Raw genomic sequence first — 69,627 nt, forward strand, 5'->3', positions numbered from 1 at the left:
TCTGTTCTCTATCCTACTGAGAACAGAACCAGAGTAAAACTGGAAGGAAGGAAGGAAGGAAGGAAGGCGGGAAAGAAGGAAGGAATACTTATGGGAAATTCCACAGGGGAGGGTTGCCAGGAACTAAAATTATGCTAGGGCATCTCCCTGAGGCCCAGGGGAGATTCTTTTTTGTGTGGGGTTTATTGGCGGTGCCGCCTGGGAACGGGAGCTGGACGAGATGGCCTTCAGGGACCTTTCTGGGACGCTATGACTTCGTCCTGAGGAGGCTGAGAATAGTCGGGAGGATCCAAGACTCAGATGTAGCGGACCATTTCCCGGAGAAAGAGCTCAGGGCAGGGGGGGCACTCACCACCGTCTTTAGGGGGCGCTTTTCATCATCAAAAAGTGGGAGCGAGAGGGTGAGCAGGCTGCTCTGCCTCAGGGAGTGCAGGGAGCAATGGAGGCACAGCAGTGATTCCAGGACCTGGATGGTGTACAGGGCATTCAGCCTCTCTACCTGGGGAAACGAGAGGGCAGTTACAAGGGGTCCGGGGAGGCCCACACCGAGAATCCCACTTGGCTGGGACTCTCCGCTGCAGGTGACGCCTTCCCAAGTCACCTCGTGCAGCTGCAGTCCTAGAGGGGCAAACCCAGAGGCCCAGGGATGGCCCCATTCTCCTCGTCTTTCCACGGTCCCCTCCAGCCACTAGACCGGCAGGCCCCTCCCAGGTCCCTGAGGAGGAAGAAGAGGAAGTGAATGGTTCAATTTCTTCCTCCTCTCACCTCCCCCTTTACCCTGCCACCTAAAGTCAGGGACCTTACCAGCTCCGAGTCAGTGATTTGGTTCCTGATCAAATTCCAAAGGATCTGGAAGAGCTCGGCTGCATCGTGCTGGACAAATCCTGGCCACAGACAGGTGCAAGGGTGTTTGGCAGGCTGAGGGGCAAATCTCCCTGCCCCTCTGCCCTCCAGCCTCCCAGGGATTTCCGTGATGCCCCAAACTACCAACCTCCAATCACTCCAGTCGTACACCACCGTGCACTTCCCCGGGGGTGGAGGGTGGCTCAGAGCCAGATGGGACTACCCTCTGGTGGACGGGGGGACAAAAGGCAAGAGGAGGAAGGAGAATGGGACTAGAAGCGGGAGAAAGGAAGGAAAGTTTCAGACCTGGAGTTATGTAAAGATAAATTCAGACTGTAGGCTGTGGAAATGAATATGAAGTGTGATTGTGGGAAAAATTGCTCCCTAGGATCCTCCCCTTCCTCGCCCCCTAGGATCCAAGCAAACCTCCGGAAACCTGGAAAATGGAATCTGTCCCGTCTTATGGCAGGATCCGCGCCCGCTGCCTACACCGTCAGTTATGCTACCGACAGCACAATTAGCATGAATCAGGTGCCCCAGGCCTTAAAACAACAGAGCAGGCAATACGGCCTAATGGAAAGAGCACGGTCCTAGGAGTAAGAAGACCCCAGTTTAGTCCCAGCTCTGCCAGCCCACCAGCTGGGTGATTTGGGCGAGTCACTCACCCTCTCTGGGCCTCAGAAAAATGGGGCTAAGATACCCCCCGAGCTGCATCTGGGTCTGGACGGTGCCTGATGTGATTACTTTGAATTTATCCCAGTTCTTGCCACCCCTCAGGCAGCACTTAACAAATATCATCATTATTTTAAGGCAGCGGGTCTAGATGATATCAGGCAGTGGGCCTAAAGGGGAAATACCCCTTCTTCCCCACCTGGCTCCTATCTCTGGTGTGGTTTTTGTGTCTGAGTGGCAGGAGGGTCTTGGGAAGGCAAAGGGTGGGTCTGCTGCAGGGGGAAGTGTGTGTGCATACAACGAGTTGGGATGGATGGAGCCCGGGAGAGAAGGGAGGGGAAAAGCATGCAGGAACAAAGCAGACTTGGTGGCTGGTGTAAAAGGCTGCAACCTGGAGATGGATCTGGTTTAATCAACCGGGTCCTGCTCTCCACTCCTCTACCCACCCACCCTGGTGGGATGAACCTCCCCCCTGCCCAGCACTGGGCTGACCCCACCCCAGGCCCAACAGGGGGCGAGACCCCTTACGCTGCACGTTGTGCTCCTGGAGGCAGAAGGCCAGCTCCAGGGGCTGCACGGCTTTCCGGCGGCTGTCCTGCATCTTCTCCAGCAGCAGCAGCAGCTGGTACGGGATGCTCTGTCGCTGATGCTCGGCCCCCCATGGCACTTGGATCCTGCCACGGGAAGGGGGACAGGATGAGGCCTGGGTGAGTGTCGGAGGAGCCAGGGGAACGGGGAAGGGGTGAAGGAAGGTGAATCTGTTGTTCTCCTTCTCCTTGTCTGGGCACTAATCAGAATTCAGAGTGCAGGGGAGAATCGCTCCAAGGGCTTGAGCAGGAGTTAGAGGCAAAGATGGGAAACAGTTCTTCTCTAACTGAACCAACTGGGCTGGGCCCGGTTGATAAAGGAGCTGGGCTGGACAGGGAGTGGTGAGGATCAGGGTTCTGGGAATTTGCCATTAATTGGGGAGGAAACCTGGCTACCAAATCTGTTATCCTCTCAGGTGCTTAGTACAGTTCCCCGCACATAGTAAGCACTCATGAGGAGGAGGAGGAAGAACCGTTTTTGCCCACGTGCCCATTGATTTCCCCAGCCCAAAGGACCTTACATACACATCCATCAGTAATGCTGTATAGGAATCAACTATACAACAGAGTTATAAAGTTATACTTTCCCAGGCACTTAGTACAGTGTTCTGTACACAGTAAGTGCTCAATAAATACCACTGACCGACTGAAGTGAATGCATGACCGGATACAATTAATGGAAAATTTCCAGACGTGTAAATCAGAAGGGTGCTTAAGAAAGTCTGACCCACTTCCTCCACCTTGGCCCTGAGATCCTAGAGCTCCTTGTCTTACCGCTTCAGGATCCTGGTGAATCCTTGGTTCATAAAAAACACTTGGAGAAGGGAGTTGAGGCAGCATGTCTGTCCGATGTTGTAGAGTCCAACGGGGCCTGTGTGGGTTCAGGGGGAGGTGGGGATAACGGGGCTGTCAGGACAGGTGGGATGGTCCTCCCTCCCCCTTTCGCTCCCCTTCTCCTACTTCCCAAAGCAAGAAGCCAGGATCCCCAGGGAAAGGGGCAGACACCAGGAGTGGAGGAGGCGGGAGAGATGCTGGGAACAAGGCAGAATCACAATTGAGAAGAAATGACCCACAACAAGCGGCACCTCGTGGCTCCTTTAAGTTAATCAACTGTATCCCAGAGCCAGTTGTATTCCAGACTGAAGGGGGCTTCAGAGACACAGAGGCAGGTCTCACTGAGGAGCTGGCGAGATTAGGACTGGGAGGACCTTGAGGAGATCAGGTGACCCCTGGGGTCACTGGGGATGCGGAAGCCTGGCTCAATCCAGGACCACAGTATTCCAGTGCCCCCTAGGGCAGCCCCAAGCCCCAGGGATGGGTCAGAACCTGCTCCCAAGGCTGAACCCCTCAGTGCCCCGCCCCCCCCCCCATCTAGGCCCTGGTTCATGAGGTCGGGCTGGATTCAGACTAGCCTCTGGCACCGCTTTGCAGATGATTCCCAAATCTCCATCTCCAGCCCTGATCTCTCCCCCTCTCTGCAGTCTTGCATTTCCTCCTGCCTTCAAGCCATCTCTACTTGACACCACCTCACACTTAACATATCCAAAACAAAACTCCTTATATCTTGCCATCCAAACCCTGTCCTCCCCATGCCTTTTCTATCACTGTAGACTATAGAGAAGCAGGAGGGTCTAGTGTTGGTATTTGGTATTTGTTAAGCGCTTACTACGTGCAGAGCACTGTTCTAAGCACTGGGGTAGATACAGGGGAATGAGGTTGTCCCACATGAGGCTCACAGTCTTCACCTCCATTTTACAGATGAGGGAACTGAGGCACAGAGAAGTGAAGTGACTTGCCCACAGTCACACAGCTGACAAGGGGCAGAGTCGGGATTCGAACCCATGACCTCTGACTCCCAAGCCCGGGCTCTTTCCACTGAGCAACGCTGCTTCTCTAGTGGATAGAGCATGGGCCTGGGAGTCAGAAGAATCTGGCTTCTAATTCCAGCTCCACCATTTGCTGTGTTACCTTGGGCAAGTCACTTTATTCTTTGTGCCTCAGTTTCCTCATCTGCAAAATGGAGAATAAGACTCTGAGCCGTACATGGGACAGGGGCTGTGTCCAGCCCAATTCTCTTGTCCCTACCTCAGTGCTTAGTACAGTGCTTGGTACATAGTAAGTGCTTAACAAATACCACAATTATTATTATTACTATTCCTGTCTCATAAGCCTGTAATCTTGGCATTATCCTTGACTCTTCCCTCTCATTCAACCCCTATATTCACTTTATCGCTAAATCCTGTCAGTTCAACCTCCACAACATCGCTAAAACCCTCCCTTTCCTCTCCATTCACTCTAGTACTACGTTAATCCAAGCACTTATCCTATTTTATCTTGATTACTGTATCGGCCTCCTTGCTGACCTCCCTGCCTCCCGTCTCTCCCCATTCCAGTCCATACTTCACTCTGCTGCCCGGATCAATCTTCCACAAAAACGTTCAGTACATTTTTCTCCACTCCTCAAGAACCTCCAGTGGTTGCCCATCCACCTTCGCAAATGGAAACTCCTGACCATGGGCTTTAAAGCACTCAGTCACCTTGCTCTCTCCTATCTCAACACCCTGCTCTCCTGCTACAACCCAGCCTGTACACTTCACTCCTCTAATGCGAACCTATTGACCGTGCCTCAGATCTCATTTATCTCTCCACTGACCTCTTGACCATCTCCTGCCTCTGGCCTGGAACATCCTCCTCCTTATCCCACAATTACTCTTCCCTGCTTCAAAGCCTTATTGAGGGCACACCTCTTCCAAGAGGTCTTCTCTGACTAAGCCCTCATTTCCTTTTCCCCCACTCCCTTCTGTGTTGCATACAGTAAGCGTTCAATAAATATGATCGACTGGTTGGCAGTGGGGACAGATGGGTACAGATCGGGCCATGGGCTGAGAGGAAAAAAGTTCTAAAAGGGGATAAAGTAGAAGATTCCAATTTTCACAGCCAGCTCTGCCACCCAGCTCTACCCAGGCCGAGAACAACTAGTGCTGCTCAGTGAGACCCTAAAGTGAGAACTTTAGGGTAGCCAAAAGACAAACTGGAAAGGAGATAATGACCTTTGTAGCAACTCGAGGTATGGCATAGTCTTCTCAGCTTCCCCCTCTTCAGGTCCGTGATGTCTGTGGGCTTATCACCACAGGCGTCCGACCCCGTCAGCTCTGAGGGAGGAGCTTGCATCTCTTGGCCGTAAACCTTGCCCATGAGCTGGGGCTCTGGGGTGCCCAGGTTACCGGTCTCGGCGTCCGTCCCAAAGGTGGAATTAAAAGCCTGCCTCTCGCTGCACCTCCCCCCGGCCTGCTTCAGGGTCACCTGTGGGAAAAAACAAAATGGGAATGGGTAAGGGGAGGAAGGAGGGACAAGGATGGGATTTAGAAGTTGCCTGATCCAAATGCTGGATCAATCTAATACCATTGATTGATTGATTGAGTGCTTCAGGGTCACCTTTGGGAAACACAAAAAGGGAATGGGAAAGGGGAAGAAAGAGGAGGGGCAAGGATGGGACCAGATGCTACCTGATCCAAATGCTGAATCAATCTAATACTACCGACTGAGTGATTGGAGGGATGTCTTATTTGAGGAAGTGAAGTTCTCCATCCAGAGAAACAGTGACGAGGCCCCTCCATCTCCATTAAACTGTAAGCTCCTTGAGGGCGGTGATGGTGTCTTTTACTTCTTTTGTACACCAAGCTGAGAATGGAGTATGCACCCAATGAATACCATCAAATGAATTGAAGTAAAATGTCAAAATCAGTGCTAAACAGAGTCTCCCCTTGGGCTGCTGATAGTGAAGGGGGAGAACCCTGGAACAAAATAAAAGCACTTTGAATCTACAAAGCATCTTTTCCCCCAAGGATTTAGAGAATTCACATTATCATATATATCATTCCACCAGAAAGGTGGAAACCTAGGCGTTACCCTTTGCCTGAGGCCAGACATGAGAAGAGACTTATGCAGTCACCCCTTTCTTGCTGTCATCTTCTTTGAGAAAAAAAGTCACAAGAGAAGATAAACCAGAGGATGTTCTAGGAAGAGTTGTGCTCTCATGAGGAGTTACATGAGCAAGAAGCTTCCTAGAAAGAGAGCAAATGTCACTGGCTTATAAATTTAAATAAGGAGACGTGAGAAGAGACGGAATAAGTTCCTGGAAGCATAGTAATAGGAGTTTCCCAAGGGATGAAAATGGTCAATGGTGCTCCAGCCCCGGCCCTGGTTAATCTGGCCCTGCCGCTCAGGATGGAGGCCGAAAGGCAAAGTCCCAGTTTTCTATTCTCCTGTATTAGCAGTGCCACTCAGCGGGGGAAAATCTACCTTCCGGAAGAAGGAAGGGAAGAATATACCAGTCTTCAGAGCAAAAGCTGCAGTGGGATTATAAGAGCAAGATTTGGGTTAAACACCGTAAGGGGCTGGCTGCCCTTCGTTCTGCTGTATTGCATTTCCCCTGGCCCTTGGTGGCTTGATGATCTTTTAAGAATATCATCAGTAATGGTTTTGACCTACTCCCCTTTTTTGGATCTGAAAAGAGAAAGTCAATCAATCGATCGATGATATTTACCGAGCACTTCCTGCGTGCAAAGAACTGAACTGAGTACTTGAGCGAGTACATTACAACAGAGTTGGTAGACACATTCCCTGCCCACAAGGAACTTATTTTATTTTCCGTCTACCTCTCTAGACTAAGTCACATAAGTGTTGTAGGGCTGAGGGTCGGGTGACTATCCAGTGCTTAAAGGGAGCAGATGCAATGCAGAAGGGAGAGGGAATGGGGGAAATGAGCGCTTCATGAGAGAAGTCCTCCTAGGGGAGATGTGAAGTGGGGAGATTGGTGGTCTGTGCCCATCCTGAGTAATCACACAGCATCTGGTAGTGGCTTGGACCAACAGCTCCTTTTGGGGGTAAATCCCTTTCTCCCTGCCCACCATCCTCTGGGGGAGGCCAGATGCAAACCTCCCCACTCCAGTTTTGTTCCTCCTCCCCTAAACACATGAGCAGAATGGCTTACGTGAAGAAGGAGAGGGAGGGGGAAGAGGACAGGGAACTTTGCCAACCCCCTAAACCCGTTAGCACGGAAACCTCTGATCACTCCAGCCCACTAAATGCCCTTCCCCCTTTGTACTTTTGTTAATTTCAGTTTCCATCTTTACTGAAGCTCAGCCACGTGGCTGTTCGCACGTGGCGTGTCCGCCCAAATCAGGGGTTGATGACACTGACTGATGATGTGTCAATCAAGGATGTCCAAGAAAGCAACCGTCTCACCGTTCCTTCAAGCATCCTAGTACCCTTGGGGGAGACGGACTCCCTGGCTGGGTGCACCTCAGCCTGACCTCAGAATGGGAATGTTGATGGTTTTTGCTTCCTAATGACTAAGCCAAGGGAATGTGCTGTTCTTAGGGCTGTCAGCTCCCACGGTCTCAGGATACTGGTAGAGAACAGGCCGGGTTGACCGGGCTCACTCTTGGGAGCTCTACCCGCAAAGGACCCATCCCAGAGTTCGGAGGGGACGGAGTTGCATCAGGGATGAGGGGAGAGGAAGGGGGAACTAAACTGACCCCTTTTTTCATGGTATTTCTTAAGAACTTACTATGTGCCATGCACTGTACTAAGCACTGGGGTAGACATAAAAGCTAATTCATTTGAACATAGTCCATGTCCACATGGGGTTCACAGTCTTAATCCCCATTTTACAGATGAGGTAACTTCGGCACAGAGAAGTTAAGTGCCTAGCCCGAGGTCACACAGCAGACAAGTGGTGGAGCTGGGATTGGAACGCAAGTCCTTCAGACTCCCAGGCCCAAGCTCGACCACTAGGCCACGGTGCTTCCCAGACACTTCTATCTGGTCAGTTATTTCTCCCACAAACACATGACCAGTACTCGGCCCATGAGGCAGTAATGTGAGGGGGTCAACGAGGGAGTGGGTGCTTCCGGGGGGCCTGGGGCAAAGAGCCCAGGCCGGGGAGGTGGGAGACTTGGCTTTTAGTTCCAGCTCCGCCTTTCCTGCTGAGTATCCTTGGACAAGTCATACAGTTGAGCCTTGGTTTCCTCATCTACAAAATAAAGGTGTTTGATAATAGTTATTATTATTATTATAATATTAGTATTTGTTATTATTATGGTATTTAAGCGCTTACTATGTGCCAGGCATTGTACTAAGCACAGGGGTAGATACAAGCAAATTGGGTTGGACACAGTCCCTGTCCCACATGGGGCTCACACTCTCAATCCCATTTTACAGATGAGGTAATTGAGGCTCAGAAAAGTGAAGTGACTTGCCCAGGGTCACACAGCAGAGAAGTGGTGGAGCTGGGATTAAAACCCACGACCTTCTGAGTCCCAGGCCCGTGCTCTATCCACTTGGCTATGCTGCTTCCCTGTTCTCCCTCCTGCTATATTGTGAACCCAAATGGGACGGGGACTGTGTCCAATCTGATTATCTTGTACCTACCCCAGGACTCAGCACATAGTAAGCCCTTATAATAAATGCCATTATTATTTCATTTTAACCAATAGATTAAAGTCTTGGGGGGGGGGATCTATGAGCATTTGAGGTCTAGTTCTAAGGAGGCACTCGGCTCACAGATTTCCCACATTTTCCTAGCCGGGTAGTCACAGACAAGCCCCCTCTAAACTGTAAGCTCCTGTGAGAAGGGAACTTTTCTACTAATTCTGTTATATTGTACTCTCCAAGCATTTAGTACAGTGCTCTGCACACAGTAAGCACTTAATAAATACCATCGATTGATAATTGAGCCCCATCTGGAGCAAAGGTGGGGTTTCTGCCTCATTAATTATCCAGATGGTTGCCTCAGCTCTCCACTCCTCTGGAACAAGAAAAGCCCAGTAAGTGCACAGAAACTCCCCAAGTCCAGTTCAGGGCCCCCAAAGCAGGTTATGACTCCAGGGCAGAGGAGGGAAAAGGGCGTATGAGGGGGAAGTAAGGGAATTCTGCTGTGTGACCTTGGGCAAGTCACTTCACTTATCTGTGCCTCAGTTACCTCATCTCTAAAATGGAGATTGTGGCTGTGAGCCCCATGTGGGATGGGGACTGTGTCCAACCTGATTTCCTTCTATCCATCCCAGCCCTTAGTCCATAGTAAGTGCTTAAATGCCACAATTATTTTATTATTAGTAGTAATTGGGGAGGACATAAAGAGGGCGGGAGGGGGGCAGGATCAGAGCAGGCAGGAACCACCCAGAGGAGCTGACCTTGGGCCAGCAGAAGGGGTAGAGATGGCAAGGTCCCGTAAGGAAAAAGAAAGTGAAGAAAAGTGCGTGAGGGGGCAGGGGAAGGGGTCCGAAAGAGGAGAAGAACAAAAAGGTGAGGAGAGAGGGATGAGAGGGGAATCTGAAAGAGGAAGAGAACAAGAAGATGAGGAAGGGGGACGGCAACTGGCAAGCAGGCAGAAGGGAAAAGCTGTGGTTTTCCTGGGAAAATGGAAATCAGTTTCCGATTTCGTCAACAGCCACACCTCGGTGGGCGGTGGAAGGGCTGGTAGGTACCGGAAAGCTGCTAAAGCCCACAGCCTCGGGGAAATGGAAATCGAAGACTGTTTCGTGGCCCAAGACACTTTTCTGATCCGCCAGAGCGGTGTGAGCCCGGTTGCAATGCTAATTTTGCAGATTGTTTCCCATTTGCTAAACACATTAACATCTTCAGGTGTCAGCCCTTCCCACTAGCCACCTTCAGTCCTTTCTCCCTTCCCAATCTAGCCCGAAAAAATTCAGCTAAACTTGCCCAAGGTGGTCAAACCCTCCTCCCTCGCGGCTGGCGAGAATTGCTGGGAGGGAGGGGGTGAAGGGGAGGAGTCCTAAGCAGCTTCAGGACCTCAAAGCAGAAACCCTTAGAAACCTTTATAAACGAAAAGCTTGGGGCAGCGAATCCCAGCTGCCCACGATCTTCAAGAAGCTGCATTAAATGGATTTAAATCCTTTAACTGGCCCCCTCCATCAAACGAACCCATCTTCTTTGCATTTACTCAATCAATAGTCTATATTAAGCACCTTCAGGGTGGGGGCAGAGAGTTGAACCGCCATTTATGCGTGTTGCTTCGACCGTGGTGCGTTGCTTTTTCCTAGTGGTTTTCATTTTCCTGGGCATGAAGTCGTTTGTAGGGACCCGCTGGAATCTCACCCACCTTCATCGGTGAGGTCTCCTTTATTCCGGCCTTTCGAACTTACTACAGCGTTCTTAACAGGGAGGTGCCCCGAGAGGGAAAGGGGGGAAAGCTTCGGGTGATTTAGGGGCAAGAGCCCGGGCTTGAGAGTCAGAGGACGTGGATTCTAATCCTCCTCTGCCACTTGTCTGCTCTGTGACTGCGGGCAAGCCATTTAACTTCTCTGTGCCTCAGTTACCTCATCTGGAAAATGGGGATTAAAACTGAGCCTCACGTGGGACAACCTGATTACCTTTATCGACCCCAGGGCTTAGAACAGTGCTTGGCATGTAGTAAGTGCTTAATCGATACCATAATTATTATTATTACGGGGATATACCTACAGGACTGTCTCTTTAAAGAGAAGCCTCCCTCCAGAAACCTCTTGTCCACCGCGGGAATGTAGAGGAAAGGCTTCCTAGCCCCAAGCAGGGGTTGAGGATCTCACAATTCCCCTCTGACAATTTCCCCATCTCTAGTAGCTTGTGAAACCCCCATTTTATAAGAGCAGATGTGGTGGGGCTGGGGGGTGGCGGGGGAGACTGAGAGCGTTGGGTGGGGTGTGCTGTTGTGGTTGGGGGTTTGGGATACTGGTGTGATTAGGGAGAGCTGGTAGGGGCATGGTGGGAGAGGAGGGGGGACTGGTGGGAAGATTGGGATGGGGGGTTGTTGGGGTGCTGATGGTAGGAGAGTTTGGGGTAGGGGGCTAACTGGAGGAGTTGGGGTGGGTCTGGTGGAGGGTGATGAAAACAGGGGATTCAGTCCCTCAGCCAGGGTCCTGATCCCGACTCCATCACTTGTCTGCTGTGTGACTTCGGGCAAGCCACTTAACTTCTCCGCGCCTCAGTTCCCTCATCTGTAAAACGGGGACTAAGGCTCCCACTCCTCACATCTGCCAAACTGACTCTCTTGTCTTCGAAGCCCTGCCGAGAGCTCACCTCCTCCAGGAGGCCTTCCCCGACCGAGCCCTCCCTTTCCCTCTACCTCTCCTCCCCTCCCCATAGCACTTGTGTATATTTGTAGATGTTATTCGGTACTCTTTTATTAATGACGTGTATCTCTCTATGATTCTATGTATCTCTGTTGATGGCATCGATGCCCGACTGCTCGTTTTCTAAAAGCCTCCCCCTTTTAGACTGCGAGCCCCTCGTTGGTCAGGGCTCGTCTCTCTCCATCGCCGAATTGTCCATTCCGCTGCTCTGCACACAGTGAGCGCTCAGTAAATACGACCGAGTGAATGAATGACTGTGAGCCCCAACCTGATGACCTTGTATCTACCCCAGCGCTTAGAACAGTGCTTGGCACGCAGTAAGCGCTTAAATACGATTCTTATTCTCGTTAGAGGCCAGAACGAAGCATCGTCCCTCCTCCCTCCCCGGAGAGGTGTGTGTGTGAGAGAGACAGAGAGAGACGGGGGAGGGGGAATTATTGCAGGGGGACTTACGGCGTCCAGGGCTGGGGATGCTGGCGGTCCGGAGCTGTGTCCTCGGCGCCGGCCGCTCCCGCTCTGGCCGCGGACGCGATGTCCCCCGGAGAGGGGCGGAGCGGGTGGGGAGGGAGCGCTGCAGGCTCAGTTTTCATTTCCCCTGCTCTTGGTGGGAATGGAAAGTGAAACTTGGGCGGAGGGGAGGAGGCCCAGGCAGGTTGGGAGGGCCGGGCCGCAGGAACGTCTCCAGATCCAGGTTCCTCGGCTGCCCCGGAGGCGCCTCCCCCGCTCCCGGGGCCAGCTTGCTAGACCGGCCCGGTAAAGGGCGGTTGGGAATGCGTTCGTGCGCCACCGCTTTTCCGGCAGAACGGCCATCCTCATCGGTGCCACTTATTGAGCGCTTACTGTACTAAGCGCTTGGGAGAGTACAGTGCAGAGTTGGTAGACGCGTTCCCTGCCCACAGCGAGCTCTAGTTGGCACGAGATTGCACATATATATATATATATGCGTGTGTATTTATCGAATTGTACTTTTCAAGCGCTTAGTACAGTGCTCTGCACACAGTAAGCGCTCAGTAAATATGAATGAATGAATACACACACACATATATATATATATATATATATATATATATATATAAACACCTGCTACTTACACTGAATGAATTAATGAATACACACACACACACATATATATATATACACACACACGTGTATATATGTGTGCATGTATATATGTGTGTGTGTGTGTGTATATATATGTGTGCATGTATATATGTGTGTGTGTGTGTATATATATATATATAATATATATAAGCCTGCTACGCACACACACATTCCCATAAAACATGTCCGTGCTTGTTATAAAACGTGCACATTTGCCGTTTAAGCCAATCCTCAGTCCGCGTCTTTCATTTTTCAAATGGCATTTGTCAAACGCTATGACCCAGGTGCCGTACTAAACTCTCGTTGGTACTGGAAGGCTGAAAAGACGGATCCCTATAGTGTTCATCGTTGCGGTAGTGCAGGACGGTATTGCAGGCTGGGAGGCAGCAGAGCCTGCTAGAAAGATCATGGACCTTCGAGTCAGGAGACCCGAATTGTAGTCCTGACCTTCTTCTGGCCAGCTGTGTGACCTTGAGGTAGACATTTTAATCACTCTGTGTCTCAATTTCCCCCTCTGTGTAATGGTGGGAGGGAAATACCACTTAGATTGTGAGTCAGAGTCTGTGCCCTATCTGATTATTCTGTATTCACCTCCCTGTTTGGGACATAAGTGCTTAATTACTATTATTACTACTAAACTGTTCACAGTTTATGAACCATTTTCCACCTCATGCCTCAGCCCTACCTTCTCCCCGTCCCTGACCAACAGCATGCTGACCCACCCACATGGTAGCCTGAAGCAGAGCAGGTCTGTGACTTCCCGTGGTGTTTCTCTTCTTGTAAGAAATTTTATTTGCCCTCTGCCCGATTTCTTTTAAACCTTGCACCCACCCAAGGGGCAGGGGAATCAGATACAGGGTTGTCACCCTGTCACACTCCCTCCACTGTCACCCGACCGGGACAAGGTAGAATTTTTGCAGTCAATGGTATTTATTGAGCGCTTATTGTGTGCAGTACACCTTACCAAGCGCTTGAGAGAGTACAGTACCACAGAGTCTGTAGACACGATGCCTGCTCACAAGGAGCTTACAGTAGGACAGGCTGTGAGGTCCGGAGGGAGGTGATGGGGGGGTCGATGTTGCTGGCTAATCCTTTATTTGTCCTTCTGGAACGCTGGATGGGCCTGAATGTACGTGTGTCCAGGTGGTTCATTTCTGCAGCCATTTCCTCCTTCAGTTTCTCCAGTTTCCCTGTATGCTATTTTTGACCTTCCCGCTTCAGGTTTGCTGGGAAACAACTGAGAATTTATAGTAGAGCAGTCCACTGGTCCCAGCATCCTGACCCCCCGAATACAACTTTCAGTCTCTTTCACTCCCACTTTCTACTTACCTTCATTACAATAATGTAATCATAATGTTGGTATTTGTTAAGCGCTTACTATGTGCAGAACACTGTTCTAAGCGCTGGGGGAGATACAGGGTCATCAGGTTGTCCCACGTGAGGCTCACACTTAATCCCCATTTTACAGATGAGGTAACTGAGGCCCAGAGAAGTTAAGTGACTCGCCCACAGTCACACAGCTGACAAGTGGCAGAGCTGGGTTTCGAACTCATGACCTCTGACTCCCAAGCCCAGGCTCTTTCCACTAAGCCACACTGCTTCTCATTACCTATAGCTATTGCATAGGTGCCCTTTGATCCTGATCTCCTCACCCCCCACCCCCCTTTCCCGTTCTAGCTAGGCCCAGGAGAGCCACCTGGGTCCAGCCCGCAGTCTGCAGGCTGGGGAAGGACATGGCCATCGGGCTGGGAAGGGAGGCCTCCCATCTCCCCCTTCCCCACCCCCACCCCCACCATCGGAAAATAGCCTGTTGGAGGATCTTGGGAAAGTGGTTTGGGCTTGAAGGGACAACAGCAGCCGTGGCCAGCAGCTCCAAAATTTCCCTAAGGTCCCTACTTACCAGAGAGCTTGGGTCACACTCACATGCATATTGTCCAGAATTCACCTCTTTCCCCTTTCCCAGTGGGCAGAGGATCTTGAACAAGGTCGAAACTGGAATTGGAGGGTGTCGTGAAGCGGGGGAGCATGGAGACAGGGAGCTGGGGGACCCCGGAGCCTGACAGGGTCCCCCAGAAGAAGGAAGTTGATAAAGAAGCCACCTCAAGGAATAATAATGTTGGTATTTAGTAAGCGTTTACTATGTGCAGAGCACCGTTCTAAGCGCTGGGATAGATACAGGGTAATCAGGTTGTCCCACGTGAGGCTCATAGTTACTCCCCATTTTACAGATGAGGTAACTGAGGCACAGAGAAGTGAAGTGACTTGCCCGCGGTCACACGGCTGACAAGTGGCAGAGCCGGGAGTCGAACCCATGACCTCTGACTCCGAAGCCCGGGCTCTTTCCACTGATGAAAGAAGTGGGGAGGAATGGGGGGAAAGATCAGGATCAAAGGGCACCTACACAACAGCTATAGGTAATGAGGATGAGTAGAAAGTGGGAGTGAAGTAGTCTGGAAGTTGTGTTTAAGGTCAGGATCTTAAGAGAAATCTGAATTTAGGGGTGTCCGGGGGAGAAGATTGGAAAGCGGCAGAACTAAGACTTCCCTGGAGGGAGAGGAGAAAGGGGGTAGGGGTCAAAGAGGAGCGTAAGGAGCAGAGACCCAGGAGAAATCAGTCAGGCAGAGGCCCTAGGAAAGTCCCAGGGTTTCCACCTCTCCGAAGGCAGTGTTGGGGGAGAAACCTGGGCCAACTGGGTGCAGAGGGCAGCTCATAAGCTCTTGCCAGGGTGGGAGGGAGAGCTGGGGCCTCACCCTGCCCACGTGCTGAGATGAACCATTCCCAACAGCACCCACTGCCCTCCGCCTCCGTGGGCTCCTCCGAAGCAGCGTGGCTTAGCGGAAAGAATACGGGCTTGAGTCAGAGGACCTGTGTTCTAATCCCGCCTCTGCCACTTGTCTGCTGTGTGACCTTAGGCAAGTCACTTCACTTCTCTGTACCTCAGTTCCCTTACCTGTAAAATGGGGATTAAGACTGTGAGTCCCACGTGGGATAACGTGATTACCTTGTATCTGCCCCAGCGCTTAGAACAGTGCTTGGCACATAGAGCTTAACAAACACCTTTTATATTTATTATTATATTATTATTATCAGTTTCCCCCAGCCTCCAGGCTCCAGTCCAGGAGTCCCCTTTTGGGAAGAGTCTTCTGGTCAGGAGGAGGCGGGCTGAGGGGGCATTCGTTCTCTTCAATCTGTCACCCTGGGCTACAGTCCTCACTCAGAAAGGGCCTGGGCCGGTCGCCGATATGGTCTCTGTCTTATTTGATTTACTCTCTACCGACTTTGTCGTGAGAGTGAATAGAAGCCGTTACCACCTCTCTCCCTCCAACCCCCCCCCCCCCCAGACCTGGACGGTCAAACCAGGTCGACCCAGCCTGGAATGGAGTTTCAAGTGGACTCTTCTGGTGGCATCGGCCCCCCGTCTCCACATCCCCTCTTCCCTGCGTATTCGACGGCCTATTCTCCCAGGTGAGAGGGCATCCAGACTGCCACGCCCAGCCCCGATGAACAGCCAGCTCCCAAGAGGGTCTGGGATCCCCGATTCCCCAAAGAGAATGGGACCCAGGAGCGGAGATTTACAGGAAAGAGGCAGCGTGGGAGGAGAGACGAGCGAGGAAGCAGACACCCCCGTGAGGAAAGACGAACAGGAAAGGAGGCACACAGGCTAAGACCTAAAAGACACCTGTATTTAAAACTCCTCTCCTTCATTTTCTTCTTCAAAGGAGTCAGTGCCCACTTCTTCATAGTCTTTCTCCAAAGCCGCCAGGTCCTCTCTGGCCTCTGAAAACTCGCCCTCCTCCATGCCCTCGCCGACGTACCAGTGCACGAAGGCCCTCTTAGCATACATCAGGTCAAACTTGTGGTCCAGCCGGGCCCAGGCCTCAGCTATGGCCGTGGTGTTGCTCAGCATACAGACGGCCCGTTGTACTTTGGCCAGGTCTCCCCCGGGCACCACGGTAGGGGCCTGGTAGTTGATGCCCACCTGATGAGAGAAGAGGGGTGACGGGAGAGTCATTCCGAGGCTGAGCAAACACCGGGACTAGAAGACAAAGCGCTTCTTGTGGGGTGAGGTCGGGGCGTGTGGAGGGAGGGTGGCAGGAGGGAGAGGGTTGAGGAGCGGGGAAGATGACATCAGTGGGGCAAGGGGGGAGGTGCTGATGAGAGAAAGAAGGATGGACATGAGAGGCGGAAGCTGGAGAAAACGTTTAACATTAGGGAGAGGAAAGGGGAAAGGAGAGTCGGTGAAAAGTGGGGAAGGGGGGAGCAGAGATAGAGCGTGCAAGATTGGTCAGTGGTGGAGGTTGCAGTGAGACAGGAAGAGAGGCAGTGGAGATGGGGATAAGGATGGGACACGGGAGGGAATCCAAACCACGCTGGGCTAAGGTGAACCCTAAAGATAGGAACAGTTCCTATATCTGTGAAATTACTAATGAAAAATAATCCTTTACATCTGTAGAGCATTTTATGTGCCCCAAGTGCTTTTTCTTCAATTACCTCATTTTGTCTTCATTCACATCTCTGGGAGGCAAGTATTTATTGAGCACTTACTATGTGCAGAGCACTGTACTAAGCAGTTAGGACAGTACAATCTCGATTTTATAGGTGGGGAAAATGAGGCCCAGTTTGGTCAAGTGACTTGCTGAAAAACACACGTGGTCGATCGGTGACCAAACTGGTGCTAGAAACCAGGTCTCCTGCCTCCCAGACTCAGGCTCTTGCTACTAGACCACCCTGCCTCGTTGGTTACTATATAATCCTACTGGTTTGGGGAGAGTTGGTTCCATCTTGCAGTGTCTCGCAGACTATTTCCTGTCACTCACTCATTCACATTCTCTCTCTCTCTCATACCCACCACACAACCAATTAGGACCAGGCTCCCTTGCCCTCTGAACCCTTGTGACTGAGGCTTCAGCCCATCCATATCTCTCCATGCCTCTGAGCCCAGGGCCATCAAGACAGCGGTCTAGACATTCTGTCGCCCAGAGACCCTTGGTCAGAGGTAGCCTGATGCCCATCCACTCTGGCAGTAGGCTAATGGAACGCTTTCTGAAATGTGCCTGGCTCCCTGAGACACAAATCCGCTGACTGAGTCACTGCTGTGGAGCTGGTGGGGTGGGTGGGAGGAGGGGAGATTTCCTTTTTAATATTCTGATGATGAGGGGGAAAGAGCCCCAGATATCGAAATTGGGGTGGCGAGAAGGGAGACTTGGACCTGGACCTGCCAGATTTGAATCGTGTTATGAAAGAGGGGAAGAAGCAGGATGGTTCAGTTGCCACAATTCTCTGACCTGGAAAGCTCTGGCAGCTGCCGGCCGGAAGGCAGGGTTTTCCCTCCCTCCAGCCTCATCGGCTTCTCCTCCTCATGCCTGCCCTTCCTCACCTTGAAGCCCGTTGGGCACCAGTCCACGAACTGGATGGTCCTCTTGGTCTTAATGGCGGCGATGGCCACGTTGACATCCTTGGGCACCACGTCGCCCCGGTAGAGCATGCAGCAGGCCATGTACTTGCCGTGCCGGGGGTCGCACTTGACCATCTGATTATTGGGCTCAAAACAGGCGTTGGTGATCTCGGATACCGACAGCTGCTCGTGGAAGGCCTTCTCCGAGGAGATGATGGGCGCGTAGGTGACCAGCGGGAAATGGATGCGGGGGTAGGGCACCAGGTTGGTCTGGAACTCGGTCAGGTCCACGTTGAGGGCCCCGTCGAAGCGCAGAGAGGCGGTGATGGATGAGACGATCTGGCTGATGAGGCGGTTCAGGTTGGTGTAGGTGGGGCGCTCGATGTCCAGGTTCCGGCGGCAGATGTCGTAGATGGCCTCGTTATCCACCATGAAGGCACAGTCCGAGTGCTCCAGGGTGGTGTGGGTGGTCAGGATGGAATTGTAGGGCTCCACCACGGCCGTGGACACCTGCGGGGCCGGGTAGATGGCGAATTCCAGCTTGGACTTCTTGCCGTAGTCCAGGGAGAGTCTCTCCATGAGCAGGGAGGTGAAGCCGGAGCCGGTGCCGCCCCCAAAACTGTGGAAAATCAGGAAGCCTTGCAGCCCACAACAGGCATCCGTCTGGAGAACAAAGGAAGACCAGGGGAGTCAACTTGGGGCTGCAGGCCTCGCGGGAGGCGTAAAATTCTGGGTCTCACTGCTTTTGAGACGAGACTGGGGGGCGGGCGAGAGGCCTTTTCCTTTGGGGTGTTAGGGATGGACCTCGGGAGCCCCAAGCCACCAAAGCCCCTGGCTGCTGGCATCTCCAACCATCCACCAAAAGCTCCCAGCCCCATACCTGTTTCCCAGAAATCCTCCATACGGCTTATCCGGAGGGTACCTGGCTGCTCTCGTCAGCTCCCGGCCCTCGGTCCTTACCAGTTTGCGGATGCGGTCCAGCACTAAGTCAATGTTGTCTTTGCCGATGGTGTAGTGGCCACGGGCGTAGTTGTTGGCCGCGTCCTCCTTGCCCGTGATCAGCTGTTGCGGGTGGAAAAGATGGCGGTAGGTGCCCGCTCGGATTTCATCTTGAAAGGAAAGGGAACAGTGAGGCGGGGTCCCTCCCGCCACCCTTCCCAAGGTCTTTGCCTTCCCACGAGGGCAGAGAGAGAGAGGATGGAGCTATTGGGTTCCAGCTAAAGAACCCCAATTCCATCTCCTTGCCCTCCTGGGACCGGGGTTCCATCCCTTTCATCGTTTGGAGGGTTTTCTCTGGCCAAAGTTGAGCTGAAGATGGCCTGGGGTTAGCTAAATGGTAGGAAAGTTTGTTCCTTCCAAGTGGAAAACCCCCCAGTCTCTGGGGATGTGCCAGGGAATCTGTGCGCCCTCCTTGCCCCGCCAACTAGGCACCAGGAAAGCTCAGAAGGCATAGAAGGACTGCCTCCGGAAGCCTCCTGGTCCTTTTGAGAAGCAGCGTGGCTTAGTGGAAAGAGCAGGGTTTGGGAATCAGAGGTCATAGGTTCTAATCTCAGCTCCGCCACTTAGCCGTGTGACCTTGGGCTAGTCACTTCACTTCTCTGTGCCTCAGTCACCTCATCTGTAAAATGGGGATTAAGTCTGTGAGCCCCACGTGGGACAACCTGATTACCTTGTGTCTACCCCAGCGCCTAGAGCAGTGCTTGGCACATAGTAAGCGCTTAACAAATACCATCATTATTATTATTTTAGCTCGTTCCCTCTACTTCCTCTCCCTCTCCCACTTATGGCTGTGTTTGGGCACGTTGGGACTCACCTCCGGGGTCGGAGTCAGGAAAGGTGGAGGTCGGCAGAAGCGACACCCGCTCTTTCCACCCCTCCTCTGGTTTTATCCGGGTCACCGGGTCCCACCCGCCTCTCACCTACAACTGTGGTCTCCAAGTCCACCATGATGGCCCGCGGCACATTCTTGCCCGTGCCGGTCTCACTGAAGAAGGTGGTGAAGGAGTCGTCGTGATTCATCTTGCCGGCCTGGTTGTTGAAGGAGCCGTCGGCCTGGACGCCGTGCTCCAGGCAGAAGAGCTCCCAGCAGGCATTGCCGATTTGGACTCCGGCTTGGCCCACGTGGATCGAGATACATTCGCGCTGCAGGGGATGGGGAGCGTGGAAAGGCAGAAAGAGGTCAGGGGAGGCAGGTCTTTTCCCTCTATTCTTTCCCTGTGCCTGCCCGCCACTCCCGCGGCACAACCGTCGGACAGCCTCGGGCCAGCAGCGGCCGGGCCTGGACTCTGCTTTCCTGCACCCGGACCCCCAGGTCCTTGTATCTGGGCTGTAGCATTTACCCCGAGACGGTTGGGTCCATGGGCCAGGGAAATCTTTGAACATCAAGGGATTTGCCTTGAAGTTTTTGCAAGATAGAGTCAGTCCCACTTGGTACCCAACCACCCCTCACTCTCTGCCTTTCCCCCGCAGTGAGGACAGAGATGACGTATATGACGGTGACCGGTCCGCTGTCCACCCGTGGTCCCCCGGAAGCCCGCAACTAGGAATGCAGGTATGTGGTCATTGTCTTCTGTCACCGTCCAGCCCATGATACAGCCAAGCCCCAGATAACTTTGAGAGGGGAGCACAGGCAGAGGGATCAGAGGCTCCTGATACTAATAATGATGATAATAGCGTTAACCACTTACTATAATTATGGTATTTAAGTGCTCATTATGTGTCAGGCACTGTACTAAGCACTGGGGTGGATACAAGCCAATTGGACTGGACACAGTCCCTGTCCCATGTGGGGCTCACAATCTCAATCTCCATTTTACAGATGAGGTACCTGAGGGACAGGGAAGTGAAGTGACTGGCCCAGGGTCACCCAACAGACAAGAGGCAGAGCTGGGATTAGAATCTGTGACCTTCTGACTCCCGGGCCCGTGCTCTATCCTCCACACCATGCTGCTTCTTTGCCGAGCACTTCATTTAGCCCTGAGTTAGATACAGGGTAACCAGGTCAAACTTTCCCACACAGAGTTCACAGACTTAAGTATGAGGGAGAACAGGTACTGAATCCCCACTTTGCAAATAAGGAAGCTGAAGCACTGATAAATTAAGTGACTTGCCCAAAGCAAGCAAATGGAGGAGCTGTGATTAGAACCCACATCCTCTGGCTCCCAGATCTGGGCTCTTTTCAGTAGACCATACTGTCCTACTGGCCCTGAGCTGGGGAAGATTTGGTTGCCCCAAATTGATCCCTTTCCCCACTCTTACACCTGCTCACAACCAAGCACAGCCCAATCCACCAAGTCAGCTGGGGCGTTCTAGCTGAAGTGTGTAGTATCTTTAAAGTTTGGACCCGCTTTCCGCTATCTCGTCTGGCCACCCGCCCTTCCCTTTGCCAAACCCAGGTTGGGCTGTTTGTGGCTACGGCCCAGTCCTGCAGCAGGGATCGTGGGACTGCCATCCCTCCGTCAGAATAATTGTGGTATTTGTTAAGCGCTTACTAAGCACTCGGGTAGATACAAGATAATCGGTTTGAACATAGTCTCTGTCCCACAGAGGGCTAGTGGGTTTTTTCCCCATTTTACCGATGAAGGAACTGAGACACAGAGGAGTGAAGTGACTTTCCCAAGGTGTCACAGCAGACAAGAGGCGGAGCTGGGATTAGATCCTTCCGACTCCCAGGCCCGTGCTCTATCCACTAGGCCACGCTGCGTGCGAGGCCTTGTGCGAAGCTCTTGAGAAAGTACAGTTGAGTTAGTTAAGCCCCTGCCTTCAAGGAACTTATAATGTCGGGACTCACAGATCCCCTTTCAGCAGGGAGAGTGAAGGAGGAGAAGGAGGAAAATTCACCCACAAGTCTAACTCTCAGAGCCAGGCTCTTCCTGCCTGGGCTTCTCTCCCGCTAACTCCCCTACTCCCCCCAACCATCTCTCCCACCTCCTGTGGCCCCATCCTCGCCCCCGCGCTCTTTTTCCGGGAGCCCCCTCCACCCAGCCTGGCACCTCACCAAGCCCGTGCCCCAACCGCATCCCCGCTGCCTGAAGCCCAGGGGCCTCCTACAGACCTGACCGCTGGGTAGGCAGACACAGAGAGCATCCGTCGAGCCCTACGCCCTAAGGCAAACCCAGAGCAACTGGGGCCACGGTGATAATGCCAGGCTCTGGGCTCATTAGCCTGGTAGTTGTAGAACGTTCATTTGTTCTACAATCATCACCACCTCCGGCCTCAATCTCCTCCCCCCCGAGGGGCCCGCAGCCTTTCCTCTCCCTCTTCCTTTCGGGAGTCAGATTGAGCCGACTGAGCCCGGAAAAATGAAAGGTAGGCTCCGTTGGGGCAAGGCTTAGAACTCAGGCCCAAAGCAGGCAAATCTGCATCCCTGCAAGCAGGAGGCAGCCACAGCTCAGCCATTGAGTCACGGAGCCCTTCAAAGGGGCTCCTCTTTGCCCCGGGATTCCTGCCAGAACCCAGGACCTCTTATTAGACTCCAAGTTCCCAAAGGGCAGGAACTTTGTGGAATCTTGCCCGGGATTCCTCAGACCGGCAGGTCAGGCCGAGCGCCCTGTCGGCCAGCTAGCCCCAAGCTGAGGCAGAGTGGCTCCCCTTCCCTCCAGCAGGACAGATCACTTCTCCAGGCTGGAGCGGGGCAGGAGGCTTAGAGTCCCCACAGGACGGATGAGTCCCTCAGAACTAGGTCAACCCCCGCCCCGCAGCCCGACAAGCCAAGAGCCGCCCGCCGCTGGGCCTGGTTAGGTAAGCTGATCTTGTAGGAGATATTTAAGTCCTGTGGCTTCTCCAAACTCATATTTCAAATCCCCCCCCTCTGCTCACCCAGGCCTCTTGCTTACGCTTTCTAACTATAGGCCCCCCTGCTCTATTTTAAACCAGGCCCACGGAGCTCAGAGGAGGCAGCCCCGCCTCGGGCCCAACAGGGTGCGGGCAGGATGCTTGTCTGTCCCGAGGGGAGCGCCCTCCGTCCCCACAACAGAAAGGTGAGTGAGTCGGAGCGCCAAGCAAGTCCAGAGCTGGACCAGCCTGCACTGCCCCCCTACACGCAGCCATTCAGTCTCCCCCTCCGCCCCCAAGGGGATTTAGGCTGAGGGGTGGGGGGCCCAATCAGGGGACTCTTCCGCCCCACATTCCCAGCCTACCCTAACCCCCAATCCAGGAAAAGCATTTATTATGACTCAAGCACCAAGAGCTGGGCCTGAGGGAATCTGATAGTGACGTCAACGATCAGCGACAGCCCTCCCTCATGTCACACTGGGGCCGGACTGTGACCCGAGCCAAGCCGTTTTCCCCCCGGGGCAGATGTTTACGGAATACTACAATTACGACCAACTCCAAGGATTCCAATGTTAGAATACTAACAAATATTATAGTTATGATTATTAACCTCCCCCGGGGGAAGGGTGTCTTTTCTGTGCCCTGGTCCCCCAACCCCAGCTGTCCATAACCTGCCGGGTCAGGGACTGGAAAGTGAAAAGGTACCGTCAGGTCAAAAAGTTAAAAATAATTGCCTACCAGCATGCCCAAGAACGCGATGCAGAAATAGCCACACCTGCCGGGCTGGCGGGCGGATTAGACTACAGGGCAGTGGAGGGGAGGGAGGGTGACTCTCCGCAGGTGAGGGGGCCTGAATGCAGAATCTAAAACTCCTCTCTGCAGGATGGGGGTCTCTCTGGCCAGAATTCAGCCTTTCCTCCTGGGCCCCACTCTGTCCCCAGGTCAGGCCAGCAGCAATCCAGCCGGACGGGCAGGGGAGCGGAGAGCAGCGGGACGAGCCTCCACGAGGCCAGTGAGCCTTCATGGGGCGGGGCAGGTGGTCTCGTCCCCCAAGGGGGTAACGTGGATCTTTCCGGCACGGGCCCAGAACCGAGATTTCCGCGGCAGAACTCAAGGCGGAGCCGGAGGGGGCGGGACCGACCCCCGGCCCAGCTCAGTCAGGGGGTCAGGGGCATGTATTGTGCCGCTCCCAGCCGCGTGTGCCAGGCAGGCGAGAACCAGCCTCTTTGCCTATGAGAGGGCCTGGCCTGGAGAGCGAAAGGAAGGGGAGAAAGTCTCATGGGGGGCTGGAACTTGAACTTCACCTAGATTTCATTCCCCTTAACAATAATGATGATGATATTTGTTAAGCGCTTACTATGTGTCAGGCACTGTTCTAAGTACTGGGGTGGATACAAGCTAATCGGATTGGACACAGTCCCTGTCCCACTGTGTCTTAATCCCTGTTTTACAGATGAAGTAACTGAGGCCCAGGGAAGTTGAGGTCACCCAGCAAATAATAATCATTCCGGCATTTGTTAATCGCTTACCGTGTGCCAGGCACTGGACTAAGCGCCGGGTCGGGTACAAGAAAATCGGGCTAATCCTGATGAGGGACCTGAGGCCCAGACTAGTGAAATGACTTGCCCAGAGTCAGACAGCAGACAAGTGGCAGAGCGGGGATTAGAACCCACGACCGTCCGACTCCCAGGTCCGTGCTCCAGCCACTGGGCTATGCTGCTTCCCAGTGGCAGAGCCCGGAATTAGAACCCGGGTCCTCTGACTCCCAGGCCGGGGCTCTGGTCACCGGGCCGCGCTGCTCGATCCCCCGGGATGGGTCAGGGCCGGGTTTTGGGGGGGGGGGGGGGTCAATCATTTCGGGAGGGAACATTGACCCAAATCGGCCTTCGGAAGAGTTGAAAGTGTTGCCCTCCGTCCCCAGCCCCCGCCCCGGCTCCCCAGCCGGGGTCGGATCCCCCTCCCCTCCGGCAAGCAGAGACCCCTCAAAGTCGGGGGAGGGGCTGCCCGCCCCGACCCCCCCCCCCCCTCCCCCCAGATCCTCCCGGAGTCCCTCGATCGGCCAGCAGAAGGGATCCGGCGTGGCTCAGCGGAAAGAGCCCGGGCTTGGGAGTCAGAGGCCACGGGTTCGAATCCCGGCTCTGCCCCTCGTCGGCCGGGTGACTGTGGGCAAGTCACCTCATTTCCCTGGGCCTCAGTGACCTCATCTGCAAAACGGGGATTAAGAGCGGGAGCCCCCCGTGGGACAACCTGATGACCCCGTATCTCCCCCGGCGCTGAGACCAGTACTCCGCACAGAGTGAGCGCTTAGCACAAATACCAACATTATTACTGCTATGGCTAGCATCACCGGGAAGCGGCGTGGCTCAGTCGAAAGAGCAGGGGCTCAGTAGAAGGGCAGGGTTCGAATCCCGGCGCCGCCCCTCGTCAGCCGGCCGACCGTGGGCGAGTCCGGGCCTCGGTGACCTCATCTGCAAAATGGGGATGAGGACCGTGAGCCTCGCCCGGGCCAACCTGACGACCCTGAGCTCACCGCTGCCGCCGTTATCATCATCATCGTCGCGTCGCCCTCACTTGAGCCCCCCAAAGTCCGGCCCCATCCTCCCTGGACCGTCCGGTCCCCGTCGTCCGTCCGTCCGTCCGTCCCCCCCCCCCCCCGGGTCCCCGTCACCCCTCACCATGGCGACGACCGTGCCGGGTCCCGGAGTCCACTCTGCCCGGGTCGCGGTGAGCGTGTGAGGCCGGAGGGGACCGGGCGGCTGGGCCGCCCCGACGCCGCCCTCGACATCACAGTGGCCGGCCCCGACCCGCCCGGGGATGGGGGGGGGGGGGTGGGGAGGGGGGGGGGTCACAATCGCGCCTCCCCGCCAATCGCCCGCTCCAAAACTCCCCTCCCTCCTCGGCCCCCGGTTGCCGTTGCAGGCGATTTGCCGAGCGATCCTTCCCCCCGCCTACGGGGCAGAAATAGCCAGCAATCGGCCCCGCCCTCGCTCCCCCCTTTCCCCCCTTTAATCATAAACGATGTGGCTATGTGGTAAGCTTCTCCCCCAGCGCTTAGGACGGTGCTCTGCACGTCGTAAGCGCTTCGCAGATACCAACACTGTTATTATTATCTGGGGGACGTGATAATGGTGGTATCTGCGAAGCGCTTACGACGTGCGGAGCTAATAATAACGATGTTGGTATTTGTGAAGCGCTTACTATGTGCAGAGCACCGTCCTAAGCGCTGGGGGAGACACAGAGGAATCTCCCTCCCCATTTTACAGATGAGGTGACCGAGGCACGGAGAAGTGAAGTGACCTGCCGCTCCGTTCTAAGTGCCGGGGGGATCCAAGGCGATGGGTCGTTCACTCGTTCGTTGGTATTTATCGAGCGCTTACCGTGCGCGGAGCACCGTGCTAAGCGCTTGGAATGGACAGGTCGGCAACGGATAGAGACGGTCCCTGCCCTCGGACGGCCTCACGGTCTCATCGGGGGAGACGGGCAGACGAGAACGGTGGCAATAAATAGAGTCGAGGGGAAGAACGTCGCATCGAATCCCACCACCTGCGACGAGCCTTCCCCGATGAGTTCCCGACACCCTTTCGATAAATACCGGGTAACCTCCCACGTGAGGCTCACGGTTTTCATCCCCGTTGGACGGATGAGGTGACCGAGGCACCGGGAAGTGAGGTGACTCGCCCGAAGTCCCGCAGCTGGCAAGTAGCAGAGTCGGGATTAGAACCCGTGACCTCCGACTCCCAAGCCCGGGCTCTTTCCCCCGAGCCGCGATACGGGGCGATCGAGTCGTCCCACGTGAGGCTCACGGTCTTAATCCCCGTTTTACAGACGAGGGACCTGAGGCACAGAGAAGTTAAGTGACTTGCCCGCAGTCACGCGGCTGACAAGTGGCAGAGCCGGGATTTGAATAAATTGCGGTATTTGTTAAGCGCTTACTACGTGCGAAGCGCTGGGGGAATGCAAGGTGATCAGGTTGTCCCACTTGGGGCTCACGGTTTTAATCCCCATTTGACAGAGGAGGTGACTGAGGCACAGAGAAGTTAAGTGACCTGGCCAAAGTCACACAGCTGGCAAGCGGCGGAGCCGGGATTAGAACCCCTGACCTCTGACTCCCAAGCCCGGGCTCTTTCCACTGAGCCACGCTGCTTCTCTGATGTTCGCTTATAAACGCGAATATTGAGGAGTGGGGTGAATGTCTACGTGCTAAGGGAGGTTATCTGGCATTTATCGAAAGGGTGTTGGGAATCGATCAGGGAAGGCTTGTTGGAGGTGGTGGGGTTTTAGGAAGGCTTCGGAGATGGGGAACGATGTAGTCTGGTGGATCTGGAGGTCGGAGGAAGAGGAGTTCCAAGCGGGGAGAACTGCATGGGCAGGGGGATGGAGGGGAGAAGCGTCATGGCATAGTGCAAAGAGCACAGACATGGGAGTCAGAGGACCTGGGTTCTAATCCCAGCTCCGGTACTTTTTTTTTAGTGGTATTGGTTGATCACTTACTATGTGCCGGGCACAGTACTAAGTGTTGGGATAGATACAAGCTAATCGTGTCGGAGAGGGCCCCTGTCCCGCGTGGGGATCAAAGTCTTAACCCCATTTTACATATGAGGGAACTGAGGCACAGAGAAGCTAAGTGTCTTGCCCCAAGATCACCCAGCAGACCTAGAATTAGAACCCAGGTCCTTCTGATTCCCGGACCCATGCTCTATCCACTAAGCCACGCTGCTTAACAGCCACAAGCCTGTCCACTGTGTGACCGTCGGTAAAATCACTTAACTTCTCTGTGCCTCAGTTACCTCACTTGTAAAATGGGGTTTGAATCCTCCTCCCTCCACTTTAGATTGCGAGCCCCATGTGAGAAAGGGACTGTCCAACCTGATTCCGTTGTATCTTCCTCGGCTCTTGGAGCAGTGCTTGGTCCCTTGTAAGTGCTTAACAAACGCCACTGAAAAAGGGGGAAATCCCTCCACGGTACCCAGCTTTGAGAAACCGATTTCCCGTAGCCATGCAGTAGCTTGCCGTGTGCCACTCGTCCCTCTCGCCACCTGTGACCCTGGCATCCAGGAGGGCGGGAGGGAGACCCCCCTCATGCTTCACCTCCCTGAAAGCATCACCCGCCCTCCACCTTTTTCTCCTCATCGTGCTACAACTTTTCATTTTTGCCCTTCAGCCTGGCCCTCTACTCACTTATGTCAGTGAGTAACCCCTGAGAAGGACGAGGGAAGACAATTGGGTTAATCAATTGCTTAATCGCTGATATTTATTGATTGAAGCAGCATGGCCTAGTGGAAAGAGGACCTGGGTTCTAATCCAAGCTCTGCCACTTACCGGCTCTGTGATGGTGGGCGAATCACTTCTCTTTGCCTCGGTTCTCTCATCTTGCAAAATGGGGATTCGGTACCTGTTTCTTCTCCTACTTGGACTGTGAACCCCAGGTAGAACCTGATTGTCTTGTATCTACCCCAGCACTTAGTACAGCGCTTGACACATAGTAAGCGCTTAACGAATACCACAGTGATTTACTGAGCACTTACTGTGTGCGGAGCGCGGTATAAGGACTTGGGAGACCACGGCAGATTTGCTTGACATGTTCACTGACTAGTTACTGTATTTTTCTAATTTGTACTTGAGCCACAGCGAACAGAGGAATGAAAGGGACATAAAACTGTACGTACGTAGGTTCCTTTATGCAGTAAGAGGCCTTGGCGTTTCAACGGGCACTCACTTCTCAGCCGATCACGTCTTCAAACGTGAAGGACAACTATATATAGAGAGAGCCTCATTCTAATGACCTGGAAGCAAATGGGACATTTTCTATTTCTGTTTCACTCTGGCCCAGTCATCGTTTAAGAAAGAAATGTTTTACTCACCAGAGAATGTTAACCGCCAGTTCCCCAGAAAAGACGAAACTCAGGTTGCCCTTCCCTAAGGGTGAACTGGTTCGGTGGGCTCTAGTTAGCCCCTGCCCTACCTAGAATGGCTCCTCTGGCAGCAGACACCCTCTCTCCAAGTCAGAAGTGAGAAACGGAGGAATCGAGTGGCTTAGTGGAAAGAGCATGGGCCAAGGAGTAAGTGGACAGGACTTCTAATCCTGGCTCTGCCACATTTTTTTTTTATGGTATTCGTTAAGCGCTCAGTATGTGTCGAGCACTGTTCTAAGCGCTGGGAAAGATCCAGGTTTATTAGGTTGGACCCAATCCCTGTCCCACATGGGGCTCACAGACTTAATTTGGAGGGAGTAGGATTTGATCCCCATTTTACAGATGGGGTAACTGAGGCACAGAGCAGTGAAGTGACTTGCCCAAGGTCACAGCAGGCAGGTGGCGGAGCCAGGATTAGAACTCAGTTCCTCTGACTCCCAGGCCCGTGCTCTCTCCATTAGGCCTTGCTGCTTCTCACTTGCCACTTCCCTCTTGTGTGACCTGGAGGAAGCCATTTAACTTCTCTATGCCTTAGTTTCCTCATCTACAGAATGGGAAATACCTGTCCTCCCTCTCTTCTAGCCTCTGAGCCACGTGAGGCAGGAGCCACAGGGCCTGAGTCCAACCTAATTAACTTGCACCTACCCCAGTGCTTAGTATAGTGCTTGGCACATAGCAAGCCCCGATCAAATACTATTATTGTTGTTGTTTATCATTAATAATAATGGGACTTGTCTGAGGTCACACCGCCGGCCAAGCATTTTAAACCCTACCTGCCCCGGTCCCGGGGACGTCGGGACCTCGAACCAGTGCGAGGAAATGGTTATAGCGTCGGTAGATGGCCACTTGTGTTCTTGTCAGAGACTGCATTGAGGAAGTAGGCAGGCTGGGATGCATCACGAGGTGTTTTCCATGTAGGGCCCGTTTACCGCCAAAGTCACGCTGGCAGGGTGCTGACCCTGACCTGTAGCCCCTCCGTCCAGTTGAAAGTTGCCTTGGAATCCGTCTTGGTCTTCGCCATCTGTATTACCCAGTTTGTTTTCACGATTTCCACTGGCTCTGCCCACCTACCGGAACACCCTAGGGGGTTCTTTGACCAGAAAGCAAAATGGGCTAGTGGAAAGAGGGAAGACTTGGGAGTCAGAGGACTTGGGTCCTAATCCCGGCTCTGCCTCCTGGGTGACCTTGGGCAAATCATAATAGCTCGGTGGCTCAGTTTCCTCATCTGTAAAATGGGAATTAAATCCTATTCCCTCCTACTTTGACCGTGAGCCCCATGTGGAGCAGGGACTGCGTCTGACCTGGTTATCTTGTCACTTCCCCAGTGCTTAGGGTATTTATTAAGGGTTTACTGTGTTCCGGGTATCGTACTAAGTGTTGGGGGAGATACGAGCTAATCAGATTGGACACGGTTCCCGTCCCACAGAGGGCTCACGATCAAGGGGGTGGAAAGCCGATATTTTAATGCCCCTTTTACAAATGGGGAAATTGAGGCACAGATAAGTGATTTACCCAAGGTGACACTGTGGGCCCAGTTAGGACCCGGGTCTCTTGACTCCTGATCCGTGCTCTTTCCGCCAGGCCGCTATTGATTAATTGCTATTTACAGTGGACACGGTGAAGGGAGTTAACGGAGTAGAGTTGCAGTGGTAATATTTATTAAGCACCTACCGTAGACAAAACACTGGAAAAATACACAGGTGAGAATTAGAGGTGGTCTCTGGCCCCCAATCTGAGTGGGGGGGAAGGAGATGGGGAGGGTGCCCCTCCCAAAGTGCCAACAAGGGAGGAAGCCACCTAGGACCACCTCAAATTTCATAGGAGTTTCAGGTTGAGGGGAGGGGAAAGTTCTATCCCATGACCAGCAGGACGCCAGTTTGATTTCTTGATGCGTTGGTGGTGACGGATGGATTAGAAGAGAGCAGTATCCAGCGACGGCACGGCCCAGCGGAGGAGCCCCGGTGCCCGAGAGGCATGACCGAGGGAGACGACCCTTTCCCTGGCACGAGGGGCTAGGAGCCGGAATTCCGGTTCCAGCTCTGCCACTGGCCCGCTGTGAGACCTCGGGCAACTCACCTAACCCCTCCGGGCCTGTTTCCTCATCTCCAAAATGGAGTATAAACTAGCGAGCCCCAAGAAGGGGCTGTTCAATCTAGTAATCTCGCTTTTACCTCAGCGTTTAACACATTCGCGGTAAGCGCCTAATAACTTGCGTAGTTAAGTCATCATGGGCACAAGCGTGTTAGAATCTCGGCCCTGGCTGCCAGGTCTCCGTCAGCATGTTATCCTCCAACACCAAGGCCGGTTATATGTACGGAAACTCAGGCTAGGCCAGAACTGAAACCACAAAACAGAGTGGGTTCGGAGTCCTGTAATCAGTCCAGCTCCGAGCACTGCTAAAAGATAGAGGCGATGCCGGTGGTGGTTACCAACGGCTCCTGCTGAAAACAGAATCGCATTTATGCTCGCAAGTTTTATGGCCTGTGAAAAGGGGTTCGATCCCCCTCTCCCCTCCCAGCGGCCAAGAGGGATGCTGTCAGCCGGATCTGCTCCTCCGGCCCATTTGGGCTGGGTCGTAGCCCGCGGGGCTCGGAGCCACAGAGCCCTGGCCCGCGAAGCGTCGTCGCCCCAACCCTCAACTCGCGTGTGCACCGGGGAGACCCTGCAATCCCAGTTCAGCTCCCTCCTCCAGGGTCCGGTTCCTCAGGGTTTCTCCCTCTTGCCGAACACGAGGGAAACTGTAAAGCGGGGGTGGGATCGCCACAGAAGATCAGAACGCCTCCTTTCAGCCAAAGTTTTATTTCCGGCATGTGTTCTCCCTCTCCTCCGGCTCCGATCAGCACCCCAGACTCTGTCTCCAGCCCCCCAGACCTCGGCGTCGGCCCGCTTCTCAGGCAGCCCGAGTGAAAACGGACCCCCAAACCAAATGCCAGTTCGCGTCTTCAAAATGGGGACGGAGCTCGGGGGGCGCAAATTGGGGAGGGGGGGTTACAGTAGATCGGGGCCAGAGGTGTCCTCGTCTCAGCTGGGGCCCTCGAAATCACCCAGACGGCCATTCAAGGACACAGCAAGGCAGAAGTGGGGCCCCCGACAGTCAGAGTAACAGAGCCAGGCCAGCCCCTCCCCGCCCAGTCCAGTGGAAAACTGAGCTGCGGGCCAAGGTGCATCAGACAGAGTCACTTTACCCCGAGAGATAAGGAAGCTGAAGACTCATTTGCTTTCAGTAGAGGGGGAAGGTGGGGCAGGGTCTTGCCCCGAGAGCGTGAGCGAGGGGCCCGGTGCTAGGTCGGCACCTCCCCACGCCAAGGAGGTCCGGGCAGCAGGGCGGCACCCCCACCGTCATCCTGTTGGGCCAGGGAAAACCCCTTTCGAGGGCGAGGACTGTGCTCGATCGAGGAGGGTGGACCTTTGGTGGTGGCCATCGCCCGACCTGCGAGACCTTCCTGCTCCCCTTCTCCTGGTCCTCCCTATCGTGATTTGGAAGCTTCCATCCCCCTTCAAGATCCTCCCCGGAGAGCTACCTTCCGCAGTGGTTGCTAAGGACAACAGAATACCTCATTGTGTGAGCGTGCCCGCACACGTGTATATGTTACACGTGCATGGGTGTGTGCATGGGCAAACGTGTCGCAGAAGAGGTGTGATTCCAAATGTCGAAACCCTTTCAGGGGACCCTCCCTGGGGAGGACCCTTAAATCCTGCCCCACCCTATCCCAGAGAGGGGCAGCAGTGAAGGTTGGTTCAGGCCCACCTTCCCCACAGTCAATTCTGTTCCTTCACAGCATGGCTCGGGGGGTGGAGGGGTGTCACCTTCCAGGAGCCCTGGGGGGGTCCCCATTTCCAGCCCCTTTTCCCCAATCACGGGATGGGGGGAAACGCTGGGGTGGGTGAGTGAAACTGCTCAAGAGGCGAACAGAGGCGGGAGGCGCCGGGACAGGATCTTCTGCTCAGTCCCGGATCGGGGGCCGGTAGAGGGGGGAGAGCACGGCTCCTCGGAGCCAGCGGAAGAGCCGGGCCAGCCCGCGCAGGAGAGGCAGCGTCGAAGAGCTGCCTGCAAGACACGACGTGACACTTCTGTGAACGCTGCTTCTGCAGGTCTTTCTCCCCCAACCTCCCACCCCACCCCACTTCCCTTTCGCCCTCCCCACCCAAACCTTGAACCTCTCTCCTCATCTCCACCTCGGGTCCCCTCCCACCTCTCCAGCAAGCCCCGGTTCCCCCGTCAGGCCTCTCAGACTGGGGCTGGGGTGAGGTACAAACCCACCGGGACGGGGGCCGGAGACCCCGCTTTCTCCCTCTCCAAGGAAGGGAGGGAACCCTCGAGATTAGGGAACTGGCGTGGCCTGAGGGAGAAGGTGCCGAAGGAGAGGAGGAAGCAGAGGGGCCGGGGTGGAGGGAATTATGTCCGTGACTAGGAGAGGGGCTGGCTCTCAGGAAAAGCCGGGGAGGAATCAGGGCTTATCGGCATTTCGTTCATTCGTTCAATAGTATTCATTGAGCGCTTACTATGTGCAGAGCACTGTACTAAGCGCCATCATCCGGAGGAGAGTGAAAGTGTGACTGAGAATATCAAGCGCTGGAAAAGGACGGGGAGGACCCATGGGGAAGAAAGCCGCAGGGACTTCTGAAGTTCTAAATGATCTAAATGGTTTGTGATCTATGGCATACGGGCAGATTTGCAATGGAGACCGATAAAATGAGAAGGGGCAGGTACGTCTGGGGGGATCAGGGGAGTGTCTGGTTCTCAGTCCTGGACCCAGGATGCAGACCCTTGGCCCGGGTGTTCGGGGGATGGGAAACGGGCTGGTCCCTCGCCGGTCCTCTCCAAGAACCTGGGACTAGCCCCATTCCCACAGCCCGTAGCCAACTGGCTCCCGACCTCACCCCGTGATCGCTCCCACCCCGCCCCACCCCACTTACCTGGGTCAAACCTGAGCACCAAGAGGCCCAGGACCAAAGCAGCCAGCAGGGCCTTCTTGAAAGGAAGGGCCAGGAGGTGACCCGCCCCCGACTCCAGCACCCGTCGCAGCCACGTCAGCAGGGCCAAGACCTTGTGGGGGACGGAGCCTGGATGGGGGAGAGCAGAGAGGCGCGCTGGGGACTTCCGCATCCAAAACGTCCAAGGGAGACTAGCTGCGGGTACGGCGCGGAGGCCTCGTGGGCCCCGGCCGCACCGGTCCGAGCCGTGCCGGGGGCTCTCATCCTCCCCTTTCCCATCTGTCCCGGGGCCTCCCCAAGCCGGTCTGTAAGGACGGGGTGGTGCAAGGGAGCCCACCCTCTCCACGATCGCTGTTCCCAGGTCCAGCTGAGCTCTTCCGTCCCACCTTCTCCTGCCCCTGCCCCCACAAACCCCCATCTGAGCTAGCACGCTTTACAGTTCCCACTGAGGCTGGAGATGTGGTTTACTATGCTTCCACTACAGGTTCCCACAGTTCTCTCAGCCAGTGTGGAGAGCACAAACTCAGTCACCCCCAAGTCCTGGGCCGGGCCTCAACATCTACCTGGCAAATAGATCACCCCCCACCCACAGCGGCAACTGCCCTCCTTGTCCCCGGGCCGGGGGGATGGGAGACCCTGCCCAACAGAGACGGCCCAAGGGAAGATCCCTCACCAAGCCACACCGGTTATTCTGAGTAGAGGCAACAGGAGAGTCTGGGTAGGGGATCTGGGTTCTAATTCCGGTTCCACCACTTGCCTGCTCTGTGACCGTGGGCAAGTCACCGGATGTCTCTGTAAAATGGGGAGAAATGCCCGTTCTCCCTCCCGCAGACCGTGAGCCCCATGTGAGGGCAGGGGCTGGGACTGTCTTGGCGCAGGGTAAGTGCCAAATATCACAGTTGTTATTATTAGTCGAACCGATGCACCCACAGGCCCGTGTGCAGTGCTCGATTGGTGAGGGCGGGGAGGAGGACCAAAGCTCTCACCCAAAACAGGCTGGGGTAAGGCCAGGAGTTCCTGGCGGGGGGGGGGGGGGGCGCGGAGGGGAGTGGACGGGGGCAGGCAGAGATGTCCTACCTGCCCGGTTCTCCGTGGCCGGGGAGCACCGCTGCTCCGGGGTTGGCCGAGTGACCTCCTCGGGGCCGGGCTGCCCTTCCCGCTGCCTTGCCCGGTCGACGGCCTCCAGGGCTCCCAGCCGCTGCTCCTCGCTGAGTCCCGCGCAGCCCCGGGCCAGCTCCCGCGCCTCCGCCCAGCGGCCCAGCGGCAACAGGACCCGCAGCAGGTGAAGCTCCGCCAAAGCCCCGTACTCCCGCAGGTCCCGGTTGGCCGGCTCTCTCAGCCAGTCGCCCGCCACCTCCAGCATCACCTGGGGCTCCCGCACTCGGCTGTACAGGAGGATGCTGCCCACACCGCAAAGAGGCGCCGGCATTCGCACCTTCCCGGTACCTCCCTCTGCCCCGCCCCCCACGTGGTCCCTCTGTTTAAGGTACGTCTGCGGGACCCGGCCTAATCCCGGGCTGCTCCCCCGCTATTCCAGCCCCGGCCGGTCGTCGGCTCATCAGTCCCTCCCAACCTCCGGTGGGCTGGAAGCGGGCAGGTCCCTGGGCCTGGCCAGGTCTGCACCTGCGGTGGCTCCTCACTTCCGTTTCTCCTAGTGACCTTAACCAATCAACAAATTGGGCGGGGCTCACAGGAGCAGCGGCAGCAACCTGCACCCTCCCACTCCCGTTCCTCACCGGGGCCCCCGAGTTCCCGGCCATTCGGTAACGGGGAACTGGGGCCGGCGTCGGCGGGAGCGGCATCCCCCCCGTCGTTGGCGACCGCGGTGACGGAGGCGCCGCGGACACTCACTCACCACAGCTCCAGGAGTTGAGGAGGCAGGCTCTCCGGGCCCGGGTAGTACCGGAGGACCCACGGCAGCACTTCCCGCCACCGGTCCATCTCCGCTAGGGCCTGGATCCCCACGACGCACAGGGAGCACTTCACCTCCGCAGAGCTGCCGGACACACCGATGGCCTCGGTTTGACCTCCCCGTCCCATCCCCATCCCCCACCGGACCTCGTCCCTTCCGGCAAGGTGCCGCCTCTTTCCCTTAGCGCCGCAGCAGGCCCGACGCTACCATCTGCGATGCCCTCGTTTACGAAAGCCCCCCCGGGCTAGGCGCCCTACAGTTGAACGGGGGGGGGGGGGGGGGGCACGGTCTCCTCCCGGCTTCCCTGCTTCCGGTAGCCTCGGGACTGGTCCTCTGTTGACCCCAGCTAGCCGGCCTGCTGGACCCAGCTTTGCGAATCTCTAGAGTTTCTTGTTGCAGCCAAGAGAAAGGGCCGGCTTGGGCCGGCTCACGGACATGGAGGGTGGGCACAACTAGAGCCTTGATTTCTGCTTCCTTTTCTCTTCCCTCTCCAAGGAGGGCAGATGTCCAAGGGACCCGGAGCGGCAGCACCCAGCGGAGACCCGTGTGTGGGTGCTGATTGTCAAGGCTCAATGTCTTCACAAACAGACGCACCCCACTTCCTCTAAAATACCCTATCACCACCCTACACACACCCACTCTCTCTCTCTCTCTTCCTCCCGCCCACCCCAAAATTGGTCAGGTCCTTTCCCTGTCCTTTCTGGGAGAGCAGCAAAGCAGGAAGGACCGAGACTCGGTCAGCAGCTTCGCATCCCAACTCTGCCACAGCTAACCGTGGGACCTTTACGGCGTCCCTTCGCAGGATCTCACTCTCCTCATCTGTGAAATGGAGGTAAGACGGCCACAAGGAATTACTGATGATAGCTCGAGTCCCCGTCAGAGAGGGATACACCCCACGTGGTAAGCGCCGAGTTCGCCTACACGGCCCCCCGCCGAGTCCCTCGCATACCTGTCCCTGCACTCGTCCTTGGGATCGGAGGCCAGGGTCTCGCAGCCCCGCTCACACGTCTCCAGGGCCGCCCTGAAGTCCAAATGCACCACGAGCTGGTCAGAGGCCTCTTCCAGCAGGAATACCGCCAGGGGGGTCGGGGGGCCGGTGGGTAAGGGTTCGCTGCTCCGGAGGGGACCCGCCGCCCACCTCGATCCGGCTAAGGATGTCGATGAGTCGCTCCGCATGGCCGGTTCCCAGGTGCAGCTTCCTGCTTTGATAACGATAAGAGTAATAATAACAGTAGTATTTGTCGAGAGCTTATGATGTGCCAATCACCACGTTAAGCACTGCGGTAGATACGGTACGGTCAAATCGGACACTGTCCCTGTCCCACGTAGGGCTCACTGAGCGGGGGGAGAGCAGGCATTTTGCCCCCATTTTATAGATGAGGAAACTGAGGCACAGAGGAATAATAATAATGATGGCATCTGTTAAACGCTTACTAGCGCTGATCTAAGCACTGGGGTAGATAGAAGGTAATGAGGTTGTCCCACGTAGGGCTCAGACTTAATCCCCGTTTTACAGATGAGGTAACTGAGGCGCAGAGAAATTAGGCGGCTGCTCCGAGGTCATACAGCGCCCAGTGGCGGAGGCGGGTTGGGAACCCACGTCCTCTGAGTCCCGAGCCCCTGTTCTTTCCGACAAGCCGCAGATGACTTGCCCAAGGTCACGCAAGAGGCTAGCGGAGGGGCCGGGATTGGGACCCAAGTCTCCCGACTCCCAGGCCTGTGCCCCGCTCGGAGAAGCAGCGTGGCTCGGTGGCCGGAGCCCCGGCTTGGGGGTCGGAGGTCGCGGGTTCTAATCCCAGCCCCGCCACGTGCCAGCTGTGTGACCTTGGGCGGGTCGCTTCCCTGGGCCTCAGTGCCCTCGTCTGTAAAATGGGGGTGAAGACTGTGAGCCCCAGGTGGGACAACCTGATGACCTTGTATCTGACTGGCTCAGTGGAAAGAGCCCGGGCTTGGGAGTCAGAGGTCAGGGGTTCGACTCCCGGCTCTGCCACTCGTCAGCCGTGTGACTGTGGGCAAGTCACTTCTCTGTGCCTCAGTTACCTCATCTGTAAAATGGCGATTGACTGTGAGCCTCATGTGGGATGACCTGATTACCCTGTTATGTTGGCATTTGTTAAGCGCTTACTATGTGCGGAGCACTGTTCTAAGCACTGGGGTAGATACGGGGTCATCAGGTTGTCCCGCGTGAGGCTCGCAGTTCATCCCCATTTTACAGATGAGGTAACCGAGGCCCAGAGAAGTGAAGTGACTTGCCCACAGTCGCACAGCTGACAAGTGGCAGGGCCGGGATTCGAACCCATGACCTCTGACTCCCAAGCCCGTGCTCTTTCCACTAAGCCGCGCTGCTTCTCTCCCCCGCGCTTAGAACAGTGCTCTGCACATAGTAAGCGCTTAACAAATACCCACATTATTAACCCAGCGCTGAGCACATAGCAAGGGCTTAACAAATGTCCTCATTATTATGATTATTTCCACTGGGTGGTTTCAGACCACTTAAGAGGTTGGCCTCGGTCCTGGTCCTTTGGGGGGGGGGGGGGGGGGGGGGGGGGTCAGGGGACCCTGGAGGGAAGGAAAAGCCCTGACAGCTACGCCGTGATGTGGGGGCTTGTCTGGGCAGGTGGAGGCGGTGCTTCTTCTTCGGCCGGGGGCTTCACTTGTCAGCTGTGTGACTGTGGGCAAGTCACTTCACTTCTCTGGGCCTCAGCTCCCTCATCTGTAAAATGGGGACTGAGACTGTGAGCCTCACGGGGGACAACCTGATTTCCCCGCATACCCCAGCGCGCTTAGAACAGTGCTCTTCACATAGTAAGCGCTTAACAAATACCAACCTCATTATTATACCACTTGCCAGCTGTGTGACTGTGGGCAAGTCACTTCACTTCTCTGGGCCTCAGCTCCCTCATCTGTAAAATGGGGACTGAGACTGTGAGCCTCACGTGGAACAACTGTATATATTTTCATTACCCTATTTATTCTGTTAATGAAATGTACATCGCCTTGATTCTATTTAGTCGCCATTGTTTTTACGAGATGTTCTTCCCCTCGACTCTATTTATTGCCATCGTTCTCGTCTGTCCGTCTCCCCCGATTAGACCGTAAGCCCGTCAAAGGGCAGGGACCGTCTCTATCTGTTGCCGACTTGTTCATTCCAAGCGCTTAGTCCAGTGCTCTGCACATAGTAAGCGCTCAATAAATCCTATTGAATGAACAACCTGATTTCCCTGTATGCCCCAGCGCGCTTAGAACGGTGCTCTGCACATAGTAAGCGCTTAACCAACACCGAGATTATTATTCTCCACCTGCACAGCGATGGCGGGTCCGGGCCTCGGCTTCTTCCGACGGCCCCGGACCCGCCCCTCTCCGGCCCGGCCTAGCGAAGTCGGGCGAGTTCTCGCGAGAGCGGAGCAAAGGCTTCGGGGAATTGTAGGCGCTCCGGCCCTCGGGTCCGAGAGCGCGCTCCGAGGCGACGGGAGAAGGGAAACTACAATACCCGGCGTGCATCTCGGCCCGGGGCCGCTGGCCAGGGCGGGGAGAGGATTCTGGGACTTGTAGTTGTCGGGGGGGGGGGCTCGGCCCTGCCTCCCTCAGCCTCTGCCCTTTTCCTTCTCTGGTTTTTGAGGGAAAAGACTAAGGCTCTAATACTAACGCAACAGATTTGGTTGGTTCGTTCATTCAGTAGCATTTACTGAGGGCTTACTATGTGCAGAGCACTGTGCTAAGCGCTTGGAATGGACAATTCTGCAACAGATGATAATAATAATGCTGGTATTTGTTAAGTGCGTTCAATAGTGTTTATTGAGCGCTTACTATGTGCAGAGCACTGTACTAAGCGCTTGGAATGGACAATTCGGCAACCGATGATAATGATAATAATGCTGGTATTTAAGTGCATTCAATAGTGTTTATTGAGCGCTTACTATGTGCAGACCAGTGTACTAAGCGCTTGGAATGGACAATTCTGCAGCACATGATAATGCTGGTATTTGTTAAGTGCATTCAATAGTGTTTATTGAGCGTTTACTATGTGCAGAGCACTGTACTAAGCGCTTGGAATGGACAATTCGGCAACAGATAATGATAATGCTGGTATTTGTTAAGTGCATTCAATAGTGTTAATTGAGCGCTTACTATGTGCAGACCAGTGTACTAAGCGCTTGGAATGGACAATTCGGCAACAGATGATAATAATGATAATGCTGGTATTTGTTAAGTGCATTCAATAGTGTTTATTGAGCGCTTACTATGTGCAGAGCACTGTACTAAGTGCTTGGAATGGACAATTCGGCAACCGATGATAATGATAATAATGCTGGTATTTGTTAAGTGCATTCAATAGTGTTTATTGAGCGTTTACTATGTGCAGACCAGTGTACTAAGCGCTTGGAATGGACAATTCTGCAACAGATGATAATAATGATAATGCTGGTATTTGTTAAGTGCATTCAATAGTGTTTATTGAGCGCTTACTATGTGCAGACCAGTGTACTAAGCGCTTGGAATGGACAATTCTGCAACAGATGATAATAATGATAATGCTGGTATTTGTTAAGTGCATTCCGTAGTGTTTATTGGGCGTTTACTATGTGCAGAGCACTGTACTAAGCTCTTGGAATGGATGATTCTGCAACAGATGATAATAATAATGCTGGTATTTAAGTGCATTCAATAGTATGTATTGAGCGCTTACTATGTGCAGAGCACTGTATCCCAGCTCTGCCACTGTCAGCTGTGTGACTGTGGGAAAGTCACTTAACTTCTCTGGGCCTCAGTTACCTCATCTGTAAAATGGGGATTAACTGTGAGCCTCACGTGGGGCAACCTGATGACCCTGTATCTATCCCAGCGCTTAGAACAGTGCTCTGCACATAGTAAGCGCTTAACAAATACCAACATTATTATTATTATTATTATTATTACTAAGCGCTTGGAATGGACAATTCGGCAACAGATGATAATAATAATAATGCTGGTGTTTGTTAAGTTCATTCAATAGTATTTATTGAGCACTTACTATGTGCAGAGCACTGTACTAAGCGCTTGGAATGGACAATTAGGCAACAGATGATAATAATAATGCTGGTATTTGTTAAGTGCATTCAATAGTATTTATCGTGCGCTTACATGTGCAGAGCACTGTACTAAGCGCTTGGAATGGACAATTTGGCAACAGATGATAATAATAATAATGCTGGTATTTGTGAAGTGCTTACTATGTGCAGAGCACTGTTCTAAGCACTGGGGGAGATACAGGGTCATCAGGTTGTCCCACCTGTGCTCACAGTTAATCCCCATTTTACAGATGTAGTAACTGAGGCACAGAAAAGTGACGTGACTTGCCCACAGTCACGCAGCTGACAGGTGGCGGAGGCGGGATGCGAACCCATGACCTCTGACTCCCAAGCCCGGGCTCTTTCCACCGAGCCGCGCTGCTTCTCAGTCCTATCCGAGATAGAGACCATCCCTGCCCAGTGACGGGCTCACAGTCTAATCAGGGGAGACAGACGGCAAAGCAAAACAGAATAAAACAAAAACTGCCCACGGTGAATTTCTAGTCTGGAGGTGAGCAGCGGAGCAGGAGCCAAAGGCGGTCCGCGGTATTGATGGTGGCTCAGTGGAAAGAGCACGGGCTCGGGAGTCAGCGGTCACGGGTTCGAATCCCAGCTCTGCCCCTTGTCAGCTGTGTGACTGTGAGCAAGTCACTTAACTTCTCCGGGCCTCAGTTACCTCACCTGTAAAATGGGGATAACCGAGTGTGAGGGACAGGGATTGTGTCCAACCCCATTCACTTGTATCTGCTCCGGTGCTTAGAACAGTGCTTGGCACATAATGCTTAACAGGTGTCATCATGATTATTATTATTGTTAGTATTTACTTATTTGTAATTATTTAACAAGCCTACAGTCTAGAGGGGGAGACACAGACATTAATATAAATAAATAAAATACGGATATGTACAAAGGAGCTGTGGGGCTGAGGGAGGGGTGAATCCAAGGGTGCAAAGTCTCCCCAGCTCTACAAGCCCTCGTGAATCCTAGGGGAGGGTGAGGCTTTGGCTCAGCCCCTCTAAGCCCTCCGTGGGTGTTTTAGAGAAGCAGCGCGGCTCAGTGGAAAGAGCACGGGCTTTGGAGTCAGAGGTCGTGGGTTAGAATCCCAGCCCTGCCACTTGCCACCTGTGTGACTCTGGGCAAGTCACTTAACTTCTCTGTGCCTCGATTACCTCATCTGTAAAATGGGGATGAAGACTGTGAGCCCCACGTGGGACAACCTGATTCCCCTGTGTCTACCCCAGCGCTTAGAGCAGTGATCTGCACATAGTAAGCGCTAAACAAATACCAACATTATTATGTTTTCACAAAGACAGAAACGGGGCATCCTGAAGAATTTGGCAAATCTGCTGTCAGTAGGCGGGGACCTGGACTAATCGAACGCATCGGGGTCCTGCGGATAATAGGATTCGCAACCAGCTGGGAGTTCCGGGAGTCCTAGAGGCGTCTGAGGGGAGTCCGAGGAGCCCCTCTCCTCTGCAGGGAGAGGGCAACTCTCCCAATCAAGTGGAAAGTCACTATGGCTAGGGAACGGGTGTTTTCCTTCTGTTGAACTTCCTCAAGCGTTTAATACAGCATGTTGCCCTTAGTACGTGCCCGTAAAGACCCTTTCTAACAATAAGAGTGATAATAATGTTGGTATTTGTTAAGCGCTTACTATGTGCAGAGCACTGTTCTAAGCGCTGGGGGAGATACAGGGTAATCAGGTTATCCCACGTGAGGCTCACGGTCTTAATCCCCATTTTAGAGATGAGGGAACTGAGGCAAGAGAAGTTAAGTGACTTGCCCACAGTCACCCAGCTGACAAGTGGCAGAGACGGGATTTGAACCCATGACCTCTGACTCCCAAGCCCGGGCTCTTTCCACTGAGCCATGCTGCTTCTCTTCCCACTACCCTTTCCGGGGCACTGATTGGATCTGGAGAGGCCAGATGAACTGGGCTATTTTCATCTGAAACGGCACAAAGTACTCCCTCAGTTCAAATAATAATGATGATGATGATGATGGTATTTGTTAATAATAATAAAAATAGCAATGACATTTGTTAAGCGCTTACGACGTGCGAAACACTGTTCTAAGCACTGGGGGAGATACAAAGTGATCAGGTTGTCCCACATGGGGCTCACAGTCATAATCCCCATTTTACAGATGAGGTAACAGAGGCCCAGAGAAGTTAAGTGACTTGACCAAAGTCACACAGCTGTCAAGTGGCGGGAGCTGAGATTAGAACCCGTGACCTTTGATTCCCAAGCCCGTGCTCTTTTCACTGACTCACGCTGCTTCTAAGTGAAGCACTAACTACGTGTCAAGCGCTGTTCTAAGCACTGGAACAGATACAAGATCATCAGGTTGGACCCAGTCCCTGTCCCACATGGGGCGCACAGTCTTAATCCCCATTGTACAGATGAGGTAACTGAGGCCCAGAGAAGTTAAGTGACTTGCCTAAGGTCACACAGCAGACAAGTGGCGGAGCCGGGATTAGAACCCAAGTAGCAGGTCCTCCCTTGGAAGGAGAGAAAGAGATTAGCGGCAAGTTTGGGAAAGGGGAAGGGACTTCTCGTCTGCCCCGGTGCTTGTTCCTGGTTTGGAGCTTCTGAGCAGCCGTCCGAGGCGGCAGTAGGGTGTAGAGGGGCCAGGAGCCAGGACACCTGGGTTCTAGGCCCAGCTGTGTGACCTTAGGCAAGTCGCTTAACTTCTCTGCGCCTCGGTTGCCTCATCTCTAAAATGGGGATAATGATCCCGGCCTCTCCCTACCCCCTAGGGATGTTGTGAGGATAAAATGAGATAATTAATGTGAAAGTGCTTTGGAAAAATAAAAGCGTTATACTGAAAGCAAGGTATTCAAGGTATTCTTCTGGTCCCACCCTCCTCACCCGCTTCCTGGCCCTCACCGTTCTGCCATGTCTGTCCCCTGCCTCTGTCCAGATGGCAGAGGCCGGGTGACTCTCTCACTGCGCTTGGGTCTCTCCAAAGGGCCAGGTTGGCAGTGCCCACCGTGTGGCGAGTGCCTTTTCCTTCCCCGGGGCTTCTGATCTCGGAGTGTGACTTGTAGGGTTCCGGCCCAGCCCGCTATCACGGCAGTCTTTAGGGGCACCAGGCTTCTGCCGTGTGGAACTGGGGCCATATTTAGGATCTTTCTACTGAAAAATTCATTCAGAAAAAATCAAATCAAGTGGATTGCATATTCCACTCAATCAAATAAGTGCTTACGGTATGCAGAGCGTTCTAGTAAGTGCTTGGGAGAATACAGGGTAACAGAATTGGTAGAAACATTCCCTGCCCAGAAGGAGCTTGCAGTCCTGCAGTAAGCAAACACTGGATGCTGATTAAGGTATTTATTAAGTGTTTATTCTGTGCCAACCGTTGTGCTAAACACTGGAGTACATACCAATAATCAGATACAGTCCCTCTCCCCTCGTGGGGCTTATAAAAATAGGAGGAGGATCTTATCCCATTTTACAGATGAAGAAACGGAGATGCCTGTGTCCTCGGTTCCTGGGAAGAAAGTGGATGGGCTGGGGACCGCATCGCGGATGACGCCGATGAAGGGAGCGAGGCGGGCTGGGGAGAACGGTGCTGGGCGTGAGAACGGCCCACAGCACTGATGTAAAGAGCGATAAATTATTGATTCAGATTAATGTCGGTCCCCCCTCTAGACTGTGAGCTCGTTGTGGGCAGGTACGAGTCTACCAACTCTGTTGTACCGTACTCTTCCCGGCGCTTGGTACACTGCTCTGCACACAGTAAGAGCTCGATAAATACAACCGATTGATTGATTGAGAGCTTCTACCTGCCTTCAAGGCCATGACGAAAACCCTCTCTGGAAGGGAGGGAGGTCTGGCAAGGAAGGGTCTTCTAATAATGTTGGTATTTGTGAAGCGCTTACTATGGGCAGAGCACTGTTCTAAGCACTGGGGTAGACACAAGGGAATCAGGTGGTCCCACGTGGGGCTCACAGTCTTAATCCCCATTTTACAGATGAGGCACAGAGAAGTTAAGTGACTTGCCCCCAGTCACACAGCTGACAAGTGGCGGAGCAGGGATTCGAACCCGTGACCTCTGCCTCCAAAGCCTGTGCTCTTTCCACCGAACCCCGCTGCTTCTGTGGTCCCCAGGAGGAGGTGGGGTTCTGGGGGCACCGTAGGCCTCTCTCCCGGCTTGCTGACGTCCAGCCGTCCCCAGGGGTCCGGCCCCTTCTGACGCCTGAGGCGTCCGGCACCCGCTGGTGGGAGACCCTTGTCCCCATGGGCTGCTTCGGGCGTGAGCTTCGGAGTGACCGTCGGCTGCTGCGTCCAACCCACCCCCCGCCCCCATCTGCGTCGGCTGATCCTGCAACGGGTAAAGACCTGTACAACCTGCGCTACCTAAATGCCAACCTCCAGAGCCCCTGTGCCCGCCTCTTTATACCCTGTCACTTCCTCCTGTGCTGCTTTTATCTTAGAGCCCACCTCCCCCTGCTAGACTGCCTGCTCTTAGAAGGCAGGGATCATTTCTCCTCACTCTATCGCACTCTCCCGAGTGTTTAGAACGGTGGTCCGCACATAGTAGGCGCTCACTAAATGCCACTGATTAGAGAAGAGGTGGGGCTGGAGGCGCACGCGGAACTGGCAAGGGACGAAAACAGCAAGCGAAGCGTTGGAAAGGGGAGGAAGCCAGAGGCCAAGGCCCCTCTTTGAAGTAGAGGCATCTACATGAAGAGGAGGAGTGAAGTCATCAAAATAAATATGTTTTTCCTCTCTAATGATAGCTCCTTCTGTTTACAGGGCGCACCTTCAGAGGCCGTGGGGAGCCCTTTCCTGCTCTCAGCAAATCCTCCTCCTCGCTTGCAGGCAAGAGAGGTAAGGGAGAGGCACAACTAATTATCCCCAGCTTTCAGATGGGCAAACCGAGTCCCAGGGACAATAATGCCCCACTCAGCAGACTCACCCTGAAAGCGAGATGGGGACCAAGTCAACGTCTCTTGACGGGCCCCCACTATCCCACGTCAGCCCTCCTCTCCCCCCAGTCACTCCAGTTCTAAACTCTCTCCTTGCCCATCCTGTCCATCTCTTGTGATAATAATAATAATTATGGCACTTGTTAAGTGCTTACTCTGTGCCAGCCACTATACTAAACGCTGGGATAGGTACAAGCAAATTGGGTTGGATACAGTCCGTGTCCCACGTGGGGTTCACAGTCTCGATCCCCATTTTACAGACGAGGTAGCTGAGACCCAGAGAAATGAAGCGACTTGCCCGAGGTCACACAGCAGAGAAGTGGCGGAGCGGGGATTAGAACCCATGACCTTCTGTCTCCCGGGCCCGTGCTCTTCTATGCCGTACTGCTTCTCTTGCGGCTCGGGGCCTGCCCTCGGAGGGACGAACTACAGCTCCCAGCAGGCGAGGGGCAGAGGCAGGGCTGTCCCCTCATGCCCGAGCCAGATTCCCAAATATGGAGCCCTACTGGGTTCAGGAGGAGGAGGGATGAGAGCTTGGCCCTGAGAGACAGGGGGCAGGAGCGAAGAAAGAGACGGGGAGAGAGAGAATGAGGTAAGTCTGGAATATTTAACTCAATCACCTAAGCATGCGCGGGGACTTTCCCACAGAGCAGCCCGCTGCCAGCGGGATTCGGGGCGGGGGGAAGCAGGGCCGCTGTCGGGGCATCAGCCTGGCACCTCTCGCCCGCCCCTCAGAGCCGGGGCTTTCCGTCGGGTGGGGCCGGGGGCCGGGGGAGGCGAGAGGCTTCTTCTCTAGTGCCGACGGCCCCCGCTAGAGGAGGAGACTGACCAAGGGGATGTGGCGGGCGGGGACAGGTGGTGGGTCCGGGCCCACTTGGCTCTGCGGGAGGGCAGCTCTGATGTCAGCAGCAGCAAGGGACCTTAGGAAGGTCTTACCAGAGGTGGAGCCCACAAGGATGCAAGAGGCCAGAGACCTCCAGACCTTACGCACACACACACATGCATACGTAAATACTCTGGGTGGCCCAGGAGGACCCAGAGAGGGGCGACTTGGGCCACCCGTTCAGGGACGGGCACAGGGACAGAGGGCTTCTGTCCCATGACAGCAGGAGGGCCGAGGCTCCGAAAGAATGGGCCCTACGGAAACTCAGTGCCCGAGGGTCGGGCACGAGAGGGGGGCTGTTAGTGTTTGACGTCGTGGAATCCAAGAAGGATAAGTCAATCATATCGTTTTTATGGAGCACTTACTGTGTGCAGAGCACTGTATTAAGCACTCGGGAAGTACAATTCAGCAAAAAATAGGGACAATTCCTGCCCACGACGGGCTCACAGTCCAGAAGGGGAGAGAAAGACATCAGAACAAGTAAACGGGCATCAGTAGCATCATTATAAATAAATAGAATTATAGATAGGTACACACATAATAAAAAAAATAGAATTGTAATTATAAATCTGTACATATACACACACGTGCTGTGGGGCGGGAAAAGGGGTAGAGCAAAGGGAGCGAGTCGGGACGACGGGGAGGGGAGGGGACATAGAGCACTTAACAAATACCACAGTTATTAGAACTATTTTGGCACTGTGAAAAGCATGGAAACCGAACTGGGATCTGGTCAGCCCGAGAGGACTCGATATCCGAGCCTTGGGCGCTCTCTGATGTCAGCAGCAGAGCCGAGTCTCCACTTGACCGGCCGCTAGCTCGGCGGGCGAACCCCATTGGCCGGGCGTCTTCCCCTTTGGGTGGCCACGTGGGGCAACCTGCCACCCCCAACACCCCGCTAGACGTTTTCTGCAGAGTTTCAGGTTCGGGCCGTCTGCGGGGGCTTTCTCCCTGCCCCTCCAGGACCTTCTTCCACTGAAGCCCAAGAGTCATCTGACCCGTGCCTCCCCTCCCGCACTGCTTCCGCCCCAGTCCTGAGCCTCCGCACCCACACGAAGCGGGTCTAGACTGTGGCGGGGGGGCCGCCATCCTCATCCAGCGGTCCTCCTCGTCCTCCCTCCAATGGGGCCGCGAGGTGTCTGCCCCAACTCCCCCAATTCCTGAGCCTTCCCTCTCCAGCCCCCCTTCACATCCTCTACTAAAGGGAGCCTTCCTGGATCTCCCCCACCAGGCAGCGTCGTGGCCTTCCTCGGGCCAAGGTAAATACGTCTGCCCTGCTCCCTGCCCGGGAAAGGGTGAGGTGCTTGGGGGTCCTTTGAAAGAGAAGTTCTGGAAAGTGCTGTCACCATCTCCATCTCGCCATTTGGCCCAGGGCCTGAGTAAGCTCGCTCTCTCTCTCTCTCTCTTCTTCACAGGGCCTGGTAATGTTGGTATTCGTTTGTTAAGCGCTTACTATGTGCAGAGCACTGTTCTAAGCGCTGGAGTAGATACAGGGTCATCAGGTTGTCCCACGTGAGGCTCCCAGTTCATCCCCATTTTACAGATGAGGGAACTGAGGCCCAGAGAAGTGAAGCGGCTCGCCCACAGTCACACAGCTGTCAAGTGGCAGAGCCGGGATTCCAACTCACGACCTCTGACTCCCGAGCCCGGGCTCTTTCCACTGAGCCACGCTGCTTCTCTAACTTGGTAGCAAGTTCTCTGTCTCTCTCCTTCATTCTTCATTCTCCGTCTGTCCCTCCTTGTGTCTCCAGTGTCAGGACCAGCCCACTTGCAAATGAACGGGGGACTGGGTAGCTAATGAGTTCCCGATTGTTGGGTGCGTTTGTTCGGCTAGGCGAGGGCAGGGCGGCTCCTGGGAGATGCCGGGGAACATCCTCTCTCCTGGCTGCTGCTCTCTCTTCCCGCCCCTCTCTTCTCCTTCCCACCTTTCGAGCACAGAGCCACCCGGAACTCAGAAGCCTAGGGGTGTCCGCCGGCCTTGGCCGTCAGACCCTACCGGCTCCCCTCGCTATTTCCCGTGAACAAGCTCCGATCCCTCTCCCGTCGAAGAGGTCTTGAGGTCAGATTGGCTGTCCCCCTCCTCATCGGGCCTAGAAAATAGCAGGGTGTGTTTGCCACTGAGCCCGCTCCAAGGGTGCCCCACAGACCCCGATTCCCATGCAGTCCTCTTTGAAAGAGACCGTCAAGACCAGCGCAGCTTCGTTACGTTTCTTCCGGGCCCTTTGCCTGATTTCCTGCCGTATCGTGGGGATGTGGGGAACGGGCTAAAACTGCAGAATTTCTTGAAATGGGTAAATCCCATTTAGAGAAGCAGCGTGGCTCAGTGGAAAAAGAGCCCGGGATCGGGAGTCAGAGGTCAGGGGTTCGAATCCCAGCGCGGCCACTTGGCGGCTGTGGGACTGTGGGCGTCACTTCACTTCTCTGGGCCTCAGTCACCTCATATATAAAATGGGGATTAACTGTGGGACAACCTGATGACCCCGTATCCACCCCAGCGCTTAGAACAGTGCTCTGCACATAGTAAGCGCTTCACAAATACCAACGTTAAATCGGGGGGCTGCAGTACCCAGATGTCACCGCTAGAGGGCGCGTTTCATCCGATTTTTCGTTGCCCTGGTGGACGAGGACTATTCATTCGCTCGTATTTATAGAGCGCGCACTGTGTGCAGAACGTTGTTCTAAGCGCTTGGGAGGGTAAACCATTACAATAAACAGACCCATTCCCTGCCCACAGAGAGCTCACTGGGCTGGGTTACTTCCGAATGCATGCGGGGGCAGGAGGGTGATGATAATAATAATAATAATGATGTTCGTTAAGGGATTGCTACGCCTCCGGTACTGTAGTCAACCCTGGATTAGATGCAGGTTAATCAGATTAGACACAGTCATCTCCCCTCCCAGCCCCACAGCGCTTTCGTACGTATCTCTGATTTTCCTTATTTTTGTTAATGTCTGGCTCCCGCTCTAGACTGTAGGTTCGTTGTGGGCAGGGAATGTGTCTGTTATATTGGACTCTTCCAAGCGGTTAGTACAGAGCTCTGTAAGTGGGATTGACGGACTGACTAATCTCGGCTCCGCCGCTTGCCAGCTGTGTGACTTTGGGCAAGTCACTTAACTTCTCTGGGCCTCAGTTACCTCATCTGTCAAATGGGGATTAAAGCTGTAAACCCCACGTGGGACAACCTGATCACCGCGTATCCCCCAGCGCTTAGAACAGTGCTTGGCACATAGTAAGCGCTTCACAAATACCACCATTTATTTTATTTTTACCCGGGGCTCGCAGTCTAAAGGGAAGGAGGACAGGCATTTAATCCCCATTTTACAGAGGAGGAAAATGAGACCCAGAGATCTTAAGCGACTTTCCCAAGGACACAAAGAAGTCTCGGGGGAAACCATTCATTCAAGGAGCCTGCCTTGCTAACCCCCTTGGGGTGCTGGGAGGATGAAGGCCAAATGGACCAATTATTAGAGTTTATTAAGCATCTCAAATTCCTTGGACGAGGGTGGAACAATAACTCCGATGCTCTTAATTAACCACGGTGACCTTGGCCCACCTGCATCCCCGATGGATCCCACCCTCTTTGCCAAAGTGGCATCCTCGGCTTCAAAGGGAAAGGGGACGACCTGGGGAGAGGCCAGAGGAAAGCCCTGATTAGAAGCCTGGAAGAAGCCATGAAAGAAAGTTAAAGCGGTGTGGGAAGTTTTTTGATCCCAGCCCCTTCAGGCCTTTCAGCTAGAGATGGGTCAAGGGGCCGGGATGGTGTCTCTCGGAAGCAATTCTCAGGATCAGAACACTCTTGGAGCCCGGTTGTTCCCTGGCCAGGAAGAATGGAGGCCTGGGTTCAGAAGAGGATGTCGGGTGAAATGAGATGTCCTCTTCTTCACCACAAAGCTGAAAGGGGAGGGGGCTGAAGCCAGAGAATTGCTGTTTGATCTGGGTGGTTGGGATAGGGTCACCGGGGGGGCAGGGAGTCTATAACAGTCACTTTGGGGGGGTCTCGGGGAACCAGCCCCCTCCCAATGGCAGGCACCCCTTCTGCCAACCCCATAGCGATGGGATCAGCCAAATAAAACGGAACCAGAGTGGCCAACTCCTGCTCAGCCAACACTGAGCCGGCCAAGTTGAGGTTCTGGTCCGAGTCTTGCCCCTCCTGATTCACAGCGGCGGTGAGCTCTCTGGGGAGGATTAGGGCCTGTAAGACTAGGCAGTAAAGGGAAAGGCCTTAGACGCAGCATGGCGTAATGGATAGAGCATTGGCCTGGGAGGGGAAAAGCCAATAAGAACAGCCATAAGCGCTCAGCGCTCAGCTCTTGCCATCCAGACCCTAGCGATCAATAATAACCACAGACTTGGTAACAGGAAATGGCCAAATGCTCGCTCTCCGCCGCTGACTGACAGCGGGAAGGAGGAAAGGGGAATCGGGGGAGGTGGAGGAGCAGATCGGCAACCGCCTGGACCAAATGCAAATGTAGAGTGACCGGAGAGCGGCGAGGGGAGGCTAGGGAAAGCAGAGAGCCATCTGTAAATGCAGCCGGAGAACGGTGTTTGTCTTTGCCCGTGAGATCACTGCACCCAGATTCCTGATAGGGATCTTCTGTAGCACTATTCATTACATCTCCGGGAGAGCGTCTCTGCTGGCTTCTGTCCCGCTGCCGGATGGCACACGGCACCAGGATGGGAGATGCCATGTGCCCCCACCCTGCTCCCCAGAAGCTCTCTGCAGGGCACTGGTGGGGTAGGACCCATCCCACAGGTGACTGTGGGGTTCATTCATTCATTCAATAGTATTTATCGAGCACCCAGTTTCCCCCATCCCGCAGGGAGCAAGGAGCAGTTTGGGATCTGGGTCGGGGAGGACCGGGAGTCGACCACCTCAGCGGTCACCGGGCCCAATCCTGCCCCGCTCGCAGGGAACGCAAGGGCTCACCTGTCTGGCCCTCAGTGAGGTGGCCAAGCCTCCTGCCGGGAAGCTCAGCCTCGTGTCTGGATACTTATACGTGGACACAGCTACTGTGCCCTTGAGTCCGGGCTCCTGCTGCCCCAGGTGCTCCTCCAGGGATACTGAGATAATTCCCTGATCCCGGTGGAAATCCTGAAGTCTCCTTCTTGCTAATCCCACTCTGGATAAGGCTACCCCAACGGAGGGGCTCTGGATGGAGAGGGAAAAAATTTATAATAGGTTCGCATGAAGAGCTTAAGTGCAAGTGCAGGGGTAGGTACCGGATGACTCATTCATTCATTCGTTCATTCAGTAGTATTTACTGAGCACTTACTATGTGCAGAGCACTGTACTAAGCGCTTGGAATGTACAAATCGGTAACGGAGACAGTCCCTGCCCTTCGACGGGCGCACAGTCTAATCGGGAGAGACGGACAGGCGAGAACAATAGCAATTAATAGAATCAAGATAAATAGAATCCAGATAAATAGAGAGTCCCTGTCTCACACAGGGCTCACAGTCCACAGATCTGCTAGAACAGGTGTTTATCCCCATTTTAAAAGTGAGGAAACTGAGGGCCAGAAAGGTTAAGTCACTTGCCTAAAGTCACCCAGCAGGCCAGGGGCAGAGTCAGGACTCGAATCCGGGTCTTCTGAATCCCAATCCTGTGCTCTTGCCACTCAGCCGTGCTGTGAATGACCCTGGCAGACTCTTAACCTGGGAGACCCCAGTTTCCCATGTAGCACAGTAAGAGTTGCCGTGAGCCCCTGAGGTCTCCGGTCCCCAAGTCCACCCCCGGAGGTTCGACATCCCGGAACTTGGCATCCGGGGAATTCGTTGTGCCACTTGAACCCTCACATGCCGCCTTCCCTACTAAGTTCTTTGAGGAAGGCGATTGCCGCCGCCAGAACAAAGTAGAGTCCGGTTCCCTCCCCCTCCCTCCTCCCTCAGGCCCCTGACCCCTCCTAAGGCATGGGGGGTAGCAAGCGGGGATGGGACCCATTGATGTCCCTCATGGAATCCGGCCATATTTCCGCTTCCTGCAGGCCGACCCCTCGGGGGCCCGGGGGGCCCCACCGACTTGGCTCTGGCCGGAGGCCGTGGGGAAGAAACCGCTGGAAACAAAAGCAAGTTTCAAGAACAGAACGAGGCCGACGCCGAGGGCCTGGTTGTGTGGGGGAAGGAGGGCGAGCCATATGAGGCAAAGAAGAAAGCAGCTAAAAGTGTTCAGTTGGGAAAGGGAGTGAGTAAGAGGAGACAGGGTGATATGATCAGGGAGCGTGAGATAACAACAATAATAAATAAGTCATACTTCAAATCTGTGTGACTCTTTTTAGAGAGCGGCGCAACTGGGCACTCGTGCTTACTCTGCAGGCAAGAGGCACCATTAAGTCATGGATTCGGGGAGACTCCAAAAACTGCCCTTTCCATCAAGTACTAAAGAGAGGGGGTGTAATGATAAGAATGAGTGGAGAAGCAGTGCGGCCTAGTGGAAAGACCGGGGGCCGGGAGCCAGAGGACCTGGGTTCTAATTCCGGCTCCGTGACTTGTCTGCTGTGTGATCTTGGGCAAGTCACTTAACTTCTCTGGGCCTCAGTTACCTCATCTGTAAAATGGAGATTAAAGGCGTGAGTCTCATCGCCGTGGATTGTGTCCACCCTGATTATCTTGTGTCTGCCCCAGCACTAAGAACGGTGCCCGCCACCTGGTATCACTCAACACATACCATAAAAAACAAATGACAATTTGTTAAGTGCTTACTATGTGCCAAGCTCTGTCCTAGGCACTGGGGTAGATAAAAGAGAATCGACTCCCACATTAAGCTAACGGTCTAAGTAAAAGAGAGAAGTATTGAATCCCCATTTTGCAGATGAGGGGACTGTGTCCAGCCTGATTATCCTGTATTTCCCCTTGTGCTTAGTACAGTGTTTGGCACACAGTAAGGGCTTAAACAAAACCAAACAAAATGAATCACGGAGCTGAACGACAACTAAAAATGGCTGCTGGGGCCGTTATCACACAGAATACATTCCTCCAGGGGAGAGGAATCAAGCCCTCGGGTCCTGATGAGACATCATGGAAAGGTTCATTATTCCAGGGATGATTTTTATCCATTAAACGGTGACACACACGGCTGAGGCCCTGGAAAGGCTAATAGGAACCCACAGAGTCTCAGGGAGGGATCGGGCCGGGTGAGGAGGGAGGAAAGGGGGGCACGGTGAAAAGGAGGAGGGAAACGTGCCTCCTAAGGGGGAGATCCTTAGGGACCACGGGAGAAGGGGGAATGACAGGAAAGAAGACAGTATAGTCACAGTCCCGAAGCTTGTTCTGAATTCCCAGAGCCGCTTCACTTCCCCAGTCCCTTTCCGTGATCTCACTTTTCCTTTACCACATCCCTATAGGAAAGAAGGACAGGGTTGAGTCTCTCCATTTCACAGGTGGGGGGATAGACCCAGAGGGGTTGTGTCTTGTCCAAGGTCACACAGCAGGTCAGCCATGGGTCCAGGGCTCCTAGACATGCTTCTTCCACTTTATCAGTGGAAAGAGCACCGAGAGAAATGAAGTGGCCCAGTGGAATAAACACAAGCCTAGAAGTCAGGAGACCTGGGTTCAGATCCTGGTTCTGCCACGTGTCTACTCTGTGACCTTAGGCAAATCACTTAATTTCACTGTGCCTCAATTTCCTCATCTTTAAAATGGAGGTTAGATACCTGTTCTCCCTCCCCTGTAGACAGTGCGCCCCACGTAGGAAAGAAATTGTGTGTGATCTGCTTTATTGTGTCCACCCCAGTTCTTGGCACAGAGCAAGTGCTCAACAATTATTATTATCATTATTATCATTATTATTATTACCATAGAGGCTTCAAGCAAGCAGCACTTATCGAATTTGCAGATCCTGCGTGTCCACTCAAGCTGCCAACAGTGGCACGGTATGGTTGTGGAGTGCCATTCTCTTCCCTGCTCTTTTCTCCCCACTGTGCAGACTGGGCCCCAAAATAAGAGGTGAGGAGACCACTAGAACGGAAAGGAAGCCCCTCCAGAGACAATGGTCAGTGGATGGAACCTCTTTCTGTCTCTGTCGCTCTCTCTATCTCAGTGTCTCCACCTCTCATTTTCTTGCCCGCTGCTGGGGATGGAGGATCCTGGCATCTGGATTGAGCCTGAACTTTGGCCTTTTGTTTCCCTGCACTTTCCTCTTGGCACTGCTCAGAGCCCTTCAGTGTTGTGTTTTCAAAGTCACATGATAAAATCTTTGCACAGCTGCCTAGGGAGAGAAGGAAAGAGAGAGAGTGAGACACAGAGAGAGAGAGAGAGAGAGAGAGAGAGAGAGCCCAATCTCTGCTGTTTCTGTCCCTGCTTGGACTGGTGAAGCCAAGTGCTGAGACTTGGCAATGCTGGGAACCCCCATAAACACACTTTCCCCAATCCTCACCTCCCCTTGCATAACAAACTACCCCTGCCCAGCTATAGACCCACAGTCCATCTCACTGCTCTCTCCAAAAACACACACACATACGCACAGACGCGCACCCCTCCTATGCTTCTCGACAAGTTGAACGAAACATGTTTCACTTCCTCCTTGAAATGCATCCGAACGTTTGTTCTCAATCTCTTTGTATTTCTCTCTCTCCCTTTCTTTTCATATTTCTCCCCCTAATTATCAATGCCTGAGCCCAATCAACTCTAGGGTCTCCCTTTCCTTCAGTCCCTCTACTCCAAACAGAAATATTCATTCCTCTCAGGCATCACACTCCCTTCTCTGTCATTACTTATTTTTCAATTCACTGCACCTCTGCTTTCTCATCTTTGCCATCACATGACTCTCACTAAGCACCCTGTTACTGTACATGATGCTATGCTCGGTGCATTATGGGATACTCAAATTACCCTCAAACCTCCTACCTTCTAGAATAGCCACACACTAGGGCCATTAGGCGTACAGAAATTTAGAGACAGAACAATACGTAATGAATAAATAATAGAGATCTATTATTTATGTGCTTTGTGTTTTGATCATATTGTGTTCTATATCTTTCTCTTATACATTTCTCATCCCCGTCACTTGGGCCTGCAGGGAAGGGATTAGAAAATTCAGAATCACAGAATTCTGGAACTGGATTGGACTACAAGGGGTCATTGGACCTCGTCCCCGCCCCCTCGGTCAGGGAATTACTTAAATCGTCTGGGACAGACAGGTGTCTAATGTGTCTTAAAATAACTGCAAAGATGAAGACTCCACAGTTTCCCTTAGGAGCATATCCTAATATTAAACCACCTTACAATCAAGAAGATTTTCCTACTCTAACCTAGCTCCCTCTTGTTTTAACTTAAGCTCAATTTCTTGATTGTTCTTCCGTGAACGTGAAGAAACACAGAGCAGCCATCTGCAGTGTTTGGGTGTTGGTCTCACCCCGAGGCCTGTGCCTCTTTTTTCTCATCAGTAAAATGGGGGAATAAAAAAACTGCTCTCCCTAGGTTTTGAGAGCCCATGTAGAGCAGAGGTTGGGTCTGATTTGATGATCTTACATCTACCCCGGGACTTAGCATATAGAAAACACTTACTAGCATAATTATAATTCTATAATTCCTCGAGGACCCGAGGGAGGAGAACAGAGTGCTAGGGAAGCCAATTCAATGAAATGCAGGCATTTATTAATAATGATAAGCAGAATTGTAGCATTTGTTAAGCGTTTACTAGGGCCCAAGTACTGTTCTAAGTGCAGGGGTAGATACAGGGTAATCAGGTTGTCCCGCGTGGGGCTCGCAGTCTTAATCCCCATTTTACAGATGAGGGAATTGAGGCTCAGGGAAGTTAAGTGACTTGCCCTGAGTCACAAAGCAGACAAGCGGCGGAGGCGGGATTAGAACCCACGACCTCCGAGTCCCAAGCCCGCGCTCTTGCCACTAAGCCACATTTCTGCTCTCTTTGGGGAGGGGGGGAGAGTTTTCTAAGGTGCGAGTGGGAGAGAAAAATTCAGGAGCAAGACTAAAACCATAGAGTTTTTCATTCTATTTCAGCCGAGCAACTTGTATTTAATATCTGGCAATAATTTGGGGTGGTTGCGGCGAGATTGATTTTTTTTTCACTTAATGTCTATTTTTGTTCAGTGTTTGTCCTTTTGCTGCAAGATCTTTCAAATGGATGTTCATCAGTGTTAGTAGTAACGGTGATATTCATAGTCACATCTGTTAAGCGCTGACTACGGGCCAAGCTAAGCTAAGCTAATCACTGTGGTAGGTAAGTACAATTTATTGTACCAAAGGCTAAGAGGAAGGAAGGAAACAGGTGTTTTATCCCCATTTTTACAGCAGAGGAAACCAAGGCTCAGAGAGGTTAAGCTACTCTCCTAAGGTCACGCAGCAGGCGAGTGACAGAGCCGTGACTAGAAGCCCGGTCTTCCAACTCTGAGCCCCCTGCTCTTTCCACTAGGCCACCCGGTATCGAATTCCTCAGGCTGCCAGCTGGATCATAAATCCTTCTGATAAAGACTTGTGTTTTCAGAGTGAAGTGGCCGCTGACCGATGATCCCCGTAGGATTCGTCCGGAGAGGCCGAGAGCAGCGACTCTCTCAAGAGAGCCACCCCACTCAATCAATCAGTCAATTGATCAATTGACCAGTGGTATTCATGGAATGCTTACTCTATGCAGAACGCTGTACCGAGCTCTTGGGAGACTACAGTACAAAAGACTTGGTAGACATGTTCCCTGCCCACTAGGAGCTTACCAACTAGAGGGGAAGATGGGCATTAAAATAAATTATGGATATGTACATAAGTGCTGGGGGCCTGAAGCACAGGAGTGGCAGAAGGTAGAGGGAAATGAGGGCTTAGGGAAGATCTCTTGGAGGAGACGAGATCTGAATAAGACTTTGAAGGTGGGGCTCGTGGTGGTCTGTCGGATATGCAGGGGAAGGGAGTTCCAGGCCAGAGGGAGGTTGCGGGCAAGACGGCGAAAGAGAAGAGATCAAGGTACACTGAGTAGGTTGGCATTAAAGGAGCGAAGCTTGTGGACTGGGTTTTAGGAGAAGATCAACAATGTGAGATAGGAAGGTTCAAAGTGATTGAGTGGTTTAAAGGCGATGGTAAGGGGTCTCTGTTTGCTGCGACCACTGGAGGTTCCTGAGGAATGGGGAAGCTCCAGGATCCAAACCATTTACAGTGGCAGAGTAGGACTCCCAGAAGAAAATTTCCCCCATTACGTGCAGAGGAGACAATACTCAACGGCACGGACAAGAGGAAAGAGTCCGGGCCTGGGAGTCGTAGGACCCGGGTTCTCATCCCGGCTGCGCCACTTGTGCCCTGTGTGACCTTAGGCAAGTCACTTCACTGCTCTGCGCTTCGGTTACTTCGTCTGTAAATGGGGATTAAATCCTCCTCCCTCCGATTTACCTGAGAGCCTTATGTGGGACAGGGACTCTATTCTACCTGATTACCTAGTATACTGGGGTAGCCCAGTGCTCAGTTCAGTACCTGGCACCTAGTAAACACTAACAAAAATCATTTAAAAAAAAGAAATCAATCAATCAATGGTATTTACTGAACACTTCCTGTGTTTAGACCACGGTACTAAGAGTTTGGAAAAGTACACTATAATAGAGTGGATAAGCCTATAAAGAGCATGCAGTCCACAGGGGGAGACAGATGTTAAAATAAATTTAAGATTGGGGAAATAGTGAAATAAAAGGATATTTACATAAGTGCTGTAGGGCTGGGGAGAGTATCAAAAAAAGAGCCTCATATGAAGGGGGCGGAATATATAGTCACATAATAGTAGCTTGGGACTGCTCTAATTGTATGTTATTGCAATAAAAAAAAGTCCTCAAAAATTAGTTTTGACCTGCTCTAAGGCTTTCTCTGGCTCTTTCTTCCAATATTTATATATATCCCTCCTCTCGCTCCTTCACACACACACCCTTCTCTTCTCTTTGCTCATCTACTCTTTTGTAAAGTGCACAGGTGCATATTTTCCTTTCACACCCTATCCCACCCCCACAACCCCATCGTGTTTCATGAATGCCTGCTCATCTTCCCACTCTCACACCCTTTCTCCCTCCCCTTCTCACGGACACTCCCTCCCCCCCCATTCTTTTAAAAGTCTTCTTATTTGGAGGAAGGGCCATTCAGAGGGCTTTGTAAAGGAAGACTTCCCTCCTGGGAATGTGTTAAGGCAACCTTGAAGGTAAGCCCCAGCCCAGGACCTAAATCCAAACAGGCAGAGGGGCCTAAGGGAAATCGACTCTCTCTGTCCCCCTATTTCTTCGGCATTTGTTTTTCAAGAGGAACTCCGGGGTGTTTGCGATAGGCCGCCTCTGGTGTACTGCTTTTAGAAGCAGCACGGCTGGCTCGGTGGATAGAGCACGGGCCTGGGAGTCAGAAGGTCAAGGGTTCTGATCCTGGCTGCTCCACTTCTCTGCTGTGTGACCGTGGGCAATTCACTTGACACCCCTGTGCCTCAGTTACCTCAACTGGAAAATGGGGATGAAGACTGTGAGCCCCACCTGGGACAACCCGATTACCTTCTATCGCTTGGCACATGTAGTAAGCACTTAACCCATACTATAATTATTACTATTATTACTCTCGGCTTTGAAAGAAGAGGTTGGCAGGCTGGGGGCCTGAGGCAGGAGAGAGTGGGGGCGGCCCAGTGCGTCATTTTTTACATATGGGATAGAATATCTGCGGCTGGAAATTCTGAAAGGGTTTCGCCCATCATCCCTTCAGCAGGAACTGCAGTGAGAGTAGGAGCAGATTTGGAGGAGGGAGAGGGGCCCTGGTAGACATAGGAATGGATGGGTCTCCCTTGCTGGACTCCACAGAGCACGCCCGATCCAACCTACAGAAAGCTCCCCAGATGCAGGGGAGCAGGCAGCATGGGATTAATAGCCTCCTTATCCACAGGCCATTTTCTCCCCGTCCTTAAGTGCTCTGAGTACAGGATTATTTCACCCCATGCACCAGGGAGACAGGATGGGTAAACTCTGAGCCGGTGGCCGGCAGGGCGGCTTCTGAGGGCTTCCTCTTCCCTTTTTTTATTTTCTATGTCTTTATTATTTTTATGGTATCTGTTAAGCTCTTACTGTGTGCCATTCACTGTACTAAGAGCTGGGGTAGATACGAGTTTGTCAGATTGGACACAGTCCCCGTCCCGTTTACGGTCTTGATCCCCATTTTACAGATGAGGTGACTGAGGCCCGGAGAAGTGAAGTGACTTGGCCAGGGTACATACAAGTGGCAGAGTAGGGAATAGAACCCAGGTCCTCCTGATTCCCAGGCACAGGTTCTATCCATTAGACCGGGCTGAGCCATCAGGAACTTAAATTGGCGCCACTGGCCAGATGGCAGCAGGAAGAAAGAACTCGTGCGTGCGCGCGCATGCGTGCTGGGTGCCCCAGCGGACTTTGACTCTGCTGATATCTGCGTGGCTACCCTCTGCCACTCTCAGCTCGGGAAATCACCCTGATGGGAAAGCTGATGAGTGGAGATGGCCCCATTAGCCGCTGTCAGTTTCCTCCCTCTGGTCCTGAGTGATGGGCCGCAGGGAGGCTTCGGGCTGGAGGAAGGCATTCTCCTCCGGACCAGCCGAGACGTGCCTCGGGTGAAAGGGAGAGGGAGAAGGGAGGCCCAACTAGACGCTAGACTGTAAGCTCGTCACGGGCAGGGAATGCGTCTGTGATATTTTAAGCTGTACTCTCCCAAACACTTAGTACAGTGCTCCGCACACGGATACGTGCTCGATAAATACGACCGACTGACCGGCCAACAACGTAGCAAGCGGCACCGGCCTCTCCGTCCAGTCATCGGGTAACCTTAAAACTTCCAGCCTTCCCTCCCTAGAGCCGTCTCACTGACCAGAGGCTTGGGGAACCCGTCGGCCGAGTCACTATTCCTTGCACGAAGCCGTGGGAGTGGGGAGGGAAATACTACGTTAGTTAGTTGCAACCTTTCTCTGATTCTTCCCACTCCTTTTCCCCACGGGAGGGGTGTATGACAACAATAACCGTATTTGTTGAGCGCATGCCCTGTGCTAACCAGTGGGGTGGATACAGTGTAATCAAATCAGACGGGAGTGGAAAGGAACAGAGTGGCCTTGCGGATGGAGCAGAGTCACCACTCTTTGCTGTGTGACCTTGATCAAGTCATTTCACTTCTCTGTGCCTCGGTTACCTCTTCTGTAAAACGGGGATTTAGACTGTGAGCCCCCACATGGGACACGGACCGTGCCCAACCCTGATTAACCTGTATCTCTCACAGTGCTTAGTACAGTGCCTGGCACACAGTACGTGCTTAACAGATACCAACAAAAAAGAAAGGAGTGATAGATTGGGGAACCCTGACCCTCCTGAATTGAAGAATTGGGCTGCCAGTTCTAGCCACTGCCCGCTATGGGCACCTTGGCAGCCAGGTGATCCAATGTACACGGTGGGACTGATCGATTGAACACACCCCAGCCGCCCAGACTTGCGCGCAACAATGGGGCGCGTTCCTGGCGCTGACCCTCCGTTCGGGAAAACTATCAATATTGGGACTGGATCCCAGCGACTCACCGGGGAGAATGCAGGGAGGGATCCAGGGATCATGTGGAAAATGTGAGTAATGTTTTTTAATGTTTTATTTTTTAATGTTTCTTTTGTTGAGTCCTTACTACGTGCCAGGCACTTGAACTCAGCACTGGGGTAGACTCATGCTAATTAGGTTAGACACAGTCCATGCCCCCCATGGGACCCAAAGTCTTAATCCCCATTTTACAGGTGAAGTAACTGAAGCACAGAGAAGTGAAGTGACTTGCCCGACGTCACAAATCAGACGCGTGGCAGAGCCAGAATTAGAACCCAGACCCTTCTGACTCCCAGCCTGTCATTCTGGGAATCCTTCCCCACCCTCAAAGCTTAAATTGAACAGAGATGTGGTTTGGGACCATGGCTGGCTTTGGATGGCTTCAGATGAGACGTGACTGAGGCAACCTCCTCAGGTACAACAAGGTGTGGGTGTGAGGTCAGAGCGGGCCCCAGTGTGTTATCAGGTGGCGTCTGGGAGTCAGGAGACCTGGGTTCTAATCCCAGCTCTGCCCCTGGCCTGCTGTGGGGCCTGGGGCGTGTCACTTCGCCTCTCTGTACCTCAGTTTTCTCATCTGTAAATTGGGCAGAAGGTACCCGCTCCTTCTTAATCTGTGAGTCCCGGGAGGGACTGGATCTGTATCCGATCTGATTCTCTTGCATTTACTCCTACGTCTGGCACACTGCTTACTCTTCTTCGTTGATACCACTGATACCAAATGTGAGTAAAGGAGGCAATCGAAGATTCCCACGCCCTCCCCTCTCCATGGATTGCCTTTGGGCTGAAGATCCTCAAATCGTCATCCTCTTCCACTCAGGGGTCTTCCCTTCCCCTGCTGGTAAAAACGCTGGGCTCCCCCGAAGTGTGGGGGACGACACCTGGCTTTTCCAAGCCCTGCCGGCAGGATGGAGTCCCTGGCCCGGGAGGCTGGGCTGGGGGACGGGAAGGGGGAGGAAGGGGCTGCTAGATGGGGAGCTCCTAGCGGGAAGGGCACTTGTTTATTAATTCTGTCGTGTCCTCCTAAGCGCTCAGCCCAGTGCTCTGCCTTCAGCCATCAGAACCGGTCAAACGCACACTGTGCACGAAGCCCTGAACTAGGCGCTGAGGGATAGCAGGTGCACCTGGAGATATGACCCCGTCCTCAGGCAGCTGGAAGTTTACTAAGGGATAAAGGCAGACATATTAACCGGAATACCCAGATACCCGGAACCGATAAACGTATCTCGAGCCAGATACAAACCCACAGAGTTTAGTACGTAGGACCTCGGGACCCTGGAGGTGGGAAGGATCCTGGGGAACTGAGGATTTCCCCCAAGCTCTCGGCTAGGGCCCGGTGCAGAGACTGTTTTCTCTCCCGCTGCCCCGCCTGCCTACCTGCCCGCTTGCCCTCCTGGGTCATCCCGTGGGCGGGGACCGGGGCTTATCTCTAGCTCGGACAGCGCCCGGCACACTGCTCCTAAGACTTGCGTGTTGAAAGTCAGTCGTGAAGTTTCACGTGTGTTGAGAGTCAGTTATGAAGTTCCTGACACGGACGTGATTCCTTAGGAAAAGCGCTTGTAGACATTCCACCCTGAGTCACCAGCCGAGGGTCAACCTAAAACACCCATCCGGAGGACTTCAGCTAGCAGACAAGACCGGCGAGAGGCAACCCCTCCCCCCGCTGCCCCAACCTCTCCCGGGAGGCTTGAGGTTGGCAGGGGGAGCCTCCCCCCAGCTCCTCCCTCCTTTGCCTGCATGCTGTTTCTCAGGCAACACCAGCTGGAAGCTGACATGGCAGGGACTATTTCTAGCCAGGGTTTTGCTACTGAGGGAGCAGAATTCCCTGTTAGTTTGTTTGTTTTACGGTATTTGTTAAGCGCTAACTATATGTCAAACGTTGCTCTAAGTGCTGGGATAGATACAAGTTAAGCAGGTTGGACCCGGTTCCTGTCCCACGTGGGGCTCACAGTCTAAATATGAGGAAGTAGGATTCGATCCCTATTTTACAGCTGAGGATCCTGCGGCACAGAGAAGTGAAGCACCATGCCCAAGGTCACATAGGAAGCCGTCGGCAGAGCTGGGATTAGAACTCAGGTCCTCTGACTTCCAGGCCCGTGCTCTTTCTACTTGGCCATGCCGCATCTCTTCCCTGGGGCTTGGGCCTCATGGTCATGCTGAGATTTCCAGCCCATCCATGTGACAGGCGCTCTTAGGGGATGGCTCAGGGGGCCATCTCCCTGTAGGATCTCAGGCTCACCCCAGATAGACGGTCCCCTCCGGGGTGGCACCTTCACCCAGAGGGAGGGGCAGGAGGGAAGGCTGGCGTGGCTTCATCGTTCCCCTCCCTTTCGCCGCTATGCTTCTGTACCACCGGAGAGACTGCATCTCCTGGTTGCCACGGTGACGGTGCCGCACCAGCAGTCTGCTCCATCATACCGGATTCACAAGGACACAGCTGAGACGGGGTCGGGAGGCTAGCTGGGAAACTGCGGGAGGAGAGGGAGCCACCCAGGCCCCTGCTTCGGCCTGGCTGGTACCATTTTAAGCTCCCGGGCACCCTGAGCTCGAATCTGAGGAATAGAAGGGAGGAAGGAAAAGGGAGCGGGAAGAGCAGGTCCTAAGGGGTACCTGTAGCCAGCCTGTGAGGTGCTCTGAGAGCTGCCCAAGCCCTGCCAGGAAAGGCCTGTGGTTTGGAGAGGCAGAACCAGAGGATTATCCCCCCGGGGGAAGAATCGAACGTGTCAGGAGATGCAGTTTCGTGCCTTGTTTTGTGAGTAGCCATCAATCTCTATTTGCCTTTCATCTCCCTAGAGGTGCACCTGTGGTTTGATTCCTAGTTGAACAAATGCTGCTTTTGATTTCGTTTTTCCCAGGCAACATTTTCCCTTTCCAGTCGCTTTTGGCTTCGGTCCATTTTCCTTGAAGGACACTGAGCTGGGGGTCAGCTTCTCCCCCACACTGGCCTCCAAGCGCTCTGACTCCTGTATATAGGTTCCCCCCTGCCCCCCATACACACACACACAACACACATACGCACCTGCACACGCAGGCAGAGGAATGCCTCTTCCCCACTCCAGCTCTGCGCATAACAATAGTATTTGCTCAACCTCTTTTGGCATCCAAATTGCTCTAAGGTCGCTGACCATCAGGTGAGGCACCAGGTAAGCTGACTGGGGTGGGGGTGGGAGCGGGAAACATGGTGGCAGGCTGAGAGGGCAGGGAATGGATGTTTATGGCTTTATTGTACTCTCCCAAGTGTCTCCCAAGTACAGTGCTCTGCACACAGTAAGTGCTCAATAAATACAACTGACTGTCCGACTGACTGACTGATTGAGGGGGCTGACAAAACTGGCCCTGGGCAAGTTTCTTTACTGGTAACTATGTTCTTCCTCAAGATCTGAGGGAAGAGATCTCCCCCTCTTCAAAGCCCTACTGAGAGCTCACCTCCTTCAGGAGGCCTTCCCAGACTGAGCCCTCCCTTTCCCTCTGCCCCTCCTCCCCTCCCGGCCCTACTCCCTCCCTCTGTTCTACCCCCTTCCCCTCCCCACGGCACTTGTGTATATCTGTATATATTATTACTCTATTTTATTAATGATGTGTCTATATCTATGATTCTATTTATCTGTTTTGAGGGTATTGATGCCTGATTACTTGTTTTGTAAAAGTCGCCCCCTTTTAGACTGTGAGCCTGTTGTTGAGCAGGGAGTGTCTCCATCTGTTGCCAAATTGTACATTCCAAGCGCTTAATACAGTGCTCTGCACACAATAAATACGATTGAATGAACGAATGAGCTTATTGAGGAGGAATGATGATGGCTCTGAAATTAATCCCCAAGTCCGTGTGCAGGCGCACACACAGATAAACAGACACCCCATTCCCCTTCATCCTCCCCCACCGCCCCGATAAAATGCACACATAGACACTTAGGTGGCCAAGATATGATAACGGAATTTTTATTTCCTTGGAGAAGTTTAAGCACAGACTTCTGGGGAAAGGGGACTGACATAAATGACCTCCGAAAGACTCACCAAACCCCGGGAACAGACAATGCCCTCCCGGCCCCAACCCCCCACCGCCATCCCTCTTCTAGAATCCTAGAACAGTCAACTTCCTTGGAATGAATGATTTCCTTGACTGAGCCTGGCAAGGCAGGAAAGGGGTGTAAAAGTCTTCAGAAGAGTAGTGCTGATCCTGGAACTTGAGGTCTCTGGACCGCCGTTTGGTGGTGGCGGAGGGGCTGGGTGGCTCTTCGAAGACCTCCCCCCTCTAGACTGGAAGCTCCTTGTGGGCAGGGATCGTGTCTACCAACTTCATTGTATTGTATGTTCCCACGTACTTAGTATTTAGTACTTAATACTCTGCATACATTAAACACTCAGATATCATTGATTGATTGGTTAACCCAATTACCAAATTATCTCGGTCGCTCTCCACCTCCCTCCACTTGTTACGAGACTGAACCCACCCCGGGCTGTCCTATAGGAAACAAACTCCCCTCGATAATAATCAATCGATCAATCTATCAAGGGTATTTACTGAGCACTTTCTGTGTGCAGAGCACTGCAGAGTACAACAGAGTTGGTAGACACATTTCCTGCCCACAAGAAGCTTACAGTCTAGAGGGGCAGAGAGATATTAAAATAAACTGTGGACATGTACACAAGTGCCGTGAGGCTGAGGGTGGGGTGAATATCAAGTGCCTAAGGGATACAGATCCACGTGCTTAGGTACTTAGTCAGGGAAGGCCTCTTGGAGCTGATGTGATTTTAATAAGGTGGGTAGGGTGGTGGTCTGTCGGATGCGAGGAGGGAGAAAGTTCCAGGCCAGAGAGAAGACGCAGGCGAGGGGTTGATGGCATTTGTTAAATGCTTACTCCCTGCCAAATAGACATAAGTGGATAGGACACAGACATAGTCCCCGACAGGATTCACAGTCAAAGGGAGAGGGAGAACAGGTGTCTTTTCCACATTTTTACAGATGAGGAGACTGAAACAGAGAAGTTAAGGGATTTGCCCAAGGTCACACAGCAGGCAAGTCGTGGAACCAGGATTAGACCCCCAGTGTCTCGACTCCCAATCCAGCACTCTTTTCACCGGGCCACGTGCTGATTCTTCTCCTGTTCGTTTGTGCGTTTTTAGCCTAGAGTGCCTGCTTGGGTTTACATTTCTTGTTTTGTTTGTGTGTTTTTTTTTAAAAAAGGAAAAAGGTCCCTGGCAGTAGAAGTCTGCTTTCCCCAAAAATAAGGAGGAGGAAACAGAGGGGAATTCTGCAGGGCCCGACCTTGAAATCCCCTCCCACCGGCCCGGCTGGGTTGAGCGCAAATGGGATTTTGCTTGAGACAGCGGAGAGCTTGGTCTCCGGGCCTGGTTGGGGCCTGGCTGGGGCCTCGCCGTAATCTCATTAATCCCGCGTGCGTGCGTGCGTGTGGTCCCCTAGGATTTAGGCCGATAGGAGATCTACCAGGAGAGAGGGAGGAGGGAAGAGGAGATGTAGGGGGAAAAGGGGGAACGCCGTGCCTTTGAGGAGGCAGCGCGGGCGCGCCGAGGCCTTCGAATCCCGTCTGAGCACTGTCAGGATTCCCACCTTTGTGAGTCGATGTCGGCCTGGCGGGGAGGCCGACGTGGAGTTGAGTGAGGTGGAGGGGAATTAACGGTTTCATTTCCATTAATGCTAATCGAAGTCACACGGAGGAACTGAGGCAGGGGTGGTTGCGGCTTACGGGGGAGCCGCCGAGGTGTGAGGCTGGGAAGGGAGGGAGGGAAGTCAGCCATCTGCAGTTGGTCGGCTGTCGGTCGTCCACAGTCCTTCACCGTGGAACAGGCTCCCGAGGACACCAGGGATCGGGACCCCCCCCCCCCGCCCCCCCAACTATCCTTCCTGGGTGGTTAAGGTGTGGCCCAGCCCGGAGGCACCCCCCGAGGCGGCCCCTGAGGAACCCCTTCGCCCCTCACTCTCACTGATTCTCCTTCAGGAGTATTCAAAAGGTGGGAGAAAGATCCAGGGGGGCACCCAAGCAGGGGATTCTCAGGCCCACGGGGCTCACAGAGGGAGTCAAAGCATGTGCAGGCTCTGGGCAGGAATTTTAATCGCGATGGAAAACAAAACCTTTGGCACAGATTCTGGACTTCCTCATGCCTCTCCTGCCCCTGGCCGCCGTCGTCAGCTGCATCATCTCTCTGACAGTGCTAAGGGGCAGGCCTCGGCCTGTCCTCTCGAGGGGGCCCCACTGCCGTGACCTCACCCACAAAGCTGTTGCCATTCCGCTCCTACCCACGGGGAAACCGAGGTTGTGATCGGGCCGGGACCTGACAGCGGGTCCGGGACCAAGGTTTCCTAACTCACTCCGGTTTACGCTCCCACCCCTCCCCACTCCCGCCTCTACCTGGGGCAGGACTCTGAACCCAACGGCACAGGCTCTCGGACTTAGTCCCCGCCAAGACGACGGATGACTCCCGTAGTCCACGCTGAGCTCTCCCTTGGGGGTAAGGTCCTCTCCGGTCTCGGAGACTTCTCTGCCAGGAGTTCTCTTCTGATGGCTTCAAGGAGCTCTCCCTCCCTCCCTTCCCCTCATAACTCATCCTTCCAGTCCCTGCTTCTGATCTAGACTATTCCTCCGCTCCCTGGGCTGTTTACACTCTGCAGACATTTGCAGACAGTTACCACATCCCCCACCCTCCCCCTTACTCATTGTTTGGCTAAGAGACAACACAGTATACATCTGCATCTATAGAAAACACCGCAGGGACTCGCCCCCTCCTTGGGTCCAGCCTTGGTGGTGATGCCTCCCTGCTGAAAGCCCCGTCCCCCAGGGGCTGGAGACTGTGGGCAGAGAGCCCGGGGCGGGACGGGTCGCCCAGCCGCCCCACGTCTCCCGTCTGCCATGGTGTTGGAACCACCGGCTCCTGCCAGGGTGTGAGAATGCAGTGTGAAAACACGTCGGGGCAGGAGCCCTGAAAGAGCAGGCTCTCACCAAGCCACCCAGGAAGGCTGGGGAGTTTCCATCCCCGGAAATCCGTCCCTGAGAAGCAGCGTGGCCTAGTGGATAGAGCAGAGGCCTGGGAGTCAGGAGAATCTGGGTTCCGACCCTGGTTCCGCCATTTTTCTGCTGCGTGATCTTGGTCAAGTCGCTTAACTTATCTGTGCCTCAGTTACCTCATCTGCAGAATGGGGATTGAGACTGTGAGCTCTCTGTGGGACAGGGACTGTATCCAACCTGTTTAACTTAGTACAGTGCCTGGCACGTAGTAAACACTTAACAAATCCCGTTAAAAAAAGTCTTTAAAAAGAGGACAACGTCCTAGGTCGTTTAGGCATTTTACCCACCTGAAGGAGGAGTCTGGGCCAATTGATCTGTTCATTCAGTCATCAGTTGAGTGCTTACTGTGTGCAAATCATGGCCTAGTGGGTAGAGCATGGGCCAGGGAATTAGAAGGACTTGGGTTCTAAACCTGACTCTGTCACTTGTTTGCTGTGTCACTTTGGACAAGTCACTTCACTTCTCTCTGCCTCACTTACCTCATCTGTAAAATGGGGATGAAGACTGTGAGCCCCAAGAGGTATAGGGACTGGGTTCAACCTGATTAACTTGTATCTACCTGAGTGCTTAGTACAGGGCATAGCACACAGTAAGCACTTAAATACTATAAAAAAATACAAAATCAATCAGGAGTATTAAAGGTCCTGTGTCCAGAGCACTATAAAAATGCTTGGGAGACTACAACCTAACAGAGAGGGACACTAAAATAAATTACAGATAAAACCAGGTGAGCCGGCAAGGTCACGCCTGGCTCTATCAGTCTGTCTCCATTTTAGAGGTTTTCCCCTCTATCCCCTCTATCTTCTTTCCATCTTATTGCTTCCTCCAGGCAGAATTTTCTCTTTGGTTACAAATCTCTGTTCCTCCCAATAACTGACCACGCCCAGCCTGCCCTTCCTTACTCCGATGAAGGTTTTATATTTGAAATAAATATTTAAGCTCTCCCCAACACCTGCAGCCTCTGCCTGTGGCTGAGTGAGGGCAAGGAAAGTCCCACCGGGTCTGCCAAGGGCCAGTTCCCCCCGGCTCACTCCAAGCTTATTGCGTACCCACCGAGATCCGCTTTTCCCTGGCAGAGACAAGGGAGGTTGGAGTCAGCGAGTTGGGTCAAGAGGGCTCAAATCCTTTGGTCTGCCTGAACTTCCTCCGGCACTGTAGAAGCCGTAGGTCATGGCTGGACCTGTGAACGGGAAAGATCCTCTTAATGGTTTTCACCTGGTGCCTCGTCCAGCCGCCCTGCGTAGGGAGTATTTATTAAGTGTCTACCGGTGAAGAGTCCTATACCGTGCCCTGCTCACGCCTACTACTTTTATTGTACCCTCCCAAGGATTTAGTCAAGCCTCTACTTAGCTATTAAGCATTCAATTAACAGCTTTGACTGATTGATAGTCTGTTAACAAATTGCAGTTGAGCCAGGAGGAGGAGACTTGACTCAGACAGGAAGCAGGTTCTGCGTTTGAGGAGGGAGGAGTAAGTGTTGGATTTGGGGGATCGGTTACTGGCCGGCCCATCCTGGAACCCGTGGTTAATCGAGTAAGTTTATTATGTATTAAGTGCTTACTACGTGCCAGGCACTGTGCTAAGTGGGGCGGGGGTGGGTATAAGTTAATCAGATCGGTCCCAGGCAGGACAGTGAAAGGTTCTGGAAACTGCAGATGGCAATCGTCCTAGGGGCAGAGCTATGAAATTCTGAGATTTTGGAAAGCAAAGTAAAAGGGGCACATGGGAAGAAGGGAGAAATAGGAGTTATGGGTGACTCCTTGATTGATTGCCAGTAAGATGGTCCTGAGGTTCTCCTCACTAGGATTCTTTTTTTTTTACGATATCCTCTCAAGCACTGGGGTAAATATAAGCTAATTAGGCCAGATACAGTCCCTGTCCCCACAGGGGACGCAGTCTAAGGAGGGAGAATCGGTAATAAATCCCCATTTTGCATGTGAAGAAAGTGAGGCACAGAGAAGCTAAGTGACTTGCCCAAGGTCACACAGC

The 69,627-nt window shown here is 53.5% G+C and overlaps 3 protein-coding genes across 4 annotated transcripts in view; all 3 read right to left on the reverse strand.

The window, feature by feature from the left end:
* USP18 (ubiquitin specific peptidase 18) overlaps positions 1 to 11,975 on the reverse strand; it is a 17,178-nt gene extending 5,203 nt beyond the window's left edge. Inside the window, exons 1-6 of the mRNA XM_029078360.2 lie at positions 11,690 to 11,975; positions 5,153 to 5,405; positions 2,877 to 2,973; positions 2,044 to 2,189; positions 805 to 884; positions 353 to 499 (exon numbers count right to left, since the gene is read on the reverse strand). Of these exons, the coding sequence (XP_028934193.1) occupies positions 353 to 499; positions 805 to 884; positions 2,044 to 2,189; positions 2,877 to 2,973; positions 5,153 to 5,297 (615 nt within the window). The 5' untranslated portion in view covers positions 5,298 to 5,405; positions 11,690 to 11,975. The remainder of the gene's footprint in view (positions 1 to 352; positions 500 to 804; positions 885 to 2,043; positions 2,190 to 2,876; positions 2,974 to 5,152; positions 5,406 to 11,689) is intronic.
* A 4,024-nt stretch (positions 11,976 to 15,999) lies between these two features.
* On the reverse strand, positions 16,000 to 25,296 carry LOC100075816 (tubulin alpha-8 chain). The gene is made up of 5 exons (XM_007665746.4): positions 25,181 to 25,296; positions 19,652 to 19,874; positions 18,693 to 18,841; positions 17,715 to 18,395; positions 16,000 to 16,316 (listed from the first exon to the last, which is right to left on the reverse strand). Exons 1-5 carry the CDS (start codon positions 25,181 to 25,183, stop codon positions 16,023 to 16,025), a joined length of 1,350 nt encoding a protein of 449 aa, XP_007663936.1. The 5' UTR covers positions 25,184 to 25,296; the 3' UTR covers positions 16,000 to 16,022.
* Positions 25,297 to 31,200: 5,904 nt separating this feature from the next.
* Positions 31,201 to 38,606, reverse strand: PEX26 (peroxisomal biogenesis factor 26). Of its 2 annotated transcripts, none has more exons than XM_029078401.2 (6): positions 38,564 to 38,606; positions 36,214 to 36,463; positions 35,208 to 35,348; positions 34,430 to 34,752; positions 33,335 to 33,481; positions 31,201 to 32,465 (listed from the first exon to the last, which is right to left on the reverse strand). In XM_029078401.2, exons 2-6 carry the CDS (start codon positions 36,438 to 36,440, stop codon positions 32,362 to 32,364), a joined length of 942 nt encoding a protein of 313 aa, XP_028934234.1. In that variant the 5' UTR covers positions 36,441 to 36,463; positions 38,564 to 38,606; the 3' UTR covers positions 31,201 to 32,361. The 2 variants fall into 2 exon arrangements, with proteins under 2 accessions (XP_028934234.1, XP_028934233.1); XM_029078400.2 differs by having other exon boundaries at positions 36,214 to 36,466; positions 38,564 to 38,604.
* Positions 38,607 to 69,627: the final 31,021 nt, after the last annotated feature.

Source organism: Ornithorhynchus anatinus, chromosome 13, assembly GCF_004115215.2.
Source record: "Ornithorhynchus anatinus isolate Pmale09 chromosome 13, mOrnAna1.pri.v4, whole genome shotgun sequence".
In the NCBI taxonomy this organism is placed as follows: Eukaryota; Metazoa; Chordata; class Mammalia; order Monotremata; family Ornithorhynchidae; genus Ornithorhynchus; species Ornithorhynchus anatinus.

Coding starts and splice junctions, on each gene's coding strand:
- LOC100075816 (XM_007665746.4), bottom strand. Junction 18,842..19,651: donor CTTGGAGACCACAGTTGTAG/GTGAGAGGCGGG, acceptor TTTCCTTTCAAG/ATGAAATCCGAGCGGGCACC. Junction 16,317..17,714: donor GGTGCCCAACGGGCTTCAAG/GTGAGGAAGGGC, acceptor TTCTCTCATCAG/GTGGGCATCAACTACCAGGC.
- PEX26 (XM_029078401.2), bottom strand. CDS start 36,440: ATGCGGAGCGACTCATCGACATCCTTAGCCGGATCGAGGTGGGCGGCG. Junction 35,349..36,213: donor AAGGACGAGTGCAGGGACAG/GTATGCGAGGGA, acceptor TGTGTCCGGCAG/CTCTGCGGAGGTGAAGTGCT. Junction 33,482..34,429: donor GGCCACGGAGAACCGGGCAG/GTAGGACATCTC, acceptor TCCCCCATCCAG/GCTCCGTCCCCCACAAGGTC.